This window comes from Manihot esculenta, chromosome 13 (assembly GCF_001659605.2).
Source record: "Manihot esculenta cultivar AM560-2 chromosome 13, M.esculenta_v8, whole genome shotgun sequence".
NCBI lineage: Eukaryota > Viridiplantae > Streptophyta > Magnoliopsida > Malpighiales > Euphorbiaceae > Manihot > Manihot esculenta.
In genome coordinates this window covers 15,083,204-15,155,292 of record NC_035173.2, presented here as the reverse complement: position 1 = coordinate 15,155,292, position 72,089 = coordinate 15,083,204, and the positions used below count along the sequence as shown (strand labels likewise).

Genomic DNA, 72,089 nt, shown 5'->3' with positions numbered 1-72,089 from the left:
TAGTAATATTGAAGAAAACACGACAGAGTAGAAGGGCAATGTTAGAATGCATATTCCTAACCGACCCACCTGCCAAAAGAAGACTGAACACTACCTCAAAACAATCAATCAACCCATCCTAGCTGCCAACTAACGCTATGCCATTACAGGTTCTTCCCACACTGGCAACATTCTGTTTGCACGTGTTATCTGGTGGTGATTGTGACCACAGAAGAAATACAAGATACATTTCAACTGTCATGTGAATGAAAATAGTATTTAACATTGCATAGTTGTTGAGACTTGAGAGTTCCTAAAGTATCATCTGCTCTGATTTTTGTCTTATCTAATAATGACTCTGTTTTTTCATCATTTCTCACATAGCAAGGTAAAGTAGTCAATTATAATTCCAAGTGACATGCAAACTAGCATAAAAATTTGTAGACATGGTGCACATATAAATGCTCATTGCCAATACCTTACATAATAGAACCTAATTCACATTATCAATGGATTCAATTTTCCTGAAACATGTCAAAGTCTGATCCTTTTTTCCTTTTTCTGGAAGAAATTATACCTGATCATTTTGGTCCAAGAATGTAGTGAGCTCATCCAACAAAAGTACCTTGCATGCTTCAGCTAGAGCACCAGCAATGGCAACCCTTTGTTTTTGTCCACCACTCAGGGTTTGAACCGGCCTCTGATGAGTGCAGAAGAAGGTAATTATGCAACACACATCCAATTAGAATATTCAAAAAGCTACATAATATATAATCCTACTTGCTTGTAGGGAGACATGCCCACATCATCCAGAGCTTTTGACACTCTTTGCCTAACTTCACCCTCAGTCAGGTTGAACTTACCAAGGCCAAATGACACATCAGCCTCTACTGTAGGCATCACTACCTGTAACAAGAAGATGTGGTACGTATTATAGAAAAAGAAAGAATAATGCAAGTAAGAGTAAAGGTAATTAGAATTGGAAGGGGAAAGCTTGAGGGTAGTTTGGGTATATTTTCATAGAGTAGTTAAAACAGCTGGAATTTGTTATCAGCTGTATTCTGTTATAGTAACAGCATATATAAGGACTCACATTTGTAGGGAGGCATCGAGAATTTACTAATACAATTTCAGTCTCTATTCCTCTCTAATTTTGTTCTTCTTCTCTTTCTCTTCTCTATTTCTTTTTCTTTCTCTCTCTTGCATCTCTCCCTTATACTGTTTGGCAAGTTGCTACAGCATATTCGGTATCAGAGCAAAATTGTGAAGTGAGTTCTATGTCGATCTTCCAGTAGAATTGCATCATGACAAGATCAGTGATTGTGAGTGCTGAATTTGCGAGGATTTGATGAATTGGAGCAGGTGAGAGTTATGCAAGAGGTGTCCAAGAGGAATTTGGAAGTGTTACAGCAGGAGATGGAACAAAATGCTGCCGAAGCTAAAAATTCAATTACGGAAGAATTGTGATACCTTCTCTCTGGGATTATGAATGATAAAGGAAAAAGGGGGTATAACACCAATCACCACAGTGCAATTGGCATGTCTCCCTTTGAAGCCCTTTATGGGTATTCCCCAACTCCATTGACATTTTTGCCCACTGCTAAGACATCAATAGCTACTGTTTATGGGTTTTTTTATAAGAGACAGTATTGTCAATTACTTAAAGAAAATTTACAAGCTGCTCAATTGAGAATGAAGCAGCAAGCAGATAAACAGAGATCTGAGAGAGCATTTGAGGTTGGAGATTGGGTATTTCTTAAACTGCAGTCTGCAGCCTTACAGACATACCTCCTTAGAATGAGAAAATCTTTGAAACTTTCAGCCAGATACTATGGACCATTTCAAGTTTTTGCAAAAATTGGGCAGGACACTTATAAATTGCAGCTACCTCCTAATTGTATTATTCATCCTGTTTTTCATGTCTCCTTATTGAAGAAGAAAATTGGAGACAATATTACACTGATGCCAAATCTACCTACCATGTCTGCTAATAATTTTGTGGTAGCCCCTGAAAGTATTCTTCAAACAAGGACTATTTTGAGGAATTGACAACAGGTTCTACAAGGCCTTGTTAACTGGGTCAACCTTCCTATTGAAGATGTCACTTGGGAGGATCAGACTTTCATCACAGCTCAATTCCCCGATTTTACACCTCCTTGGGGACAAGAAGGTTCTCATAGAGGGTGTATTGTTACGTATAATAGAAAGAAGAAGAGAAATGTAAAGGAGGGAAACATGTAATTAGAACTAAGGGTAAATTAGGTATAGATTCATAAAGTAGTTAGATACCTAGAAGTTTGTCATCTAGCTTGTATCTGTTAGAAAACAGTATAAGCGTGCAGCTCAATTGTAGAGAGGGTATCCAAACAAAATCATTATAGAAATACTATTCTCTTTTCCTCTCTAATTCAGATTTCTCTTTTCTCATCTATTTCTTCTTCTTTCTTCTCCTAGTTCTTCTTCTTCTCTTCTCGAATCCTTTCTCCAGTACTATTGGCAACTTTGCTACAATACATACAGGAGTAGGCAGCTTATCATTTTGGTTGAGAATGTAAGCACCCATAGTTCTATGGATGCTAGGGTTGCAGCTGAGTTAAAATTACCCCTGGTAGAGGTCCCTGAGACAGCAGTGATAGTGGCTGATGGTAGGAAAATGTCCAGCTCTCTTATGTGTCTAGGATAAACTTGGTGGATAAAACACTTGAAATTCACATTTGATCTCAAGGTATTGGATATGGGGAGCTTTGACACCATATTAGGGGTGAATTGGATGAAGTTATTTGATCCTATTTTGTTTTGTTGGATTTCATCCATTCCACAGTGATATTTAATAAGGGAGATTGGTCACATTACAGGACATAGCCTTATCCTTTACAATCAAATTGTTGTGTTGCTGTGATTCTGAACACCTATTGCAGAAAAGAGGGATAGATTGTCAGTCTCCTCTGTTTTGCATTGTTATGCCATTGGAGGAGGGACACCAACTAAAATATGTCCCTGATTCAGATACTCATCTGAAAGACATGCAACTGTTATTAGCCAAATACCAAGCCATCTTCCAAACCCTTTCAGCCTTACCACCCTTCAGAAATTATAACCACTGTTGTCAAAATCTTACGATTCTTGATACAAATCTTACGATTCGAATGTATCTTTCAATAAATCAATTCGGATCTATGAGGTGAATCTTAAATGTACCTGAATCTTACAATTCTTTATTCAATTCTACATCCTAGCGATTCAAATGTGTAGGGTATATGAAATTGACTAAATCAAAAAAATTGATAGTGAAAAAGGTGAATAAAAGAACTTTTCACTCGATGCAATAAATTCTCTTATATTTTCAAAATTTAAGATCTTATTCATTTTTGCTATAAAAAAAAGTGCATATAACTTCCCTTAGCTATTTTTCTTCCACTAACCATTCTTTAGTTATTTTTCTTCCGCTAACCATTCTTTTCCCTCTCCTTCTTGTCTTTTTCCTTTTTTCTTTTCAGATAATTTACTTAACTAATTATAGTTGTTAAGTTATAATAGTTTATATTTATAATATTCTAATATGCTATCTTTTTTTACTATTTAATTATTTGATCAAACTTACAGGTATATGTATAATGATAAATATTATCTATAATTCAAAGTATGTAATTTATAACAAAAAATTATATGACATAATGCATACATATTATCCTATTATGAAGAATATTTCCAATTAAATAAATAATAATTCTATATTTATCAAAATATGTCATTATGATTTTTTTTTATAACATATATCATTTTTAATTGATTTTTGGAAGTCTTAGCGAATCTTACGATTCAATTCTCAATTCTTGAAATGAAATTTCGATTCACGATTCGAATATCAATTTGGCAACTATAATTATAACCACTCCATTCCCTTACAACCTAATACTCAACCCTTGAGCATTAAACCCTATAAATTCCCACACTACTAGAAAAATGAAATTGAGAAATTGGTCACCAAAATGTTGGAAAGCTCTCTCATATAGCTCAACTCCAGTCCCTTTTCTTCCTCTGTTCTGTTCTGTTAGTCAAGAAAAATGATGGATCTTGGAGATTTTGTGGACTACAGAAAATTAAATAGTCTCATCATTAAAGTCAAAATCTCTACTCCCATTATAGATGATCTACTAGATGAGTTGCATGGGGCTAAAATCTTATCAAAAATAGATCTTAAGGTAGGATACCATCAGATTAGGATGGACCCTCCAGTCATCCCTAAAACTGTTTTTAAAACCCATCACGGTCACTTTGAGTTCAGGGTGATGCCTTTTTGGGCTTACTAACGCCCTTGCCATAGTTCAAGCCCTCATAAACCACATCTTTCAGCCCTACCTCATAAAATTTGGACTAGTATTTTCTATGATATACTAGTCTATAGTTTTGATTGGGAACTTCATCTACAGCACCTGGCTACTGTTTTCAAGTGCTACAACAACAGCAATTGTTTGCTAATCAGAAAAAGTGATTGTTTGGGAAGACAAAAATTTACTACCTGAGTGATATAATCTGTGCTGAAGGAGTAGCTGTTAATCCTGCTAAGACAAAAATAATGTCTACCTGGTTTGTTCCTAAATTAGTGAAAGACTTGGGAATTTTTTGGGCTTGACTGGGTATTATAGAAAATTTGTAAATCACTATGGCATCATCACCAGGTCCTTAACTAATCTGTTAAAAAAAGATGCTTTTTAGTCGAGGAAAGAAGCACAGAGGTCCTTTGAGACCCTGAGAGAAGCTATGACCAAAACACCAGTCCCAGCGCTACCAGATTTCACTCAAACTTTTACAATGGAGACCAATGCAAACATTGCCAATATGGGTGTTGTCCTGCAACAAAAAGGGCATCCTATTGCTTATATTTCTAAAGCTTCTAGTCCTAGAAGTCGAGCAGCTACATGTGTAGGAGAAAGAACTATTCGCAATTACATTTGTTGTTAAAAAATGGAGACACTATCTCAAGCAGAGTCCATTCTACATCAAAACTGACCCTGAGAGCATTAAACACCTCTCAGAACAGAAGTTGCACACAAACTTGCAGCCAAAGGGGTTTCTAAGCTTTCAGGGTTGGACTATAAAATTCTATAAAGAAAAGGAGCAGAAAATAAGGCTGCTGATACTCTATCTACAAGACCTATGATTGAAGGCTGCTTTGTTGTTCAAGCTACAATAGTCCTACAGCCAACATGGACACATTCCCTTACTGCTAGCTATGAAGGGGATGTGTATGCCACCAATTTGCTGTCTCAGATTCCTTAACTCATAAAGGTTATGCTATAAAGAAAGGGATACTTTATTATAAGGACAAGTTATATGTAACCAGTGGAGGGAACCTAAGATCTCACCTACTAGCCTTGTATGGCCATTATGGGATTCAAGCCACATACCTGAGGCTTAAAAGGCATTTTTACTAGCCTAATATGTTTAAGGCAGTAGTAGAAAGGGTTAAGCAGATGCAAATCTGAGCATTGTGCCACTCCTGGTCTTTTAGAGCCCCTATTAGTCTCTTTCCAAGCTTGGCAACACATCAGTATGGACTTCATTGAGCAATTGCCTAGATCATGAGGCAAAGGTACTATTCTGGTGGTGATTTGTAGATTCTCTAAGTATGCTCACTTCATTCCCTTAGCTCATCCATTTTCTGGTAGAGATATTGCTAAGAGTTTCTTGGATTTTGCAGTCAAGTTACATGGAGTTCCATTGTTCATAGTCTCTAACAGAGATAAAATATTTACTAGTTTATTCTCGAAGGATCTGTTTAAATTGCTGGACATCACACTTTGCTATAGTGCAGCCTACCATCCAGAGAGTGATGGTCAATCTGAAAGACTCAATCAATGTTTGGAGGGGTACCTACGAAGCATGACTTTTTACTGCACCCTCAAAATGGCTCAAATGGCTTTCCTTGGCTGAGTGGTAGTATGATACTTCCCACAATAGTACAATTGGCATGTCCCCTTTCGAAGCATTGTATATGGATACCCTCCAGCACCTTTAGCATTAATTCCTTCAGTGGATACTCCAGTAGCTTCTGTTTCTGATTTCCTCCAAAAGAGAGAAACCATGACTCAATTACTAAAAAGCAACATATTTGAAGTCGGGGATTGGATATTTTGAAACTTAAGCCCTACAGACAGACTTCCCTAGTTGTAAGGAAAACACTTAAGCTTTCAGTCCAATATTATGGTCCTTTTCAGGTCTTGCCAAGGTTGGCTTAGTAGCATACAAGTTGCAGCTTCCCCCTACCTCTACCACTACTCCTATGTAAGACCTATCAGTGATGTCCAATGAAAAAATTGCAGTTGGTCCTAAAAAGTTGTTAAATGTGAGAACTATTTTGAGGCAAGGGAAGAGGGTGCTTCAAGCCCTAGTCAAATGGGTCAATTTTCCTCTTGAATATGCTGCTTGGGAAGACCAGACCTTCCTTGCAGCTCAATTCCAGATTTTAAACCTTCTTGGGGACAAGAAGGTTCTCATGGGGAGGGTATTGTTACGAATTATAGAAAAGAAACAATAATGTAAGTAAGGGTAAAGGTAATTAGAATTGGAGGGAAGCTTGAGGGTAGTTTGGGTGTATTTTCATAAAGTAGTTAAAACAGCTGGAAGTTGTTATCCAGTTGTATTATGTTATAGTAACAGCATATATAGAGGACTCACACTTGTAGAGAGGCATCGAGAATTTAACTAATACAATCTCAGTCTCTATTCCTCTCTAATTTTGTTTTTCTTCTCTTTCTCTTCTCTATTTATTCTTCTTTCTCTCTCTCGAATCTCTCCCATGTACTATTTGGCAAGTTGCCACAGTACAATATGCCTTCATTAATATGATGCATTCATGCATGTCTGTGATTCAAGCTCCTTTACAACTTCATTTTCTGGTAATTTAATTGTTAGATACAAGTTTCTAAGCAATCGTATACTATCCCTATAAAATTAATGTGGAGAGAGGAGGGTGAGGGGCGGGGAGCTTGGTAACCGAAGGGAATTCTCATGGTTCTAAAACCCTAACATTCAATGGTACAAGATAGTGTGAAACAAAGATGACTTGATAAGCTTTGAGGGGGAAAAGAACAAGGCAAAAATATAAATGTCATTCTCTAACTTCTCATTTTTATTTCAAAATTGAGGCTCAAGTTCCCATGTATATTGCATCTAATCTCAGATTGACATGAATTCAGTTTCCAAGCCAAATAAATAAATAAGAAGAGAAAGAAGAAAAAGAACTACCTGATGGTCTGGATTTTGGAAAACAAAGCTTTTAGGCCTTTTCACATACAATGCTCCACTGGTTGGCTGTAAAAGTCCAGCCAAAATCTTTCTAATTCACAACACAGATTCCCATCAGCAATTCACATCAAATGCACAATTTATATCACTTGAACATATCATCATGAACACTCAACAAACCCAAAACAGAGGCATTGGTTACTTTAAAAGAGTTGCAATTCTTCTCAATCAATTTATTTTCTTTCTTTCTCTACCAATCATCATTAAAGCGTTATACAGCCCAAACCCAATACTATATAGAATGCAGGCAAGAAATGGTAAAAGGTTTTTTTTACCTTCAGAAGGGTAGACTTTCCACAACCATTGGGACCGAGAAGCATCCAAAGTTGTCCAGAGGGAACCCGTAGGGAGCAGTCCTTAAGAATTGGAACCAATTTCCCTTGCCTTGTAGCGAATGAAAAGCTCAGATTGCTACCTTCAATGGCAATATTCCCAGTAGTTAATCCTGCGAATACAGATACCGAAGGGGGATAAGGGAAAGCAGGATAAGGGAAGGAATTAAACTAAAATTAAAACAAAATCAGGAAAGAATCAGCACGAGTAAGAGAAACCGGAAATCTGTTCGAGGAATTGCCTATCACAGAGGAATGGATTTTGAACCTAGCGCTAGGAGAAAAATGAAGAGAGGGAATACGAGTAGATATGCCAAACACACTAGAGAGATCCATTCCCATATGCTTTAGAGCAATTGGTGTGTCATTCTCATAGAGAGAGCATTTTATTTTTGGGCAAAAAAAATGCATTTTGTTCTCCTTTTTTTAAATGTAATTTTAATATTAAAAAAATCAAAAATAAACTTTTTAAATTTTTAGGGGTTACTTTATTTAAAAAAATAAAATTAATTTTTTGCAAAAATAATTTAATTCTTACAAACTTTAATCAATTTATAAAAAAATATTACATTAGTACAAAAATAATAATATTATTATTATTATTATTATACAACATAAATATATATTTATAAAATTAATATAATAAAGTATATTTGTACAGTAAGTTACTGTTTTTATTAATTTGTCACTATTTTTTATTAATTTGATAAATTGTTAATATGCGATGAATATCCGACTTATGGCCGTAGTATAAAATTGCATGGCCCAGTAAATATCTACTTATGACCATAGTATAAAATTGCATGGCCCAGTAAATATCTACTTTGTGACCACTTAATTAATGAGATTAACCCTTTATAATCTTAGCATAAAATGACTTAGTGAGCTAACATGTGTTTGCAGATATCCGCCTTATAATCTTAGCATAAAATGTCTTAATTAGCGGGATTAACACCTGGTGTGTCTGACACATTCCCGCCTTGTGGTATGGATATAAAATGCACTTAGTGATACTAACACTCCCCAACTCGTGGTCTTGGCATAAAATACCTTAATTAACCGGACTAACAACCGGTCATTGGTCTGGCATGTCCATCTTGTAATCTTGGCATAGAATGTCTTAATTAGCAGAACTAACACCCGGTCATGGGTCTAGCGGATACCCGCCCAGTGGCTTGAGCATATAAACGGCTTTAGTTAGCCAGACTAATAGCTGGTCATCGGCCTGGCAAATATTCATCTTTTGGTTTTGACATAAAATGTTTTAATTAGCGAGACTAAAATCCAGTCATGGGTCTAGCAACCTGCCTTATGTCCGGGCACAAAATTGTAATACCCGGCTAGACTCCGGTATCGGAATTCCTACCGTTCAGTGGAATCTCGAATGTCGGAACCCTCTAGAAGGGTAAAATCATGTTTTTATAAAATATTTTCATGTATTTTATGATTTTTATGAAGAAAGGAATTGAGTTAAAGTTTTAAAGAAAAGAAAGAAAGAGAATGAAGGAAGAGCCTAGGTTCGGCCGCCGAACCTCATGTTCGGCCGCCGAACATGGGGTGCATGCGGAGGCACATTAGGCCCCCGAAAGTGGCCTGGCCAGCCACCTATAAAGGGGTCCCCAGTCCGAAATGGGTGAGTTTTCTCTCCCCATTTCCGGCTAAGGTGAGTCTCCGACCTCCCTTGTCGATCTTGTGTTCTTCCTTCAAGTCTCTCATGTTTTTATGAGTTTTTCACTTGGTTTTGAAGATTTTTGGAGCTAAGATCAAGATTTGAAGCTTGGAGACCCCGGAGCTTTCTTCCTCCATTTCTCCAAGTTTTGGTCGCCTCCCCTCTCGATCTTCAAAAGGTAAGGGTAGATCTTTAGCTTATCCCATGTTTTAAACAAGTTTTTGAGGAGTTATGGGGTAGAATTGCATGTTTAGGTTAGTTGATTGTTGTTAGGGTTAATGTTGAGTTTATGGATAATGTATGTTGTATGAGTTGCTATATGTGTTTGTGTTGGGGTTTAGGTTAGTTTGAGACCCCTATATGCTTGTTGTATGTGTATATGCATGTTGTGGAATAGCTAAATGCATGTTTGAAAGGTTTGGGAGGCGGAATGTGCATGAGGAGGCTGAGTTCTGCCACTTTGGAAGAACTCAGGTTCGGCAGCCGAAAGTACTTTCGGCCACCGAACCTGCCTGTGGAGGCAAACTTTTGGCTGCCGAACCCTGCCCCCGAAAGTTGGACTTTCGGCTCTGGAGGGGAGTTTCGGCCGCCGAACATGCATGAGTTTGTCTCTGGAAGGGACTTTCGGCCGCCAAAGGTGCCGTAGAAAGTGGCTGAGTTTCGACTCTGGAGGGACTTTCGGCCATCGAACCTGCCGCCGAAAGTGCCCTGTTCAGCCTTCCTTTGCATGATTTCTATGACTGTTTTAAGGTGTTTTAGGGAGTTTTTGGGGAGTAGTTTAGAGTCATGTTCATGTATGTTTGGTCCCTCATTTGAGTCCACCTGTGTAGGTTCGGACCCGAGGAACCGAGGACTCCAGCAGTGAGATAGCTGCTTCAGTGTCTTTTCAGAGCTAGCTTGAGGTGAGTAGAATAACTCTTTATGTTTCAAAGCAAATAATAAAAGTTTTAGCATGATTCACGTATCATGAATGCCATGAGATATATTAGGTTGTTTGCATTAGAATTCACGAATATGTTGCATTGCATATTATGTTGTTGATGTGGATAAACATTGGATGATCCATTAGCCCTCGTATGGTATGATATGATATGATGATGATACAGTACGGAAGTCCAGGAAGACCCATTCTACGTCCCTGGCACTATGTAAGAGAAAGTCCAGGAAGACCTATTCTACGTCCCTGGCACATTGGAATGTTATGATATGTTATGTAAGAGAAAGACCAGGACCCATTCTACATTCTGGCACTATTGGATATGTAGAGGGCTATTGATGACAAGTTCATCATTAAGGTGATTTGTTTGTGATGTGATGCATTTCATGAAAGCATGAATTTTAATATAATGTTTTACTATTCTGCTCACTGGGCTCTTGTAGCTCACCCCATTCCCTTAACCCCCAGGTTTGCAGGTGCGGGCTAGACCAGAAGTCTCCAGGAATAGAAGTTTATGTATGTAATAGCTAGTTGTAGACATGAAAAAGACATTGTAATGTAATGTAATGTAATGATGTATATTGAGGTTTAGAGTTGTGTTTGACCCTAGTATATAAAGTTAATCCCTTTTGCACATGATCTATGAAATGTTTTAATGATGTTTTATGCAAACCAAGCTTAATGTATGATATGCTACCCCATTGGAGCATTTGATGAGAGTTCCAGTGTGGGGTTTTATGTTTATGGTTATGTACATGCACAGGTTAAGCTCGGTAAATGAAAGAAAAAGTTTAAAGTTTTATGTATATGTTTGATCATGTATGGGATTTAACAGGTATACAGGATGTATGTTAGGCTTGCTACGGGTCCCGGCGACCTTAAGTCGATCTGGATCCTAGCGCCGGTAGCGATCCGGTTTTCGGGTCGTTACAAAAATGTCTTAGTTAGAAGAACTCATACCAGTCATGAGCCGCGGATACCCGCTTTGTAGCCTTAATATAAAATGGCTTTTTTCAATTTAGGACTAAAAATAAAAAATATATATATTAATTTAGGATCAAAAGATAAAATATTTATAAATTTGGTATTAAAAATAGTTCCTAGCGCCTTTAATAAAGACACTACGAGCCCCATTTCATTATTTATTTATTTATTTAAAATTATGATTTGGCACTACTTAAAAATCGTGTTATGACCATAATTTAAATTTTTTTTAATTATTAATATATTATAATAATATATTTATATTATATTAATTTAACAATATTATTTATATTATATTTTTATAATAATAAATATTTTTTATAATTTTAATATATTAATATTTAAATAAAAAATTACTTATATTATATAATTTTAAAATTATAAATTTAATATTATGTTGTGATTAAATGTATAAAAATAATTCAGTTGCGATTACATGTATAAAAATAATTTAGTGCTATTGTATATATTTATTTAGTAATAAAACTTTTTATTATTTTAATAAATTAATACAATAATATTGTAATTAAATAGTACAAGTAATTTTGTATATGTTTAATAATATAACAATGTTATTTTATAATTTTACAAAATATTAGGACTAGTTATAAATAGTTATTATATTTTATAAAAATATATTTAATATATAAAAGTACTATAAAATTTAATAGTAAATAACTGCATACAAAAATATTTACAATTATAACATTATCCTGCTATTAAACATATACGAGATCATTTCACTAAATTAATTACTTAATTTATTTATTTTTTCTCATTATTATATTATCTTACTATTAGATGTTATACAAAAATAGTGAGTTGTTTATAATTTATAAAAAAAATAAATTAATTAATTTAATCGTAATATAAATTAATTAAATTTATTATCTTTATAAATTATAAACAATGGGATGATCGTGTATAATATTTAATTACAACATAATTTTATTTTATAATTTTAATTATTATTATATTTATTATTAATATTTAAATTAAAAATATTAATCATCCTATATAATTTTAGTGTTATAAAATTAAAATTATTCTGTTACTAAATATAGTACCATGAAATTAATATTATGTATTACTCCAATAAAAATAAATTTAATTTTTATAATTTTAAATATTCATATTAAATTTATCTATTTTTTATTAATTATTTAATTTAGAGTGATAACAGATAAATAAATTTATAATTAGTATTATTTAATTATAATATTATTGTAATAATATATTAAAATTAATAAAATTTATATAAAATATTTATTATAGTAAAAAAATATAATATAAATAAAATTATTAAATTAATATAATATAAAAATAATATATTAATTAATTAATATAATTATTATATTTTAATAATTAAAAGATAAAAAAATTATGGTATGTCGCCATTGCGAGTGATGCTAGGCTATTATTAAATATTAAAAAAAATAATAATAGCCTGATGCCACTTTTATAAAAATGTCATGAACTAGTTTTAACAGCCATTTGGTGGTCAAACCCAAATACACAAATATTTTATTATTAACTCTAAATTGATAATTTTTTTTTATTTCAACTCTAAATTGATAAAAAGTCTGATATAAAATGTCTTAATCAACTAGACTAGCACCCATTTATAGGTCTGGCGAATACTCGCCTTATGGTTTTGGTATATAATACCTTAGTTAGCAGGACTAACACCTGGTCATAGGTCTGGCGGATATTCGCCTTGTGGCTTAGGCATAAAATACCTTAGTTAGTGGGACTATCACTCAGTCATCGGCCTAGCAGATACCCATCTTGTAGTCGTGGCATAGAATGTCTTAGTTAGTAGGACTAACACTCGGTCATAGGCCTGACGGATACTCGCCTTTTGGTCTTGGTATAAAATACCTTAGTTAGCGGGACTAACACTTAATCATGAGCCTAACGAATACCTGTCTTGTGGCCTTACCATAAAATGCCTTAGTTAGTGGGACTAATACCCGATTATGGGCCTAGCAAATACCCGCCTTGTAGCCTGAGCATAAAATGCTTTAGTTGGTGGGACTAACACCCGGTCATGGGCTTGGAGGATACCCGCCTTGTGACCTTGGCATAGAATGTCTTACCTAGCAAGACTAACATCCGGTTATTGGCTTAGTGGATACCCGCCTTGTGACCTAGGTATAAAATACCTTAGTTAGTGGGACTATCACTCGGTCATCGGCCTAGCAAATATCCATCTTTTAGTCATGGCATAGAATGTCTTAGTTAGTAGGACTAACACTCGGTCATAGGCCTGACGGATACTCGCCTTTTGGTCTTGGTATAAAATACTTTAGTTAGCAGGACTAACACTTGATCATGAGCCTGACGAATACCTGTCTTGTGGCCTTACCATAAAATGCCTTAGTTAGTGGGACTAACACCCGATTATGGGCCTAGCAAATACCCGCCTTGTAGCCTGAGCATAAAATGCTTTAGTTGGTGGGACTAACACCCGGTCATGGGCTTGGCGGATACCCACCTTGTGGCCTTGGCATAGAATGTCTTACCTAGCAAGACTAACATCCAGTCATTGGCTTAGTGGATACCCGCCTTGTGACCTAGGTATAAAATACCTTAGTTAGCGGGACTAACACTCAGTCATTGGCTTGGCGGATATCCACTTTGTGGTATTGGCATAAAATGTCTGAGTTAGCTGTACTAACTCCCAGTCATGGGCCAGGTGGATACTCACCTTGTGGCCTGGCACAAAATGCCTTGGGTTGCGGGACTAATAGCTAGTTATGTGCCTAGCAGATATCTGCCTAGTGGCTCGCCTGGTAGTTACCCGCATTGTGGCGAGTTTTCTTATCTCCACACTTTCGCATCTCAGGTCCTGAGCTATTTTCTTCTCTGAATTTTATAGCAAACTTTCGGAGCATGCTGTCTTTTATAGCAAACTTTCAGAGCGTGCCATCTTTTATCAGTCTCTCAATTTCATCTTTTAGCTATCAACATTCTTCTGTAGTATATCCTTGGTCTTCATAAAAATGATAATACTTGGTTCTGTGTTGCCTTTCAACTCTCAAGGTTAAGCTTAGGAGACCATCTGACCTCCTTATCATTTTTTCTGATCCACATTAAAATATGAATTCGCAAGTCATTTAGTAGAGTATAATTTTTATACTTACCATAGCCATTCCTTTTTTGGGAGACTGGATAACTTCTGCGGTCTCCTTCATATCCTCGCCTCTCTACTTTTTAGTTTTACTTTTGAATTGTCATTTTATCCTCTCTCAATACTTGGATTTTATCATCTAGCCTGATGCACTTTTGGACTTTATCCATTAGCTGTTGGTATGTAGCAGTTGGGTTCTTGATTAGGGAATCCATGATGTTGCGTGTTCCTTTTTTCAATGCTTCACATCTCATAATTTAATTCTTCCACCTCTATTACTTCTACATTAAATCATGAGATAAAATTCCTTAAAAACTCACCCTCTCATTGGTAGATATTTCGCAAGTCAAAGAAGAGCATTTTACGAGGTATACAAAAAATAAATTTAGATTTAAATAATATAACAAATTATATAAAGTTTTAAATTGAACCTGGGATCAGATGTTGGACGCATTTCTGAGCCAAACCTGTGAGTGTTGACTGAAACACTCAATACAATATAAAATTATTAATATCTTGAAGATGCATTGTCGTCATAAAGATTGCCAAGTGACTCCTAGGATTTACTGTTTCATCGTATTTGTCCAAATTTGAGAGTTTGAACTTAGCAGGAAAAGTCTCCGCTAATATCTCTTCTAACAGGGGTGAGGCATCATCTAGCCCATAATTTTCCTCTTGCTCCTTTTGGTATATTTGCATGGCCCATATTAGTTTCCAGTCGACGTCCTTCGGGGTCTCATCCGAGGACTCCTCTTCCTCCTCCTTGGCTTTTCCCTTAGATTGTATTTGGATTGCCTCTGTCCGATGTAACGATCCGAAAATCGGACCGCTATCGGCGCTAGGATCCGGGTCGGCATAAGGCCGCCGGGACCCGTAGCAAGCCTAACATTCATTCTGTAAACCTGCTTAATCCCATACATGATCAACAACATACATAAAAATTAACTTTTCTTATTGGTCATTCATTCATTCATTCACCAAACTCAACCTGTACATACACTATACATAGACATAATCATAAACATTAACCCCTCCTTGGAGTCTCATCAATGCTCCAACGGGGTGACATAACATGTATTGAGTTTGGTTCGTATAAGTATCATTACACATCTAGAATCATGTACTAAAAGGGATTTACATCATACTATGGTCAAGCACAACTCTAACATCCATAACATCGTTACATAACATTTCTATACTATACTTTTACATTACATCAAATTCATGTCCACAACTATCTATTACATGCATCAAGACTCTACTCTTGCTGACCTCCTGGTCTACCCTGTACCTACAAACCTGGGGGTTAAGGGAGAGGGGTGAGCTATAAAGCCCAGTGAGCAGAATAGTAAAAACATATATTAACATTCATGCTTTCATGAAATGCATCACATCACAAACAATTCACATCAAGGGTAAACCTGTCACCAAATAGTCCCAGCATCATATTTGTGCCAGGCCGTAGAATGGGGTCCTGGTCTTCCTGTCATATCATAACATTACTTACCATTGCCCCAAGGCCTCATCTGGGCACCTGGTCTTCGCGTTTCATACCGTGCCAGGCCGTAGAATGGGGTCCTGGTCTTTCCTCAGGGACTAATTGGATCATACCGAATTCACCCACATCCACAACAAAGAATGCAGTGCAACATATTCGTGGATTCTAATGCAACAACCTATTATATCACATGGCATTCGTGATGCATGAATCATGTTGAATCATTTATTATTTACTTTAAAACGTAAAGAGTTATTCCACTCACCTCTGGTTAGCTCAGACCAGACACTGGAGCAGCTGACTCACTGCTGGGGTCCTCGGTTCCTCAGGTCCGAACCTACACAGGTGGACTCAAATGAGGGACCAAACATCTAGGAACAAGACTCTAAAAATACTCCCCAAAAACCCCCTAAAACACCATAAAACATCCATAGAAAACATGCAAAGGAGGGCTGAACAGGGCACTTTCGGCGGCAGGTTCGGCGGTCGAAAGGCCCTCCAGAGCCGAAAGTCATGCACCTTCGGCGGCACTTTCGGTGGCCGAAGGTTCCCTTCAGAGACGAAACTCATGCATGTTCGGCGGCACCTTTGGCGGCCGAAAGTCCCTTCTAGAGCCGAAAGTCATCTTTCGGGGGCAGGGTTCGGCAGCCGATCCATGCTACCAGAGGCAGGTTCGGCGGCCGAAAGAACCTTCGGCTGCCGAATTTGGTTTCTCCCAAAAGGGCAGAAACTCAGCTCAACATGCATAAACACCTCCTAACTCATTCAATCATGCATTTTTCCTATTCTACAACATGCATACTCAAGCATACAAGCTACTAGGGGCTTCAACTATCCTAAACCCCATCTACAACACATCAAACATGTATATCCAACATACATTGCTCACAAACACACATTTAACCAAAAACTCAACATAAACCTACACATGCATTTCTACCCCAAGAAACTTCATAAAACTTACTTAAAACATGAAAGGAACTATGGATCTACTCTTACCTCTTGTAGAACGAGAGGAGAGACGATCCGACTCCGAGATGGGAGAGATCCGCTCTTTGGTCTCCAAGTTTCCAAAACTTGCTCTTTTTGCTCAAATCTCTTCAAATCAACATAGAGCTTGTTAAAACACGGAAGATTGGAGGAAAAACATCAAAAACGAACCAAAGGAGAGCATGAACTCACCGTGGCCGAAAATGGGGAGAAAGCTCGCCCGTTTCGGCCATGGAGCTCTTATATAGGGCTGGTAGACCACCTTTCGGCAGCCGAACGTGCCTCCACATCTCATGCAAGTTCGGCGGCCGAACATGAGGTTCGGCGGCCTAACCTTTTGAGACTTTCGGAAGCCTAACATGCCCCCCTAAACCATTCCACGTTCGGCGGCTGAACTTGAGGTTCGGCGGCCGAACCTGAAAATGCCTCCTTGGTCATTTCCATACAAAACTCAATTTCCTTTTTACTTAAAAACATAAAATACATTAAAATATTTTATAAAAACATGGTTTTACCCTTCTAGAGGTTTCCAACATCCGAGATCCCACCGGACGGTAGGGATTCTGATACCGGAGTCTAGCCGGGTATTACATCCGAGATCCCCTTAAGAACATTCATCCCCGAATGTTCACCAAACAAACATGGCATAGCATAAGACATGAACATACAAAGTATAAAACATAACCATACATACAAAACACATAACACTTACCTTAGAAGAGATGAGGATATTGCCGGAGCATGGACTCCCGTGTCTCCCAAGTACACTCTTTGATGTTGTGGTGATTCCAAATGACTTTTACCATCGGGATCTCCTTGTTCCTTAGCTTTCTGATTTGGGTGTCTAGGATCCGTACTGGCTGTTCAACATAGGTGAGATCCTCTTGGATCTCCACATCAGGCTCACTAAGAACCTTGCCCGGATCTGACACGAATTTCCTCAACATAGAAACATGGAAAACCGGATGGATTCTTTCCATTGAAGCAGGCAAGTCCAGCTTTACGATACATTCCCAATCTTTTGCAAGACTTCGAAGGGTCCGATGTACCATGGAGCTAGCTTACCTTTCTTCCCGAACCGAATCACCCCTTTCATTGGAGACACCTTGAGCAATACCAAATCCCCCTCCTGAAACTCTACTTGCCTTCTGCGGATATCTGCATAACTCTTCTGTCTGCTTGCAGCAGTCTTGATCCTTTCTCTGATTATGGGCACCACTCTGCTAGTGATCTCTACTAGCTCAGGCCCTGCCAAGGCCTTTTCTCCTACTTCTTCCCAACAGACAGGTGACCTGCACTTCCTTCCATATAAAGCTTCATATGGGGCCATCCCTATGCTGGCATGATGGCTGTTATTGTAGGCAAACTCCACTAGAGGTAGATGCTGCCTCCAAGAACCGCCAAAATCCAGCACACACATTCTGAGCATATCCTCTATTGTCTGGATGGTCCTCTCTGATTGTCCGTCCATTTGTGGATGGAAAGCAGTGCTAAAATCCAACCTGGTACCCATAGCGTTCTGCAGACTCCGCCAAAACCTGGAGGTGAACTGGGGCCCTCTATCAGACACTATTGAAACAGGAACCCCATGCAGCCTGACGATTTCATCAACATACACCTGCGCCAATTTGTCCACAGAGTAGCCACTCCTGACAGGGATGAAGTGAGCAGATTTGGTGAGTCTGTCCACAATCACCCATATGGAGTCCAATCTGTTGGACATTGCCGGTAACCCCACCACGAAGTCCATAGCTATATTCTCCCATTTCCACTCTGGAATAGGTAGTGGGTTAAGCATTCCAGCCGGCTTCTGATGTTCCAGCTTCACCCTCTGACACACTTCGCAGGCTGACACTTCGCAGGCTGACACAAACTGTGCCACTTCTTTCTTCATAGCTGGCCACCAATACACTTTCTTCAGATCTTGATACATCTTGGTGGCTCTGGGGTGAACGCTGTATCTGGCATTATGAGCCTCTCTCATAATGTCTCCCTTCAGCCCTACGTCATCTGGTACACACAATCTGCTCCCATAGCGGAGGATTCCCTTGCTGTCGAATCTAAACTCACTATCCTTGCCCGACTGAACAGTCCTGGCAATCTTCACTAACTCTGGGTCCTCATGCTGTTTCTAAGCTACCTGCTCTAGAAACATGGGTGCCACTCTCATCTGGGCAACTAAAGCACCTGTACCAGACAACTCCAGCTGTAGACCTTCATTCATGAGCTCCAAAAACTGTCTCACCACTGGCTTCCTCTCTGCTAAAATATGGGATAAACTGCCAAGTGATTTTCGGCTTAAAGCGCCCGCCACAACATTCGCCTTACCCGGATGGTACTGAATCTTGCAATCATAGTCACTGAGCAGTTCTACCCATCTTCTCTGCCTCAAATTCAAATCTCTCTGACTCAGGATGTACTGCAGACTTTTATGATCTGTGAAGATCTCACATTTTACCCCATAAAGGTAATGTCTCCACATCTTGAGTGCAAAGATTACTGCTGCCTTCTCTAGGTCATGTGTAGGGTAATTCAACTCGTGCTTCTTTAGCTGTCTAGAAGCATAAGCAATCACCCTTTCATTCTGTATTAGCACACAACCCAGTCCCACATGGGACGCATCGCAAAAGACCGTGAAGTCCTCGTTACTAGTCGGCAGAGCTAACACTGGTGCTGAAGTCAACCTCTTCTTTAGCTCCTCAAAGCTCTCCTCACACTGGTCGGTCCACACAAACCTCTGGTTCTTCTTAGTCAGTCTGGTCATGGGAGCTGCAATTTTAGAGAAGTCCTGAACGAACCTCCTGTAGTAACCTGCTAAACCCAAGAAACTCTTGATCTCTGTCACAGTAGTGGGTCTAGGCCAGTTTGCTACAGCTTCCACTTTCTTGGGGTCTACCTCGATTCCATTTTCTGACACCACATGCCCCAAGAAGGAGATGCTCCTCAGCCAGAACTCACACTTGGAGAACTTGGCATACAAGCCATGTTCCCTCAAGGTCTGCAAAACCAACCTCAGATGATGGGCATGCTCCTCTGCATTCCTGGAATACTCTAAGATATCATCTATGAAGACAATAACAAAGTGATCTAGGTACTGACTAAACACTCTGTTCATGAGATCCATGAATGCTGCAGGGGCATTGGTTAACCCGAACGGCATCACAAGGAACTCATAATGCCCATATCTGGTCCTGAAGGCTGTCTTCGGCACATCCTCTTCTCTTATCCTCAGCTGATGATACCCCGATCTCAGATCTATTTTGGAAAAACAATCTGCTCCTGCTAGCTGGTCGAATAGATCGTTGATCCTTGGCAACGGGTACTTATTCTTGGTAGTGACCTTGTTCAACTGCCTGTAGTCGATACAAAGTCTGAGAGATCCATCCTTCTTTTTCACAAATAGCACTGGAGCACCCCAAGGTGAGGTACTCGGTCGGATGAATCCTCTGTCTACCAACTCTTGCAACTGCTGCTTAAGCTCCTTCAATTCTGCTGGTGCCATCCTGTAGGGAGGAATAGAGATCGGTCTGGTTCCAGGCATCAGTTCAATTTCAAACTCTATTTCCCTAGCAGGTGGTAAACCTGGCAGCTCGTCTGGGAATACATCTAAGAACTCACTGACCACGGGCACCGAGGCGGGCTCTCTGACATGACTATCCAGCTCTCTCACATGAGCTAGGAAACCCTGACAACCCCTCCTGAGTAGCCTACGAGCCTGAAGGGCTGATATCAAACCTCTAGGTGTACTCCCCCTGTCTCCTCTGAAGACAATCTCTGACCCATCCTGACATCTGAACCTGACTACCTTGTCTCTGCAATCCAAGGTAGCACCATGGGTAGATAGCCAATCCATCCCTAGAATGACGTCAAAATCTGTCAAGTCTAGAACCACAAGGTCGGCAGAAAGGCATCTTCCCTCTATAAAAACTGGACTATACTGGCAGACTGACTCTGCCACTGACGGGTCACACTTGGGTCCACTGACCCATAGGGGACACTCTAACCCAGAGACCATCAATTCCAACCTCTCGACGGCCCTCGGAGCAATAAAAGAATGAGATGCACCAGGGTCCAATAATGCATACACATCTGAACAACCAATGATGAGATTACCTGACACCACGGTATTGGATGTGTTTGCCTCCTGCTGAGTTATGGTGAAGATCCGTGCTGGAGCTGATGGACCCTCACCCCTGAAGCCTGCTGAAGAGGAGGCTGCCCCTCTTCCTTTGCCTCTGCCACTAGCCTGAGTTGTGGCTGGAGCTACTGGTTGAGCTACACTGCCAGAAGCTGTCTGCTGGGACTGTGCCATAGGAACTGCTCTTGGACACTCCCGAGCCATGTGGCCCTCTTGCCTACATCTGAAACATACATTCGTCCCAGCCCGGCAGACTCCCTTGTGTGGCTTACCACACCTTGCACAAACTGCATTATCTGCACTAGAGCTTGAGCCACTCCTTAATCCCAGACCTGACTTGATCTTGCTCCAGAACTTGTTCTTCTTAGACTTGGCTTTACCCCATCTCTTACTGCCTGAACTGAGAGAAGAAGGGTCTAACTTTCCCCCACCTGGGGTCTTAGAACCAGAAGGCTGTGCCACTGACTGCTTGACTTTCCCCTCGATTATTGCACTAGCCTCCATCCTCCGAGCCATATCCACTATGGCATGGAAACTCTCCCTTTCTACTGACTGAATCAAGGAGGAATACCTGGAATGGAGCTTCATGATATCCCTCCTTGACTTTTTCTGATCTGAGTCTAAATTCTGCCCGCAAACGGCAACAGCTCCAAGAATCTGTCTGTATACTCATCCATACTCATCTCATCTGTCTGCCTCAACTGCTCAAATTCAATCATCTTCAATTCTCTTGAACTGTCAGGGAAAGCCCATACTGCAAACTCATTTGCAAACTCCTTCCATGTTAGGCTGTCCAACCTCGGGTTCACATAGTTCTTACACCACTCTCGGGCTTTCTTGCATTTAGTGTGAACCCAGCCATCTGAATGGCTCTACTGTCATCAGCTCCTATCTTATCAGTAATTGTCTTGACCCTCTCAAGTTACACAAACGGGTTATCACCGGTTTCAAACTGGGGAGCACCTAGCTTCATATAGTCGGTCATCTTGACCTTGCTCCCCCCAGATGAGCTAGGTTTAGGCATTTGGGTTTCTGGGACAGTAGGGGCTGCTGGTGGTGGAGGAGGTGCAGCATCCCCCGAGGTAGGGTTTGTTGTGCCTGGATGGTAGAGTAGGGGTGGATACATAGGGTACTGTGGGTACTATGGATAAAAAGGTAGGTATGGCATCTGAGAGTGATAAGGGTTAAAACTGGGATAATCCGATGTATCTCCCATCGAATACCCGGGATTATGTGAAAAGGGTGGGTAGTAAGGTGGCTGAACAAATCCCGAGGTCTGAGTGCCTCCTTGGGACTCTCCCATTCCCTCTTCCGACATACTTACTCCGAGACTGCCATCCCTCCTCTGATCCACATCCATCTAATCCCCCACATCCTCTAACATATCCCCTTGCACTGTTCTCCTCACTGATCTGCTTCTACCCAGATCCAAAGACCTTCTAGGGTCTCTTACTGCTCTTTCTCTGCTGGACCTACTTGACATTGCCCTAGGCAATGCAGGAGGACGAGCATCAGTGCCCTCGTCCTGGGGTGGTACTCCAGTCAATCGTGCAGATCGACGAGTTCCTCTCATCCTGTTTTCTGAAAAACAGCACACATCATATGGAACATTAGCATCAAATGGTTCATGTGCAAACACATGAACCCGTATCGCATACATAACATCAATAGCATATCATTAATGCACATGCATAAACTCATGGCATTTCACATCATCAATCAAGACAGGACTCTACATCCTATCCTAGTGGACATGATTTTCCTATTGTGCTTGACCTTCTATAACATCTATGAGCCCGACACTCTAGGTCCGACCATATGAACCTAGGGCTCTGATACCAATCTGTAACGACCCGAAAATCGGACCGCTACCGGTTCTAGGATCCAGGTCGGCATAAGGCCGCCGGGACCCGTAGCAAGCCTAACATTCATTCTGTAAACCTGCTTAATCCCATACATGATCAACAACATACATAAAAATTAACTTTTCTTATTGGTCATTCATTCATTCATTCACCAAACTCAACCTGTGCATGCACTATACATAGACATAATCATAAACATTAACCCCTCCTTAGAGTCTCATCAATGCTCCAATGGGGTGACATAACATGTATTGAGTTTGGTTCGTATAAGCATCATTACACATCTAGAATCATGTACTAAAAGGGATTTACATCATACTATGGTCAAGCACAACTCTAACATCCATAACATCGTTACATAACATTTCTATACTATACTTTTACATTACATCAAATTCATGTCCACAACTATCTATGACATGCATCAAGACTCTACTCTTGCTGACCTCCTAGTCTACCCTGTACCTGCAAACCTGGGGGTTAAGGGAGATGGGTGAGCTATAAAGCCCAGTGAGCAGAATAGTAAAAACATATATTAACATTCATGCTTTCATGAAATGCGTCACATCACAGACAATTCACATCAAGGGTAAACCTGTCACCAAATAGTCCCAGCATCATATCTGTGCCAGGCCGTAGAATGGGGTCCTGGTCTTCCTGTCATATTATAACATTACTTACCATTGCCCCAAGGCCTCATCTGGGCACCTGGTCTTCGCGTTCCATACCGTGCCAGGCCGTAGAATGGGGTCCTGGTCTTTCCTCAGGGACTAATTGGATCATACTGCATTCACCCACATCCACAACAAAGAATGCAGTGCAACATATTCGTGGATTCTAATGCAACAACCTATTATATCACATGGCATTCGTGATGCATGAATCATGTTGAATCATTTATTATTTACTTTAAAACGTAAAGAGTTATTCCACTCACCTCTGGTTAGCTCAGACCAGACACTGGAGCAGCTGACTCACTGCTGGGGTCCTCGGGTCCAAACCTACACAGGTGGACTCAAATGAGGGACCAAACATCTAGGAACAAGACTCTAAAAATACTCCCCAAAAACCCCCTAAAACACCATAAAACATCCATAGAAAACATGCAAAGGAGGGCTGAACAGGGCACTTTCGGCGGCAGGTTCGGCGGCCGAAAGGCCCTCCAGAGCCGAAAGTCATGTACCTTCGGCGGCACTTTCGGCGGCCGAAGGTTCCCTCCAGAGACGAAACTCATGCATGTTCGGCGGCACCTTCGGCGGCCGAAAGTTCCTTCCAGAGCCGAAAGTCATCTTTCGGGGGCAGGGTTCGGCAGCCGATCCATGCTACCACAGGCAGGTTCGGCTGCCGAAAGAACCTTCGGCTGCCGAATTTGGTTTCTCCCAAAAGGGCAGAAACTCAGCTCAACATGCATAAATGCCTCCTAACTCATTCAATCATGCATTTTTCCTATTCTACAACATGCATACTCAAGCATACAAGCTCCTAGGGGCTTCAACTATCCTAAACCCCATTTACAACACATCAAACATGTATATCCAACATACATTGCTCACAAACACACATTTAACAAAAAACTCAACATAAACCTACACATGCATTTCTACCCCAAGAAACTTCATAAAACTTACTTAAAACATGAAAGGAACTATGGATCTACTCTTAACTCTTGTAGAACGAGAGGAGAGACGATCCGACTCGGAGATGGGAGAGATCCGCTCTTTGGTCTCCAAGTTTCCAAAACTTGCTCTTTTTGCTCAAATCTCTTCAAATCAACATAGAGCTTGTTAAAACACGGAAGATCGGAGGAAAAACATAAAAAACGAACCAAAGGAGAGCATGAACTCACCGTGGCCGAAAATGGAGAGAAAGCTCGCCCGTTTCGGCCATGGAGCTCTTATATAGGGCTGGCAGACCACCTTTCGGCAGCCGAACGTGCCTCCACATCTCATGCAAGTTCGGCGGCCGAACATGAGGTTTGGCAGCCGAACCTTTTGAGACTTTCGGAAGCCTAACATGCCCCCTAAACCATCCCACTTTCGGCGGCCGAACCTGAGGTTCGGCGGCCGAACCTGGAAATGCCTCCTTGGTCATTTTCATACAAAACTCAATTTCCTTTTTACTTAAAAACATAAAATACATTAAAATATTTTATAAAAATATGGTTTTACCCTTCTAGAGGTTTTCGACATCCGAGATCCCACCGGACGGTAGGGATTCCGATACCGGAGTCTAGCCGGGTATTACATCCGAGTTCTTAGGGTGTCGATGAAAACCTCCTCCCTTATCTTGGGAGCCATGAAGGAGTCCTCCTCCGAAGCTTTATACTACTCGAGAGTGGCCTGTAACCTTTTTATGTATTGGAGCATCTGCTCATTATTTAGATTGCTCAGATAAGTCTCATTAACTATTGAGGGTGTGTTTTATCCACTACCAAGAGTGGAGAAAATGATTATACCCTTATTAGCAGCAGTGTTAGTAGAAGCTCGTGAATTGTCAACTATTTTAGAGAATAGAAAAAAAAAGTTTATTTTTAAGAGGAAAGTGAATGAAAGACGGCTTTCTATTCCAATTGAACAGAGAAAATCCATTAGAATTTCCAGCAATAGAATCAAATGATGTGGTTAAAATGAGACTGTGCTGCAATTGATCAACTTGCAAGAAAAAGAAAGCGAGGTGATTAGCGCCTATGGCAGCCACTCCGATACTCAAATCAGTAAATTGAAAAAAATGGCGAATGTAATGAGATACTTTGAACTCAAGTGTAGATGTGTCATAAGAGCATACCTTAATCTCTATATTCATATGCTTTTATACTGTAAAAAGATAGAGTTTGTTATCACATCTCTTGGAACTCCAACTAGTACCAGTTAGTGATATGAGATCACACGATTATAGGTGTAATGAAGATGTGTTGGATTGCGTTCTCTAACGGTAACTTTCTATGGAATTTCACTCTGTAGTTGAAAGAGTGAGTTTTGATGAAAAGCTGAGACCTATGGTGTCTAGGTCTCTTTTTTCGCCAATGAGACTCAATATCATCTGATTAGATCCTTAGCACATGTTTCTGTTTTCAAATGCCAATTCATGACCTACTTTGAATGATTGTTGTGCTATATCAGTTATATAATTTTTTTTTAGTATAAATACTTCAAAATAAATTAAATAAATATTTTATTTTGAAAAAATCAAATTGCCCCTAAGCAATATATAAGATTTTTAATTTCAAAATGAAATAAATAAATCCATCAATTTAAAAATATATTAAAACATACTAAATTATAAACTTAAACAAAGTTTTGTGCATAAAATCCTCATTTACTGTATTTTAGAACATATTAATATTTTTTTATTGTGTGATTCAAAAAATTTTATTATGGATTTATTATATTCATTATAAGTACTGTCTTTTTTATTATAATATAATAAAATGCAATTCTGATTATTATGTTGAGAACATAGATATGAGCAGATAATTTAAACTCTGATTTAATATTTAAAAAAATAATAATTGCAAACAAATGAGGCATAAAAAGATATAAATTAAAAAACATAGTTTACCCGATTTACTTTTAAAATTCAAAAAATTTATTTAATTTATTTTTAAAAATTTTATATATCTTTTAAATATTTATTTTATTTATTTTTTATTTAAAAAATTTGTTTGGGCTCGTATAATTATTGATTTCTATTTTAGTAGCCAAATTAGACTTTTTGGGTTTACTCAATAATTTCTTCGTTACTTTAACAATGGAAGGCGGGTGCACCCGAGTAGGAGGCCACTGATGACGTGGCAACATCATCTGCATGTTCGGTCCCACGTAAGGAAGTTCGTTTGTTCCTTGATGAAGGACTCCTTCGTCTCAGAATTCTATTCTAGTAAAACAGCTTAGAGCTCTCTCTCTAATCTCCAGGAAAGCCAATCACAAGGTTTCTGCTTCAAAACTTTCTGCTCCTCTTCAACGTTGTAATCTCTAACTCATTTACTTTCTGGTATGTCAGCGATTCCCTTCTTCTCTCTTTCTATCACTTATCTCTCTTCGGGTATGTGAATAGTCTCTGAGCTCCTTAGGTTTCATGAGTTCTGATAACAGATAATTCAAATTTTGGGCAGAATTGCAAAATAGATTGGTTCCCAGAAAGAATATTAGACCCAAAAAATAAAACGTCTTTTTATGCTGGTCCTTTTTTATTGTTTATTTTTTCATTTGGAATTTTTGTAGGATATCAGTGCAAGTTCTCTTATTCTCTGTTTCTTAGTTAATTCTCATATGTTATGCATATTTTTTTTTGCCCTTGTTAGCGATTCAATTACTTTTGATTCCTTTATTTTAGTTCTGCTCAGTTTGTTTTCTGTTCAAATTATTAGTTTCAGGGTTTTGTATAATTATTACTATGATCAGTTTGGATCGAGACTTTGAATATGAATCTCCTGTTTGCTTGCAGTCGAAGGCTATCAAGTGGGGTTATAAGGGTCTAATCTAAATATTCTTCAAAGGGTTTGTGCATTTTAATTTCATTTTTGAATATGTCCTCATCTAACAGTAATACTCACACTGAAGCTGCTAAAATGGAACAAATTATCGCTGAATTTTTTGCTAAAAGTCTCCACATAATATTGGAGTCGAGGTCTCCTGCTATGTCATCTCGTAATTACAGTGCTGATCAAGCTGCATCGTCTCCATCTTCCTCTTCGTCCTCCTCTACAAGCGTAAGGCCTAGAGATAAATGGTTTAATTTAGCCCTTAGGGAATGCCCGGCTACGCTTGAGAATCCAGATATCTGGCGTCGTATGAATCTGGAACCAATGGTTGTTGATGTGATTTTGGTGCAGAGACCACCCGATAGGGACCCTGCAAATTCTTCCCTGAAAAAGGATTTGTTTAGGAATCCTTACTTGAAGGAACGTTATCCTTTTAGTTGGAATTCTGATCAAGAAGAATTAGGATATGATGCTAAGACTGAGAAAATTATAGAGAGATGGATAGTGCAGTGTGAGAGTAGGAGGTTAAGGGATAATGGTTCTGGCAGTAGGAGATCAATTGGTACTTTGCATACGTTCTATAAGAAATTAATATTACTTTTGAGGTCTTTGTATGCAACTGTTAGGCTTCTTCCTGCACATAAGATTTTCCGCGACCTCAATTCGTCTGGACAGATTCGCACATTTACCCTTACTCATAGGGTTTCTTCTTTTGTTGAGCCCTTCACTCGCAAGGAAGAGACTGAAATGCAGCGATTTGGGTTCAATCCTGTGGATACTTCCTGTGGTAGGCTTTGCCTTTCAGTAGTCTATCGTTCATCACTCTCAGACATAAGGTCTGAATCATCAACCCAAATGTCCCCCCAATTTATCCCTGACTATGTTGGGAGCCCATTGGCAGACCCACTGAAAAGGATCCCTTCTCTTCCTCTATCACATGGTTCTCCATCATCCTTGCCATTCTCAAGACGACATAGTTGGAGTTATGACCTTTATAAAGCTTCTCCACCTTCAGTTTCTTTCTCACCATCTCCTACTCATTCAGAATCACATGCATCAATTTCTAATCCAAGTTCCCGTCGCTTCCCAACTATGAACTTGCCTCCTCATCCACCTGAAATATCTTCAGTTCATAAGAAAAATATGAGCTATGATGAGTATTGTCCTTCCCCTAACTTTACACCCTCCCCATCACCATCACCACCAATCTACATTCCTGGGCGTCATCTGGCTAAGGCTCTTTTACGGTCTGAAAGTGCACCTGTTAGCATACCTACAGGCAAGCTTTCTAGTTCCCCTGTGTTGTCCAACAAGCAAAATTTGCCTCCATCTCCTCCCCTCAAAGGTACCAGATCTGGCAATCCTAGGACTGATACAAGCACAGGTTTTGTGCAGACTGGTGCATCAGTTGAGAAGGTATTATATATGCTCAATACAGTGAACTTTCTTGCAATTGTTCTTGTTTAATTTAGGAATCTTTTTATATGCTGTAGTTGTTCTCCCTTGGAAAAGATGACACTAGAAAGTATTCGGGGATGAGGATACCATCCAACAGCTCTCCACAGATTTCATTTTCCAGAAGTCCCAGCAGGTCTTTTCCAGATGATTTTGATGATCCTGACTTTCCTTGCCCATTTGATGTAGAGGATGATGATATGACAGATCCAAGTAGCAGGTAATTGGTTAAGTAGTCTTAGCTATCACCTTGCTTCTGTTGTATTAAATTTTGATAGGAACATTATAACTGGCTCTAATCACTTGCTAAGAGCTTCAGAAGTTATTACAAATAATGATATTATATGTATATTGAAATATCAGAGTGGAAATTTTTTTGATTAGGAGTCAAATTGTCCCATTTTTCTTACTGAAACATTGAGAGTACAGCTTACCAATTAGGGCAGAATGTCCCAATTCAGATCTGCTCATGGATTACGAGTGACATCAATTTGTGATCGAAACTTAGATATACCACAGGGCTTCACTAATTTTCCATGATTTAAGTTTGATGTTTTTTTTATTTTTTTTTCTTTTAGTAAATGGTGCATATATGTATATAATTTGTGGTACGTGTAAAAACCACTCAAAGGGTTTCTTTGTAAGAGTTCATATCCCTGCCATGGTTTCTCAAATATCTTGACCTTTGCTAAGAATTGATCTTGACATTTTAAAGCTGGTCTTTTAAACGAAGTGAGTAATTATTCAACAGCTGAGCTGAAATATAATGTGGATTGTGGACATTGCATGTTACTGGCCTATATTTTGACAGCAAAACGGGATAACAGAATTGATCAAGACAACACAAATTGATAGGAGTTTAAAATTTAACTTCAAAATCTCTTACTATGCAAATACTCTGATTGTACCATGCCAACAAATAGAAGGCCAATCAAAATATTGGGGATGTTTGCATAGGCTGTTGAACAAGTTGCATGTGTTGGGAAAAAGGGTAACTTGCAAATGCTTATTTCTTCAGTTGGTTATGCAAAGGGGTATGGACAAAAATATATCATATTTTAGCAGTTGTGAAAATGAAAAATATATTTAGTTTTACACAAAATTGCTACTGCAAATTTGTTCTCTTAGTACTTGTAGAAAATTAGGTATGCTTGTGGATTTTGCTAAAGTTTCTTTGGTTTTATATTCTGTCAAATCTGTTATATATATTGAATTGAGTGGAAGAGCATCAATGTATTATTTGTTGAGAAGAGGAGGACTTTTATAAATCCTTATTCTGATGCCAAATGTTACTCATCCAACTGCTTTCAAGTTTCCAAGCAAACATAAAAGCAAACATCGCTTTGAATTGATTTTTGCTAATTGCTGGAATGTTTTTCAGGAGAGAATTTTATTCAGTGAATTGTGATGCTTTTTGATTAGGGACCTTTGAATTGATGATGGTTGCTTTTATTGTATATAACTAATTGAGTGGCCAAAAGACTTCGAACTGAAATATGCTTAATAGTGGTTGCCATTTCCCCTGCAATAATGCATATACAAATTAGTTTTGTCAGTCTTCATGTTCATTTATCTTGTACTATTAAAGGTTGTGTATAAGTTTGTTGTTAAATCTTGGCAAATGTGCTTTGTTTTCACCCTGTTGTGCACATAAGTCTTTTTTTCTTTTTGCCAAGTGCATGTAAATTAGGTCAGACCATAGTTGTCAATGGTGCACATAAAGTCTGCTATGTGAGCACCAGACCAGCAGATGAAAGAGAAAGAAGACAGACAGGAAGAAGAAAGGCATAGGGAATGTTAGAGTATGAACATAATCATAGGAGATTACATAATCATAGGCTAATTGATTGATAGAGGATTCTTAGGAGTTGCCTTAACAAGGTCTTGTAATCTGTATATATACACACTTATTTCAATGGAGAAATATACTGAAATTGCCCAATTATTCATTATTTTATTACATAGTATCCGAGTCATTCCTGTAGAGATTTAATTTTTTTTCTCTCCCGTCGAGTTTTAAATTTTTTTTTTTGGAGACTTAGGGCTCCTATTCTTTTGGGTTACCCATCTAGGGTAATATTTGTCTTTCACAGCCCATCTAGAGAGGACGCCGGAGTTGCCTTGTAGCCCCTTGTTAAATTTGTGGGGATTGTATGTAATAAAGGGGTATTGCATACACTTGATAGATGGGTCAGTTATTGTATTACTTCCTATTCATTATCTTATCACCTAGGAAGTAAATATTGATAGATGGGTCAGTTGCTTAATCTTAGGGATTGTATAATCATAGGCTTGATTTTCCTTCCTATTTAGTTACCGTCTCTCATATATAAATAGGTTGTAATCTTTATTGTGATATACAATAAATATTATCCTTTTACATGGTATCAGAGCCTGGTTCATAGAGATTTTTTTTCCCTTTTCTCTCTCGTAAAGTTTTAAAATTTTTTTTGGAGACTTAGGACTCCGTTCATTTGGGTTATCCATAAAGGGTAACATTTGGATCTCACAATCGCTGGAGTCATCACACCGACTCCTTGTCAGATTTGAGGTTTGTTTGCCGTTCGGGTGTTGGGGGAGGTGTTTTATTTGGTACTGTTCATCGGCACTGTTCAGGGGTACTGTTCATCGGCACTGTTCACCGGTACTGTTCACGTGGTACTGTTCATCGGTACTGTTCACGCCGGGTACTGTTTTCTGATTCCGTGTTTCTTTTGTTGCTATCGTTTTTGGGTTGGTTGTCCTTATGGCTGAAGTTAAAACCACCACCGTAACTGATGTGATTTCTATGATGACTAAAATCACGGAACACAAATTGAATGGATCTTTCGATCAGGGAATTTTGATATCTGCAGATGAGTATGCACAATTCATCCAATACCAGGCATCTATAAAATCTTCTAATTCCTCCTCTATCACTGCAATTGCCGAGTCAGGTAACTCTACTGCATTTCTTGTGTCTTCATCCTCCAAATGGGTTATTGATTATGGTGCTACCGATCATATGTCAGGTAATTCTACCCTTTTGTCCAATCTTGAGTCTCATACATCGCCTTCTTATGTTACTCTTGCTGATGGCACTAAATCGTCTGTCATGGGTTCTGGTCATGTCAACTTAACCCCTTCTCTTTCTGTATCCTCTGTGTTATGTCTCCCTAAGTTCGCATTTAATTTGCTTTCCATGAGTAAACTCACTCGTGCATTGAATTGTTGTGTCTCATTCTTTCCTGATCACTGTGTTTTTCAGGATCTTTCGACGAAGCAGATTATTGGTAGAGGAAGTGAGTCAGAGGGTCTTTACGTCTTGGATCAGCAACTACCTCGATCTCCTCGATCTCTGGTATGCTCCACGCGTTTAACACCTTTTGATGTTTATTGTCGTTTAGGACATCCTTCTCTCTCGGTTTTGAAGAAGTTATATCCACAGTTTCATTCTTTGTCTATTCTAGATTGTGAGTCTTGTCAATTTGCCAAACATCATCGTTTACCTACTCTGTCTCGAGTCAATAAACGGGCTTCGTCTCCCTTTGAGTTAGTCCATTCAGATGTTTGGAGTCCTTGTCCTGTTGTGTCTAAGTCTGGCTTTAAGTATTTTGTTACCTTTGTTGATGATTTCTCTCGTACTACTTGGTTATTTTTAATGAAGAGTCGTTCAGAATTATTTTCTATTTTTTGTGCATTTTATGCTGAAATCCAAACCCAATTCAATACTTCCATCCGTATATAGCAAAGTGATAATGCTAAAGAGTATCTCTCTGGGGAATTTCAATCTTATTTGTTACAAAAAGGGATTCTTCATCAGTCCTCTTGTGTTGCCACTCCTTCACAAAATGGAGTTGCTGAAAGAAAAAATCGACATCTTCTTGAAGTAGCCAGAGCCCTCTTATTCCAAATGAAGGTACCTAAATATTTTTGGGCTGATGCTGTATCCACTGCTTGTTTTTTGATCAATCGCATGCCTTCCTCCGTCCTTCATGATGATATCCCTTATAACATTTTATTTCCCATTAAATCTTTGTTTCCCATTGAGCCACGTCTCTTTGGTTGTACTTGTTTTGTTCGTGATGTTCGTCCACAGGTTACTAAATTGGATCCCAAATCACTCAAATGTGTCTTCCTTGGCTACTCTCGATGTCAGAAAGGGTATCGTTGTTTTTCTCCTGATCTGAATCGGTATCTTGTGTCTGCGGATGTAACATTCTTTGAGTCCACTCCGTTTTTTCCGCCATCATCTGTTTATAACACCCAGGAGGAGGAAGATGATCTCTTGTTATACACTGTTCGCTCTTCGTCTCCTCAGACTACTCCTACACCTTTCGCTCATGTGCCAGGTCGCCCTCCCATCTTTCATGTGTATTCCAGACGCTTAGAGGACTCTGACTCCGTTCCGCTACCCGCTTCTTCGTCGACCGATCTTGCTCCTACTGATCCTTCATTGTCTGATTTGGATTTGCCCATTGCTCTTCGCAAAGGTAAACGTACTTGCACTTATCCTATTTCATCTTGTGTCTCTTATGATCAATTATTCTCCTCTTCTTGTTGTTTTGTCACTGCTTTAGATTCTATTTCAATTCCCAAAACTGTTATTGAGGCTTTGTCCCATCCTGGTTGGCGTGCTGCAATGGAAGAGGAAATGATGGTAAGTGTGATCACTCAGTGTTTTATAGAAATTCTGATAGTGGAGTAATTCTGCTTGTAGTATGTGTGGATGATATCGTTATCACAGGAAGTGACATTGCTGGCATCACATCCTTAAAAGAATTTCTTAAAACACAGTTTCATACAAAAGATTTGGGTTCCTTGAAATATTTCTTGGGAATCGAAGTTATGCGGTGTAAGAAAGGCATCTTCTTGTCTCAAAGAAAATATGTTCTTGATTTGTTGGCAGAAACAGGAAAATTGGGTGCTAAGCCTTGTAGTGCCCCAATGACCCCTAACCTTCAACTTACCACAGAAGACAGTGAGCCATTTGCAGATCCTGGAAGGTATAGAAGATTAGTTGGCAAGCTGAATTATTTGACGGTGACTCGTCCTGATATTGCATATTCAGTGAGTGTGGTAAGTCAGTTTATGTCTTCTCCTACTGTTGCCCAGTGGGATGCTCTGGGACAGATTCTTTGTTACCTTAAAGGGGCCCCAGGGAGAGGCCTATTCTATGGTAACCATGAACACTCAAATATTGAATGCTTTTGTGATGCTGATTGGGCAGGCTCGAAAGTTGATAGGAGGTCAATTACTGGGTATTGTGTTTTTGTGGGAGGTAACTTGGTCTCATGGAAAAGTAAGAAGCAAAATGTGGTCTCCCGTTCTAGTGCTGAATCTGAATATCGAGCTATGGCACAAGCCGTTTGTGAAATCTTGTGGGTACGTCAACTGTTGGAAGAAGTTGGGTTCACAAATTCGGTGCCTGCTAAGTTGTGGTGTGATAATCAAGCAGCTATCCATATTGCCTCCAATCCAGTATTTCACGAGAGGACTAAACACATCGAGATTGATTGTCATTTTGTTCGTGAAAAGGTCCAACAAAAGATAATATCAACAGAACATATCCGAACTGGAGAACAATTAGGAGATATTTTCACTAAAACTCTAAATGGGACTCGAGTTGATTATATATGTAACAAGTTGGGCATGATTAACATTTATGATCCAACTTGAGGGGGAGTGTTATAAGTTATAGAAAGTAAATATGTTAATATAGGAAGTAAATATTGATAGATGGGTCAGTTGCTTAATCTTAGGGATTGTATAATCATAGGCTTGATTTTCCTTCCTGTTTAGTTACCATCTCTCATATATAAATAGGTTGTAATCTTTATTGTGATATACAATAAATATTATCCTTCTACAATAATCATAGGAGATTACATAATCATAGGCTAATTGATTGATAGAGGATTCTTAGGAGTTGTCTTAACAAGGTCTTGTAATCTGTATATATACACACTTATTTCAATGGAGAAATATACTGAAATTGCCCAATTATTCATTATCTTATTACATAGTATCCGAGTCATTCCTGTAGAGATTTAATTTTTTTTCTCTCCCGTCGAGTTTTAAATTTTTTTTTTGGAAACTTAGAGCTCCTATTCTTTTGGGTTACCCATCTAGGGTAATATTTGTCTTTCACAGCCCACCTAGAGAGGACGCCGGAGTCGCCTTGTAGCCCCCTTGTTAAATCTGTGGTTCGTTTGGGTATTGGGTGGAGGCATTCTTGATACTGTTCAGCTGGGTACTGTTCACGACGGCTATTGTTCACTGGGTTAGGTTTTGTTATCTTCCTTTAATTCGTTTGAAGATATAGGAGTATAGGGTTTTGGTTGAATGGCTTCTGACAGTAAAACTCATATTATTAAAATTATTCCAGTGTCTTCAGTAGTGACTGAGACAGGTAAAATGTGTCTTATTTCCTCTTTATATAAATGGGTCATTGATTCTGGTGCCACAGATCACATGATAGGTAATCCTCATATTTTTATTAGCTTTCGATCTCATAAAGCACCTTCTCCTATTATTATAGTTGATGGGTCAACCTATAATATTGAGGGTTCTGGGATTGTTAAACCTACTCCTTGTATTACCTTACCTAATCTTGCTTTTAATTTAATCTCTATGAGTAAACTTACTAAATACCTAAATTTTTGTGTTTCCTTTTTTCCTGATCATTCTCTCATTTAGGATCTTGTGACGAAGCAGATTATTGGTGAAGAATTTTGGGAAAATTTAGAGAATTCTTGTATTTCACTCTTAATCTTTACAATTGATTTACATGACTATTTATACACAAAGAATTATATCTAAACAGGAAGTAAATAATCAAATAATAATTACAGAGATAATTAAGGATCCTAATCAAATCAAATCATATTCCTAGAATCAGTTGGGATCAGCAAATAAGTCAACACTCCCCCTCAAGTTGGTGCAAAGATGTCGCACATGCCCAACTTGCAAATCAAATTATGGTAGATCTTGTTGTTGAGCCCTTTAGTAAACACATCCGCAAGTTGCCCAGTAGAAGTCACATGAACTAGACTCAAGACACCGTCTATTAATTTTTCTTTAATGAAGTGCTGATCAATTTCAATGTGTTTCGTCCGGTCATGTTGGACTGGATTTTGTGCTATACTTATAGCAGCTTTATTGTTGTCTCTCTCGGGCAACCTCAACTCCCTCAATAATTTCTGCAACCATAAGAGTTCACACACACCTTGGGCCATTGCTCTGTATTTTGCTTCAGCACTTGACCGAGCAACAACACTTTATTTTTTGCTCCTCCAGGTGACAAGGTTCCCTCCCACAACTGTGCAGTAGCCAGAGGTGGATCTCCTGTCATCGAGAGATCCTGCCCAATCTGCATCTGTAAAAGCTTAAACTCGAAGGTGACCATGTTTGGAGTAAAGAAGCCCTTTTCCTGGCGCAGACTTTAAGTGTCTCAAGATGCGCAATACAGCCTGCATATGAGTCTCGCGAGGGTCATGCATGAATTGGCTGACTAAGCTAACAACATAGGCTATATCCGGTTGAGTGTGTGAGAGATAAATCAACCTTCCTACCAATCTCTGGTATCTTCCAATATCCACGGACTCACCAGTTCTTGCTTCCAGCTTGTGATTACTTTCAATGGGAGATTCTGCTGGTTTACACCCCATCATACCGGTTTCTTCCAAAAGATCCAGAATGTACTTTCTTTGCGAGATGAAAATTCCTTTTTCTGATCTAGCCACCTCGATACCTAGAAAATATTGAAGTTTTCCTAGATCTTTGATTTCAAATTCCTGAGCCAACAACCTTTTTAGTTTAGCCATTTCCTCTTTGTCATCATCTGTCACCACTATATCATCAACATATACAATAAGAAGGGTGATCTTACCTTTGTGATGTTTAATAAACAGAGTGTGATCAACATTACTTTGTTGGTAACCAAAGGACATCATAGCTTTGCTAAACCTGTCAAACCAAGCTCTGGGAGATTGTTTTAGCCCATACAAAGCCTTTTTTAACCTGCACACCTTTCCTTGTGTCTTCTCATCAGCGAACTCAGGAGGAATTTCCATGAACACTTCTTCCTCTAAATCTCCATGGAGGAAAGCATTCTTCACATCAAATTGTTGTAAGTCCTGGTCCAAGTTGGCTGCGCAAGATAACAGGACTCTGATTGAGTTCATTTTTGCAACTGGGGCAAATGTCTCTTGGTAATCCACTCTATAGGTTTGGGTGAATCCTTTAGCAACCAATCTGACCTTAAACCGTTCAATTGTGCCATCAGCTTTGTGTTTCACTGTGAACACCCATTTACAGCCAACGAGTTTCTTCCTAGGCGGGAGAGTGACAAGCTCCCAGGTCTCATTTTTAGCCAATGCTTTCATCTTTTCAATCATTGCTTTCTTCCATTTAGGATCTGCAAGAGCTTTCTTCCAATTCTGTGGAATAGACTCAGAGGAAATAGACAAAGCAAAGGCTCTATAGGAAGGAGATAAGGATTCATAAGAAACAAAGTTAGAAATATGGTGTTTAGTACAAGATCTGACCCCTTTTCTTTGTGCAATAGGTTTATCTAAGTCATTGAAGCATTCAAGAATTGTGGGTAACTCACTAGAAGAAAGAGTTGTGGGTAACTTACCAGAAGAAGATTCTTGACTGGGTAACTCACTAGGAGAAGATTCTTGACTCTGAGTAGACTGCATAATAGCTTCTTCTGCGTTGTCTCTCCTCGAATACCTTCTCAAATCTGGCTTGTCCAAACGATCAATTCTCTCTCCCTGATTGAACATCTCCCTCTGTCTACTAGAATTCAAACTTTCTAGTTGAATCATATCATTCAGAATTACAGAATTCGGGATCACCTCTTCTTATTTATTATTCTCCCTCTGAAGAGGTGAGTGGGTGGTACTGAAGTAGGGTTCAATTTCTCGGAAAGTAACATCCATACTGACTAAGTATTTCCTAGAGGGAGGATGATAACACTTGTATCCCTTCTATGTTGGAGAATACCCAACAAACACATATTTAAGGGTCTTGGGATCCAATTTCCCTGCCGTCCTAGTATGGACAAAGCAAACACACCCCAATACTTTTGGTGGAACAACGTATGAATTCTTCCCTTGTAGAACCGCCAAAGGACTCATAAAGTCAAGGGTCTTGAGAGGCATTCTATTGATAAGATAAGCAGATGCAAGGATTGCATCTCCCCAATATGCTTTGGATAGATTCATGGTGAACATAAGAGATCGAGCTACCTCCAATAGATGCCTATTTTTCCTCTTAGCAACGCCATTTTGAGCACTAGTATAAGGACAACTAGTCTGGTGTACTATCCCATTACTCTCCAAATAAGCAGAAAAATTGCTATCCATGTATTCTTTTCCATTGTCAGTTCTCAAAATTTTCACCTTAGTATCAAATTAAGTACAAACCATCTTATGAAAGGATTGAAAATAAGAAAAGACATCACTTTTAGCTTTAATCAAATAAACCTAAGTCATTCGAGTGCAACAATCAATAAAGGTGACAAATCATCGATTACCAGACAAGGAGACAGTTTGAGTAGGCCCCCAAAAATCAGAATGAATAGTCGCAAAAGGAATGACTTTTATTATGACCCAGAGAATAGGATGTTCTAGTGTGTTTAGCATACTCATAAGCATCACAAAATAGAGAATCAAACTGAGTTCTAGCAAACAAATTAGGATAAAGTTTTTCTAAGGCAAAAAATGATGGATGCCCTAACCGTTTGTGCCACTGTTTTATTTCCTGATTGACATCCTTATTTTCTCCAAAACAGGCTTGGGATATCGAAGAACCTGGATCACCCTCCAACATATATAAGCCATCATGCAGCCTACCATTGCCAATCCTCTTTCCTGTGCGAAGATCCTGAATAACACAATGATTAGAAAAGAATTCAATTTTACAATTAAGGGCATTGGTAATAGCATTGACAGATAAAAGGTTGACAGGAAAGTGGGGAACATGAAGGTCATATGATAATTTAATGTTGGATGTGCAAATAACAGAACCTGTTCCGGATATGGGAGTAAAAGAGCTATCAGCAATTCTAACACTATCTTAGATTAGAGAAGGAAAATAATTGAGAAAGCCTTTAGAAGAGCCTGTCAAGTGTCTATTCGCACTAGAATCGATAATCCATGGAACATTATAAGAGAGGAAGCATTACCTGATTTTACAAAGTTAGATGTGGCACCGAAGGACGAGTAATCAGAATTAGGAATAGAGACCCTTTTACCTTCTGCCATGGTAAAGATTTATGAACCGTGAAAGAATAGGAGGTACCCAAGGTTGTACACACAAGAAAGCCCAATCGATTCACCAAAACATCGGGTAGCGGCACGGGAAGGCCGGAAAGATGGTCGGAATCGTCGCCAGAGTGATTGGCACGGCAAAACAGCGTCAGGCGATTAGTCACGCGCTGGGAAGGGGAGGCGCATAAGCCTCATGTGCGAGCTTTTTCAGCGTTGGAGCTGGGCGATCGGCCTGCGACAGTTCTGGTGCCGACGGTGAGAGGAGGAAAGGCTCCTAGATGAGTTAGTACCAAAAAAGGTAGATCTAGGGTTTTGAAACCCTAAAGAGGAAAAAATTGAATTTGAACCCTAAAATCAGGAAAAAGCTCTGATACCATGAAGAATTTTGGGAAAATTTAGAGAATTCTTGTATTTCACTCTTAATCTTTACAATTGATTTACATGACTATTTATACACAAAGAATTATATCTAAACAGGAAGTAAATAATTAAATAATAATTACAGAGATAATTAAGGATCCTAATTAAATCAAATCATATCCCTAGAATCAGTTGGGATCAGCAAATAAGTCAACAATTGGTAAAAGACACATCTGGGGGTCTTTACATTTTAGATGCATGGGTGCCTCGGTCTGTTGCCTGCTTCAGTGTCGTGTCTCCGTTTGAAACATATTGTCGGTTGGGACACCCTTCTTTACCGGTTTTGAAGAAGTTATGCCCTCAATTTCATGAGGTATCTTTATTGGAATGTGAGTCATGTCATTTTGCAAAACATCATCGAAGCTTTTTAAGTCCTAGAGTTAATAAACAAGCTGAGTCTGCTTTTGAATCAGTCCATTCAGATGTTTGGGGCTCATGTCCGGCTGGATCTAAGACTGGATTCAGATATTTTATTACTTTTATGAATGATTACTCTATAATGATTTGGATTTATTTTATGAAGCATCGTTCGTAAGTGTTTTCTCATTTTTCTGCCTTTTGTGCTGAAATCAAGATTCAATTTAATGTTTTTGTGCAAATTTTGCTTAGCGACAATGCTAAAGAATATATGTCAGAATCATTCTAGACTTATATGACTCAACATCACCAATCGTCATGTGTTGATACACCCGTTCAAAATGGAATAGCTGAAAGGAAGAATCGACATTTCCTTGAGACTGCTCGAGTTTTGTTGTTTCAAATGCAAGTTCCTAAGCAATTTTGGGCCGATACTGTCTCTACTGTATGCTTTCTCATTAATCGCATGCCCTCCACAGTACTAAATGGTAATACTCCTTATAATGTCCTCTTTCCTAAGAAGCTATTATTTCCTCTCGAACCACGACTGTTTGGCAACACTTGCTATGATCGGGATGTCAGACCTCATATGACTAAACTTGATCCTAAAGCTTTGAAGTGTGTTTTTTTAGGATATTCTCACATTCAGAAGGGGTATCGGTGTTACTCTCCAGACCTTAACAAATATTTTGTCTCAACAGATGTAGCCTTTTTCGAGCAAATTCTTTTTTATCCTGTTGCACAAACCTCTCCTGATTAAGAGGAGGACGATGAATGGCTCATCTATAGAATCATATATGATGGTGGGACCTCTTCGAGTATGTCTTCTGCTGTACAATCTGATGGTAACATTCCTTCTAGTACTCAGCCTCCTGTTAAACCGTCAGTTGTTCAAGTTTACTCTTGGAGACTAGTACCTGATGATACATGTCCTGCACCAGAATCTTCTTTGCCATCGGATCCACCACTGAGTGACCTTGACCTGCCCATTAGTCTTCATAAAGGTAAACAACAATGTAAATCTACCTATTCTATTGCTAACTTTCTGTTTTATGATCACCTGTCCTTCTTTTACCTCCTTAATTATCTCTTTAGATTCCATTTCTTTGCCTAAGATAGTTAAAGAGGCTCTGGCTCATTCTGGATAGCGTGATGCAATGTTTGAGGATATCAAGGCTCTAAATGAAAATCATACTTGGGAACTAATTGATTTACCCTCTGGTAAAAAGGCTGTGGGCTGTAAATCGGTCTTTGCCATCAAAGTCAATCCAGATGGTTCCATAGCGAGGCGTAAGGCTCGTTTTGTCGCCAAAACTGGGAAGATGGGAGCTAAACCATGTAGCACACTAATGATTCCTAATATATGCCTTACAAAGGATGACGGAGACTCTTATGATGATCCAGAGAGGTATAGGAGGTTGGTTGGAAAGCTGAACTATCTTATGGTGATGACTCGGCTAGATATTGCTTTTGCAGTAAGCGTTGTAAGCCAGTTCATGTCTGCACCTACGGTGAAACATCGAACCGCTCGAGAACAAAATCGATGTTATCTAAAAGGGACTCCTAGACTCGGTATACTCTACAGTGATCATAGGCATACTGCACTTGAGTGTTTTTCTGATACTGACTGGGCGGGATCCAAAAGTGATAGAAGGTCGACTACATGCTACTGTGTATTTGTTGGAGAAAACCTAGTGTTTTGAAAAAGTAAGAAGCAAAATATGGTATATAGATCTAGTGTCGAGTCAAAATACAGAGCCATGGCTCAATCCACTTGTGAGATTTTGTGGATAAATCATTTGCTGAAGGAAGTTTGTATGGATTTTGTGTCACCCGCGAAACTTTGGCGTGATAATCAGGCTGCTTTTCACATTACTTCCAATCCAGTATACCACGAACGGACTAAGCATATTGAAGTTGATTGTCATTTCATATTCAATAAAATTTAATCTCCACCAGCTATGTGAAAATAGGAGAGCAACTGGGTGATCTACTCACCAAAGCTTTAAATGGGCCTTGAATAGAATATCTTTCTAACAAGTTGGGCATGATAAACATCTATGATCCAACTTGAGGGGGAGTGTTAGAGTGTAAACATAATATGTACATAATCATAAGAGATTACATAATTATAGCATAACTGATTGATAGAGGATTCTTAGGAGTTGTCTTAATAAAGTATTGTAATCTGTATATATACACACTTATTTCAATGGAGAAATATATTGAAATTGCCCAATTATACCTTATCTTATTACAGGGAAGAAACAAGAGATGAAGAGATGAAGAATCGAGAAAGAATATGGGATGGGAGGGAGGGAGGGAGGGAGAGAGATAGAGAGAGAGCGCATTGGAGTTAGAAAATTATTTGTATATTCACTGAATTGATGTGTCAATTACATTCCATACTGCTAACTAATATACTCACTACCAACTCTACCCTTAATCTAATATACTCAATATCACTCTATCCTTAATCATAACGTTTCCCTTCCTTGATATCATTCTTTTCTTCTGGTGAATAAACTCGCTGGTGAACCAGTGGCAACTAGAAGTCTAATGGGCGGCAAAAGTTGCGGCATTTTTTTTCCATTTGTCTTCTCATTTCAAAATCATTTCCTTTGAGCTGCAAATGTTGCAGTATCTCAATGAAGTACATTTTCTTCCTCTCCTAATTTCAAACTCATTCTCTTTGAGTATCAGCTGAAATAAACTTCCAGCAAGAGCAGGAGTTTATCTGTAAAGGGAAGTTATAGAAACCCTGCCCGTATCCTGTTGTAACCTTGCCTTCCCTATGCAATATGAGTGACAAAGATATAGAATAGATGAGAATAACATGCATATTCCAGCACCTTTTCTTTTCCAATGCATCTTTACTAATAAAGGTGGAAACAGTTTCATGTTTCTATAAAACTCTCTGGAAGTTGGGTTGCAATTTTTCTGTTTCAGTTTAATTTTCTATAGGACTCAATGGAAGTTGGGTGTTCAGCTCCAAATTTTCTTCCTCTGCAACAACTGAAGCCTGAATATCCTCTTCTGCTATGACTTCATCCTTAATAAACACTTGCTCCTCTATTTTTGGGATGAAATAACATTTATTATAGGAAAAATTACTTTTTAGTCCCTGAGGTATAGCATAATTAACGGATTTGTCATTCTATTTTTAAAACCCAACACTTTCGTCCTTGAGGTTTAATTCTATCAAAATCCAAGGTCCCTCCCATTTGGTCAAAAAAATATCAATAATAAAATAAAAAATTACTATTTAGTCCCTATAGTATAGAAAAATTTGCTATTTAGTCCCTCAATTTTGAAAAATATATTAAAATGCCTCTGACATTTTAAAAAGTGTACTAGTTAGTTTCTCTATTAATTTTATCACTAAATATTTTACTATTTAGTCCCTATAGTTTAGAAAAAATTATTAGTTGGTCCCTCAAATTATTAAAAAGTTTACTAATTAGTCCCTTCATATCAGGGGTATTTTAGATTTTTTTTATAATACTTAACGACTAAAATTAATAGAAAAACTAAGTAGTAGATTTTTTAAAATGTGAGAGACGTTTTAATGAATTTTTCAAATGGTGAGCAGTGATCAACCGCGAGCGGTATCACAAAAGCAATTTCTATTGAGTTTTAACTTTTTTATTTTTAATAATTTAAATATTTTATATTTTGATTTTTATTATCTTTGCTGAATTTGAATCTTAAATTTATTGAAATTTTTATTTGTTTATGGAGATTGAGTTTGAGATTTTCTTCCTTGAATTTTGATCAAATTAGACTTTAGGGACTAAAGTGTTGAATTCGAAAAATAGAGGGACAAATCTGTTAATTATGTAATATCTTAGGAATGAAAATGTATTTTTCCTTCAATTCTTTGAGAGAGAGACCTATAAATTTGTAGAAATTAAATTTTAGGGACTAAAGTGTTGGGTTCTAGAAAGGGTAGTTTAGTCATTTTTCCTGTCACTAACGGTATTTTTGACGGAGGAACATCTAATTTTGACGGAATTAAACCTCAGGGATGAAAGTGTTGAGTTCTAAAAATAGAGAGACGAATCTGTTAATTACGCTATACCTCAGGTACTAAAAAATAATTTTCCCTTTATTATAACATTTTTTTTTCATTTTCCCTTGAACTGGTTCTTCCAATTTCCCTTTTTCTCTTGAAACAATTTCTTAGATATTTGCTCCAGTAACTCGTATCATTTAAATCCTCTCAAGTATCTTACATGTGCTTATTCTAAAAGCAGGAGTTTTTATTCCCAGGTTCACTCTTTCATAACCAGATTGTAATAGTAAAAACAACAGTAGAACCTGAAGTAAAGAAATAGAAGTGAAGACATAGAAAATAGATCTGGACGAGAGACTGTTGAGAAAATAGAAAACTAAGAATCCAAAATGGAGAAATTAGGAATAAGGAGAAGAGAGAGCTAAGAGTCCCGAAACAGAAGACTAGGAACACTTAAGAGTTTAAATCTGAATTTGGAAGGAGCCTAACAGATCCATAGTTATGAAAGGCGTGCTTCACGCGCAAGACGCTCTAGGCTCTTAGAAAGTATTGCCACAAAGCTTAGCAGGCAGGCGATGTTGGAAAGGCACACCAGGCGACCTAGGTGCCACACCTCAGCTACATCAGGCACCTTCCCAGGTTCTTTTAGGGCGAGAAGAAGAAAAAGAAAAAGAAGAATGACCTGTCTCTCTAGCTGTTTTTGCTCGAAAACATCACTTTGCACTTTTTTTTTATTACTACTTTTAAGCGTGGCTTTGGCGCTTGTGTGGTTTATATGGCTGCATTTTGTAGTATATTGAAATAGTATTAAATTGGACCTTGATGCATTGGGTTAAATCCAATTGAGATTTTTGGGTTAAATCCAATTGAGATTTTTTTTTCTCTTTTGCATTTATATGTTTTTTTCATAAAATCTAATTAGCATAAGTTAAATAAATGTAAAAATCCTTATATTAGATGCATTATAATTCTTAATGAATTTATAAAATTTAATTTAAAATATTTTGCTGTATGTTTGGTAAGGTATAATAAAATTAAATGTGTAGCAGAAGTTAAAATTGTAATGCAATAGGAAATTAGAATTATCATTTTGATATTATATTTGATTAAAAATAAAATTCATATATGCATTTTCATGACAATTGTTACTCATGTATGAAATTTAACTGACAATGATAGTGGTGCAATAAAATAAACATAATTAATGAAATAAATGATATATGACATACATTTCTATATGTAATCGATATTCTATGAATTAAATTTATATAATTATATAACTAATCTTCATGAAATTTTTAATTCTTTTGTGCCTCATATCACTCAGGTATGCCTCTACACTTTGTGCCTAAGCTCTAAGACCCCTTGCTTTGGTGCACCTTGAACCTTAATAACAATGAACGTATCTAAAACTTAGGTGACATTTACCAAAATTAGAAAAGGAATAAGTGAGAAAATAGGAAGAGAGATTACAATGGAAAAGGAATAAAGGATAGAATTTTGTCTAGAAGAAAGTAGCAGGCTCGATATAGAGAAGGAACAAAACAAAGGGAAAAGAAAGGAAGAAGGGAGAAGAAATAGAGAAAGGAAGAAGAAGAATTAGGATATCGATACATAGAAGAAAATTATAGAAGAAATATGGGAACCAATAGAAGGAAAGATGTGAGAGAGAGAGTGAAAGTATCTTGAAATTTTGGGGAGACTACCAAATCTTCCTTGATTGTGACTCCCGAAGATAGATTTGAAAGCAAGCCCATTTGAGAGCAAGGCTTTGGAGTCTCTACTCTCTGCTACTGATCTAGTCTGCTATTATTACAATCTTATTATTTTCAATTCAAATCTTACAATTCGATTCCTCAGTGTAGTAATTCAGATCTATGAGGTTCATCTTAAATATACCTAATTTTACAATTCTCGATTTGATTCTCCATCCAAGTGATTTGAGTCAATAGGTGAACCAACAATGTACCTGAATTGTGGCTAAATAAAAAGAATCAATAGTGATGGGTGAGACTAACCCTTCACACTATTCGGTTGATTCTTTTTCTAAAAGATTATTAAGATTTTGTAGAAAATAGCAAGAAGAAAAGATAGGAAGGGGTAAAAACTTCACTTATTTTATTCATTTTGTGCTCATGCATATATACATTTACAAAGAACACTCTAGAAAGAATGAAAAATTACAATTTGGATAATTCTGAATTTGTTACAACGGAAAATTTATAGCTGGAAGAAAAGAAATGAAAAATGCGTGTTGCATTAAAATGTTATCATGGAGCCAGAAAAGTGAAGTACAGCCTTTTGACGAAAACATACCGTTTTAATATATCTAACAGATTTTATAGCTTTAATCTTTAAGATTCCTTTTCATTTTTGCTATAGAAGGGGCATATAAAACCTTCTTTCAACTACTTTTCTTCAACTAGCCGTTCTTTTCCTTCTCTCTCTCGATTTCTTATCAAAATATGACATCTTATATTAATATATTCTGACTTTTTAGTGCAACTTTCTTTTTTTATTTTTTAATTATTTGATCAAAGTTAAATGGGAGTTCTTATAAAATAATAATCATTGTCTATAATTCAAACCTTTATAATTTATAACATAAAAATATACAACATAATAGAAATTTATTATTCTATTATAATTTACAAAGTATACTTCTAGCTTGGTAATAATTCTATATTTGTGAACATATGTTATTATGGTCTTTTACTTATTTTTTAGCACATATAGTTTTAATTAATTTGAAGAATTTTTTTATTGAATCTTACAATTCGATTCAATTCTCGATTCTCAATTCACAAAATGGAGAAGGCGATTCACGATTTGACAACTATGATCTAGTTATTGTTGTGACATAGAACATTCAAGCAAAAGCCTAACCTAACTCAAGCTCTTATGTGAGTGCTAGATCTAAATAAGAAAGAGAGAGAACAGAGAAAAGGAATTGGAAGAAGAAAAACGAAGAAACAAGAAAAGAAAAATTGAGAAGGGAAAGAGGGAGAGAAAGAATGAATGAACTACTTTAAGGCTGTGTTTGGAAGTAAAGGAGAATGAATGAATGTGAGGAAATGTTTATATAACTCTTATGTGAGATAAGATCCATGTCCTCCATTTTTTCTTTATAGCCTTATTATTGACTGGATTACTTTCCTTCCCCCAAACAAACACAGTATAAAAGTAAAAGAGATGACTGAAGCGGCAGAAATATTCATTTCAGGTTGAACTATATTTAGTCACCGTTTTTTTTCTTTCAGTTGTGTTTACATGGCTCATCGCAAACTAACTTGGCTTGAGTGTAACTTGGGTGTTTGTGGTTTCTTTGCACTCTAGTGTACCTATGGCTTACATTGCGCTAGTTTCTCCTTTAATCTAATTATGAATTTTTCTTTTTTATCTTATATTATGTGCATGCGCCTAGGACACAAGTACCTTGAAAACTATTTGTTGAACAACACTTAGCCATTATGAACTTAAATGTCTTTTTTTAGTATTTATTTATTTATTTTTAACTTCACTAGTGGATTGGGTAAGCAAATAGATAGTGCGGAAAATTTGGGGAAGGCTGGAAGGACACCTCACCCATTTAGGGTGTATTCTAGAAGAGAGAAAGGACAAGGAAAAAGGTGAGGAATATATGAAGAATGGGGATTGGCTGATGTTGATTTGGTATAGAGGACATCTGTCCAGAATTAGTTACAAGGGAAGAATATTCAGATTCTTAAAAAGAAGGGTAAAAGGGAGGAGCAAGGAGGAGGGGGGACGAAGAATATTGCTTGTGTGGGCAGAAGGGTTATCTCTACATAGGAGTGTATCCTGGGGCTGTTTTGATCAGTCATTTCCTACTTCTTTGTCTACAGCATTTCTGTCTTCATTTCCTTTTCTTTTTCCTTTCTTGCAAAACTTGGGTTAAGATCTCTGGTTATAGTTTCTTTTTCTTGCTGTGAATATTTCTCTCTGAATCAATGCAATCAGAACTTTGGTGGGCTGTGTATCCCGGTTGCTGTTGATATTTTGTTCCCTTGATTAAATTCCGTGTTCACCATTTTCTCTTTGTTTCCCCTTGCTTTATCACATATCCTAGGTGCCTTGTGCACTAGCTCCTTGTGCTTTTGACATATGTGCTTCTGTATGTGACACTTACAGTTAGTTGCCATTTATTTTATGCTATATATGCAAAAATCTGTTCATCTTTATATATTTACCGTGGGGTTGGTCCTTGGGTTGGGCTGGTTAAATAAACATTAACCAATTTGGTGGATTTTGTCTCCAATTCCAATCCATATACCTATCCAAATTGCATTCTTTCTGGTATTTTTGAAGGTTACAATTTGGCTTGGGGAATGTTGATATTGTCACTCATGTAAATTTGTTTCGTTTTTATGCATGCTCAGATCAACTAAAATACTCATTAGTGCACTTTTCTCTAGAAATAGTCATATTGTTTTGTGTTCAGGTTAAATAGGTTCATGTTCTATCATATTTGAAAATGTTGTGTCCAAACTCCAAAATTGTACGGATAAGTGACATTTATGCTTTCATTTGTGTTGGCTGAAGAATTTTGGAGAAGTTTAGAGTATACTTGTATTTCACTCTTGATCTTTACAATTGGTTTACATGATTATTTATACACAAAGAATTATATCTAAACAGGAAGCAAATAATCAAATAATAATTACAAAGTTAATTAAGGATCCTAATCAAATCAAATCATATCCCTAGAATCAGTTAGAATCAGTAAATAAGTCAACACTCCCTCTCAAGTTAGTGCAAAGATGTCGCACATGCCCAATTTGCAAATCAGATTATGGTAGATCTTATTGTTGAGCCATTTAATAAACACATCCCCAAATTGCCTGGTAGAAGTCACATAAACTAAGCTCAATACACTGTCTGTTAATTTTTCTTTAATAAAGTATCGATCAATCTCAATATACTTCGTCCGGTCATGTTGGACTAGATTTTGTGCTATACTGATAGCAGCTTTGTTGTCACAATACAAAGTTATCTTGTCTCTCTCGGGCAACCTCAACTCTTCCAATAACTTCTGCAACCATAAGAGTTCACACACCTTGGGCCATTGCTCTATATTCTGCTTCAGCACTTGACCGAGCAATAACATTTTATTTTTTACTCCTCCAGATGACAAGGTTCCCTCCCACAACTGTACAGTAGCCAGAGGTAGATCTTTTGTCATCAAGAGATCATGTCCAATCTGCATCTGTAAAAGTTTTAACTCGGAAGTGACTATGTTTGGAGTAAAGATGCCCTTTCCCTAACGCAGACTTTAGGTATCTTAAGATGCGAAGCACAATCTGCATATGAGTCTCGCAGGGGTCATGCATAAATTGGCTGACTACGCTAACAGCATAAGCTATATCCAGTTGAGGGTGTGAGAGATAAATCAACCTTCCTATCAATCTCTGGTATCTTTCAATATCCACGGACTCACCAGTTTCTGCTTCCAGTTTGTGATTATTTTCAATGGGAGATTCTGCTGGTTTACACCCCAACATATTAGTTTCTTCCAAAAGATCCAGAATGTACTTTTTTTGGGAGATGAAGATTTCTTTTTCTGATCTAGCCACCTCAATATCTAGGAAATGTTGTAGTTTTTCTAGATCTTTGATTTCAAATTCTTGAGCCAACAACCTTTTTAGTTGAGCCATTTTCTCTTTGTCATTACCTATCACTACTATATCATCAACATACACAATAAGAAGGGTGATCTTACCCTTGTGATGTTTGATAAACAGAGTGTGATCAACATTGCTCTATTAGTAACCAAAGGATATTATGGCTCTGCTAAACCTGTCAAACCAAGCTCTGGGAGATTGTTTTAGTCCATATAAAACCTTTTTTAACCTGCACACATTTCCTTGTATCTTCTCATCAGCGAACCCAGGAGGGATTTCCATGAACACTTCTTTCTCTAAATCTCCATGAAGGAAAGCATTCTTCATATCAAACTGTTGCAAGTCCTAGTCCAAGTTCGTTGCGCAAGATAATAGGACTCTGATTGAGTTCATTTTTGCAACTGGGGCAAATGTATCTTGATAACCCACTCCATAGGTTTGGGTGAATCCTTTAGCAACCAATTTGGACTTAAACTGTTCAATTGTGCTCTCAGCTTGTGTTTCACTGTGAACACCCACTTACAGCCAACGAGTTTCTTCCTAGGTGGGAGAGTGACAAGCTCTCAGGTCTCTTTTTTAGCCAATGCTTTCATCTCTTCAATCATTGCTCCCTTCCATTTAGGATTTGCAAGAACTTCCTTCCAATCCTATGGAATACACACAGAGGAAATAGACAAGACAAAGGCTCTATAGGAGGGAGACAAGGATTCATAAGAAACAAAATTAGACATAGGATGTTTAGTACAAGATCTGACTCCTTTTTTTTTGTGCAATAGGTTTATCTAAGTCATTAGAGCATTCAAGAGTTGTGGGTAACTCACCAGAAGAAGATTCTTGATTCTGAGTAGACTGTGATGTTATGAGATCCAGAAAAAATAGGGTTTTACAATGGTTGAGTAAGCTTGCTCTCGGAAGAAGGCGTGCCTCCTCCTTTATGCTCTTTCCCCCTTGTCCGCTAGTGACGTGTAACAGCCTCTCTGTTACAGGACCACCTTTCCTGTTGCACTGGTCCGTACGTACGGATACCACAGAGACCCTCTCCATGTCAGGCGGCCATTTAATTCCCCTCGGCGTGCAAGTGGGCGGGGCTGCGAAGTGACTGGGCCTGCTGTCTTTCCTCTTGTCAGAACACATAGCTGAATTTCAGCTTTCTTGGTTTGGGCTTTTTTTTACAACCCGGCCTGTCGCTTGTACTGGAATCCGGGCTGAAGCAGTTGGTCAGGCCTGCCGAGGGGCGCTCCGGGCTTGAGGCCTGTTTCGAGGCCTGTTCTGTCCCTGTGGGCCTCGACCCGGCCCAGAGGGGGTGCGAAGCCTGACGGTTATCAAACTGCATAATGGCTTCTTCTGCTTTGTCTCTCCTCGAATGCCTCCTTAAATCTGGCTTGTCCAAATGTCCAATTCTCTCCCCCTGATTGGACATCTCTCCCTGTCTACTAGATCTCAAACGCTCTAGTTGAACCATATCATTCAGAATCACAGAATTCGGGATCACCTCTTCTTGCTCATTATTCTCCGCTTGAAGAGGTGAGTGGGTGGTACTGAAGTAGGGTTCAGTTTCTCAGAAGGTAACATTCATATTGACAAAGTATTTTCTAGATGGAGGGTGATAATACCTGTATCCCTTCTGTGTCAGAGAATATCCAACAAACACACATTTAAAGGCCTTGGGGTCCAACTTCCCAACCGTCCTAGTATGGACAAAGCAAACACACCCAAATATTTTTGGTGGAATGATGTATGAATTCTTCCCTTGTAGAACCTCCAAAGGACTCATAAAGTCAAGGGCCTTGAAGGGCATTCTATTGATAAGATAAGCAGATTTAGGATTGCATCTCCCCAATATTCTTTAGGTAGATTCATGGTGAACTTAAGAAATCGAGCTACCTCCAATAGATGCCTATTTTTCCTTTGAGCAACGCCATTTTGAGCACTAGTATAAGGACAACTAGTCTGGTGTACTATCCCATTATTCTCCAAATAAGTAGAAAAACTACTATCCATGTATTTTCTTTCATTGTCAATTCTTAAAATTTTCACCTTAGTATCAAATTGAGTACAAATCATCTTATGAAAAGACTGAAAATAAGAAAAAATATCGCTTTTAGCTTTAATCAAATAGACCCAAGTCATTCGAGTGCAATGATCAATAAAGATGAGAAACCATCGATTACCAGATAAGGAGAAGATTTGAGCAGGCCCCCAAACATCAGAATGAATAGTCACAAAAGGAATTTGGCTTTTATTATGACTCAAAGGATAGTAGGTTCTAGTGTGCTTAGCATACTCACACGCATCACAAAATAGAAAACCAAACTGAATTTTAGTAAACAAATTAGGATAAAGTTTTTCTAAGACAAAAAATGATGGATGCCCTAAACGTCTGTGCCACTGTATTATTTCCTGATTGACATCCTTATTTTCTCCAAAACAGGCTTGAGATATCGAAGAACCTGGATCACCTTCTAACATGTATAAGCCCTCATGCAGTCTACATTGTCAATTCTGTTTCCTGTGCGAAGATCCTGAATAACACAATGATCAGGAAAGAGTTCAATTTTACAGTTAAGAGCATTGGTGATAGCACTAACAGATAAAAAGTTGACAGGAAAGTAGGGAACATGAAGGACAGATGATAATTTAATATTGGGTGTGCTAATAACAGAACCTGTTCCGGATATGGGAGTAAAAGAGCCATCAACAATTCTGACACTATTTTTTGTTAGAGAAGGAAAATAATTAAGAAAGCCTTTAGAAGAGTCTGTCATGTGTCTATTCACATCAGAATCAATAATCCATGGAACATTATCAAGAGAGGAGGCATTACCTGACTTTATAAAGTTAGATGTGGCACCGAAGGATGAAGAGGTGTCAATATGAGACAGGAGGCGCTTGAGACTATGAATTTCATTAGGGGAAAGGATCGCTGTTGTCTCCTTAAAGGGCTCCTCCACAGTTTCTGCTAAATTAGCGTGAGTTCTGGATTTACCTCGTTTCTCCCCACGGCCTCTAGTGGGACGACCATGTAACTTCCAACAAGTCTCCTTGGTATGCCTTGGTTTCCCATAACAGTCACAGTATAGGTGATCTTTCTCAGAATTAGGAGACTGCGGTGTGCTCAAACTAGTAATCAACCCAGCCTTTTCAACTGGTGTAGTATAAAGTATAGCATGTCGACGACTTTCCTTTTGTTGAACATGGGCATGGGCCTCTTCTCAACACTCGGAACCGAATTGGATCATAATCGTTATTCAACCCTGCAAGAAAATCATAGACCCGCTCTTTTTCAATCATTCTTCGAAATTTGACTGCATCTCCAGCGCATTCTGCCTGGAAGTCTTGATAGTAATCAAGTTCCTGCCATAAGCCACATAACTCATAATAAAATTGGGAGATAGTCATTTCTCCTTGTTTAGTACCATGGATCTTATTCCATTATGGTACTAATTTGCTAGGAAGGATTATCAAAGTTAGGAATTGAGACCCTTTTACTTTCTGCCATGGTAAAGACCAATGAACCGTGAAAGAATAAGGGTTACCGAAGGTTGTACACATAAGAGAGCCCAATCGAATCACCAAAAGACCGGGTAGCGGTACGGGAAGGTCGGAGAGACGGTTGGAATTGTCGCCGGAGTGATCGGAGTGGCGAAGCAGTGTCAGGCGATGTATCATGTGCCGGGAAGGGAAGGCGTGTGAGCCTCTTGCGCGGGCTTTTCCGGCGTTGGAGCTGGCGGTTGGGCCGGTGACGGTTCGGCGATTCCCTTGGTGCTGGCGGTGAGAGGTGGAAAGGCTTCTAGATTGGTTAGTACCAAAAAGGTAGATGTAGGGTTTTGAAAGGCTAAAGAGGAAAAAAATTGAATTTAAACCCTAAAATCAGAAAAAAAACTCTTATACCATGAAGAATTTTAGAAAAGTTTAGAGTATTATTGTATTTCACTTTTAATCTTTACAATTGGTTTACATGACTATCTATACACATAATTATATCTAAACGTGAAGCAAATAATCAAATAATAATTATAAAGATAATTAAGAATTCTAATCAAATCAAATCATATCTCTAAAATCAGTTAGAATCGGTAAATAAGTCAACATACCTATTAAAAGCCTACGAGTGGTTATTTATAGGTAGTATAGAATTCAAATCTTTTGCATATTTGTATCAATTAAATATAAATATTGGATAGATGCAGACCTGTATTTTTACTTACACTTCTAGCCTAATTGACCTCGGTGTGAGGGAGTGTTAGAAATCCGATATCATGTTCTTTGTAGATTAAAGTTTTAGGTTAACTGATTCCTTAATTTTATGGTGTTTGTCTTGATATTTTGCAAGAAGTAGCTAACTCAAACATGTAACAAATTTGGACGTTCAAAGTGAGCACTTGCTAGATTAACTGGTGATGAATCGAGGGAAGATTTTGTTGTTCTTCTTCTGTTCTAGTAAAAGAGATTATCGAGTCCTTTCAGGCTTTCACTTGATTTGGTTAAAATTGTTGGTAAATTTTATGCAGAAGACTTTGGTCGTATAACAGTATGTTGCAGGATAAGGGAGAGAAGATGACATTGAAAGTAAATGCTTCTCTTTTGTTGCAAACATTAATATGTTTTGTTGTGTTAACTACCTATGGTATGCATGTTTCTTTGCTGATTCGTGATCAAGAAGGATGAAGCTGCAAACGTTTGGATATTTCATAGATAACAATATGCCTCCATATTAATCGTCATAGAGATATATTAACCAAAATTTTAAGTATTAGCTAGTATTTTCGTGATTAATATTGAGCCTCACTCTTGATCATATTCTGTATCACGTATGTTCTTCAATTGTGGTGGCTGTAAAACCATTTTATTATTTTGCTCAAATGCACTGGATATTCAAATTAATTTTGTCCGTGTATCTGACAGGCCTGAATCATTTGATCAGAGAGGCGTTTTGTGTGATCCACTTGAGCCAGGAGGACTATTTCCAGTTAGAAATTCACAAGATGCTGCTGTTGGTGCTCTTGTACGTATGCTGAGGAAAGCACCTCCTCTACGCCAAGACATCTCCACTTCAATCGATTTGTCACAAGTCTCTAGGTCCAAAATATCTAGCAGCAGCTTCCAAGAACATGTTCAGATATCTGAGACCCCTGCAATTCAGCCGGCTTCTTCAAGTATTGCATCTTCAGGGCTTGTTGCATCAAAGACAACTGCTGATGCATTGGAAGAACTTCGGGGTTACAAAGAGTTGATGAGAGACTTGTTGCTTAGTCAAGCTGATAGGTCCGACACGTCAGCTAATCCTACTTCTTTCCAGAAACCTGCAACTGGTTGACCTCATGTTGATACTTGCACATATGTACAGCATAATGGTTTTAAGAGTTTCCTGGTATACAAATGTCTTATTAGCACCCATTTCTTCTGTATATATGAGGTTAGTGATGAGTGAGGCTCATACAAACTTTAAAGGGCTATAACTGCCTTTAGATCCCCTTAACTTTTGTAGTTAAATTACGTACTGTGTTTAGTACTGCTTAAAATATTGGAGCTTGGCTTGTGTGTCATGCATCAATGATATATTTCTTTTTTCTTTTCTAACTTCTTATTTTGCCACTTAATTTTTGTCTATAAAGTTAAATGTAATTTATTATTTATGTAGCTTGAATTTAGATATGTTTTCTATGTGCCTGAATTGTGATCTGACTTGAAAAGAAACGAATATTTTGTAAAGTTTGTAGTGGTAGCCAAAGGCATGAGCCAATAAACACTTGGTATGAATATTGTATTCTCTGCCTATTTTAACAGTATTTTGAGTCTTGGGTCATACGCTAGAATAAGAATGAGAGTTTTTAGAGATTTTATCCTGCTCTTTTCACCATTGCTCTTCAGCATAGTGGATTTTTTTTATCTTTTATCTTTTCTATGAATTTTTTATCTTTATCTTTTCTATAAATGTGGATTTTACAGTAGAACAAAGTAAGCAATATTATGTGTGCTTTAGATCCGTGTGATTGTTGCGGAGCAAAAGTTTTATCCAGTCTCGTTGGGTTCGATTCTACTTTTGTTAGAGGTATGTAGAGTAGAATTTGTAGTTGAAGCCTTGGGAAAGTATGTTGTCCCTGTCCTCTACTGGTCTATATCCTAATTCAATGGGAGTTGGTGCTTCAACTTTATTCAAAGACTAACCAAGTTTCAAAGTCATTGTCTTTCTCGTATATCTGATGGCGGAATGCACAGGGGCTGTTCTTGGTGGCGGGGATGTAATTTGCAGAAAGTCATATTTGGAGGATGTCTATTGAGTCGGTTTTTAGGCAATATAGTCTTTGATATTTAATAAAACTAGTCGTTTGTCCGCATAATAAGTAGATATTAAAATTTTTTTATATTATTATTATATAATATTATTTTATAAAATAATTTTTTTTCGTATAAATTTATTCCGCTTGTTAAGAAACAAAATATTTCTCTAAAATTTTAAATTCAAAATAATAATAAGTACAAAATTCATGCACCATCAAATTTAATTGCAATAAAAAAATTAAAAATTTTAATATTTATTATATATATTATTAATATACAATAATAAATTATGGATGGCAGTAGCCGCAGTGGTAGTTGTGAAGGAAGGAGGAGAATTATCTATTTAAAAATTTCAAAATACCAGCCATTTGAAAATGGAGGAAAAAGAAGTATGGGTTTTATATAGAATGGATAATAAAAATTTGACAAGTGGAGAGACTAAAATAATTATCATCATTAATATAATAAATTATAATAATAAGATTTAATAACTTGATTGTTTAAAATTTGTAACAATTGATTTAGAGTATTAGAATTATAATTTTACCATTTATTATACTTTAATTATTTATATTTATTAATTTTTTATAATTATTTGAATTGAATAAAATTTTAATTTGATAATATTTTAAACAGTTAGTTATATTAATTCTTTAATTATTTTTATATTTTTATCATAGTTAATAATTTTTATAATAATTTTAATCAATTATATATTTATTTTATGTAATTATTCAAATCGTATAGAGTATTTATAATTAAATTCTATTACTTATGATTTTATAAAATTATCTGTTAGAGTGTGAATATAATTTGTACATAATTATAGAAAATTACATTATTATATGCTACTTGATTGACAGAGAATTCTTAAAAGTTGTTTTAATAAGATCTTATAATATATAAATATATACATATTTACTTAATGGAGAAATATACATAAACTATTCAATTATTTCTTATCTTATTATATGGTATCATAGTCATTAATGGAGAAATATACATAAATTATTCAATTATTTCTTATCTTATTATATGGTATCAGAATCATTTTCATAGAGATTTTTTTTTTCTTTCTCTCGTCGAGTTCTAAATTTTTTTGGAGACTTAGAGTTTCTGTTCTTTTGAGTTACTATCTAGAATAATATTTGTCTCTCATCGCCAACCTAGCGAGGATGCCGGAGTGGCCTTACAGCCCTCTTCTTAGATCTGTGGTTCGTTTACCGTTTAAATGTTGGGTTGAAACGTTTTTGATACTGTTCACGCTAGGTATTGTTCACTAGGTCAATATTTACTGGGTTAAATTTTGTTATCTTCCTTTAATTCGTTTGAAGGTATAGGAGTATAAGGTTTTGGTTGAAATGGTTTCTGACAATAAGACCCACATTATTAAAACTAATACAACGTTTTCAGTAGCGGCTGAGACAGGTAAAACATGTCTTATTTCATCTTCATATAAATGGGTCATTGATTCTGGTGCCACGGATCACATGACAGGTAATCCTCATATTTTTACTAGTTTTCGATCTCATAAAGCACATTTTCCTATTATTATATCTGATGGGTCAACTTATAATGTTGAGGACAAAACTACTTTATATTACATTAGGAAAATAATTCATTGAGAGTTTTCTCACTTTTTTACAGATATAAAATTTACTCCATTGGTTCGTTCTATTTTAAGTTGATCAATTCAACTGATCGCACTTCCTTTCAAAATTTATAAGCGTTTACCAAATGAATAGTTAGCGTCGAATCAACAGGTCGAATTCCCTTTTCCAATGGTCATAAATAACTCTCGGAGAAGCGAAAGGGCATCTGATAACATATAAAAAATAAAACCTGTTAAGATCATGACATGTATATACTGGATTCAGAAGGGTCGTGCGAACCTTTCCATCTGGTTAGACCGGGTAGTAGAAAGCCCAATCTATGAAGATCAAACCATCAATACCCCTGAATTTACCAAAACCTGAAATGGACAGGCAGACCTCTTCAAAGCTCATTACCACAAACGGGAATTAAATACTGACACTATAGACGTTAGTGACTTAGGGGACCCTACCTTGATACATACTGGATAAGCTGAGCAAGACTTGATGAGACTAGGGTAGAATGCCGACCTCCTATGCACTGGACGTCTTCTTGGTACATCACTGGGATCATAAATGCATGTGCGGTAGGTACGAACTAGCCGGTTTCACATTTATTATCCTGTCACCCATCATTAATGTGTCGCTTGACACACTTGTAAAAAAGCATCCATTCCCAGTCCGATGGAGACATGGCACAAGGGGCGTCAGAATGATCACAGGTATATATGTTACTGAACTAACCCAAAAGAGGGGTCAGACTCTCTTTCTGAGACACTCACATAAAAACTATTGAACACATCATCTTTCTTCTCTCTGAAGCTTTCTCTTCTCTTTTCCTTTCTGTTTATTTTCTCTTTACAACATTAAAAAGTCCCAAATCTGACTTAAGCGTCAGAGGTCTTCACCGGGACATCCCCAGTAGACCTCTAACTTATTTTTTCTCCATATTTTGCAAGCCCTTTTCTAAGGACTGAGCATGAAAGGACCCATATGAAATTCCAAAGGCATTATCCTCTCATCAAACCAATCACAGTTTATTGATCTGTGCATCAAATCAAATCACAATCCAAGTGTCCATATCTGGTGACTCTATTGGATCTCAGATCATCATCATCATCACCATGACCTTTGAAGTCATTCCATACTACATTGACATTGGATGACCGACTACAACTATGGTGATCTGCTTTATTTGAGCTCGATGACTTGCCCATCTTCTCCTTTTTTTGTTTATTTATTAAAATAACTTTATTCAACTATTTATCACGATAACAGCTAACCAGACCACTCCTCTATTTTATATATTGATAACATATAAATAACATGGTCCGTTAAAATTGTGACACATATACACAGGATTCAGAAGGGTTCCATGAATCATTCCATCCAGCTTGACCAGGCAGAAGAAAGTCCAACCTATTGTAACGACTCGGAAACCAGACCGCTACCGGCGCTAGGATCCAGATCGGCATAAGGCCGCCGGGACCCGTAGCAAGCCTAACATACATCCTGTGTACCTGTTAAATTCCATACATGATCAAACATATACATAAAAATTTAAACTTTTTCTTTCATTCACCAAGTTTACCCTGTGCATGCACAACTCACAAATATAAAACCCCACACTGGAGCCCTCATCAAATGCTCCAATGGGGCAACATATCATATATTAAGCTTGGTTTACATAAACATTAATAAAACATTTCATTAAAAGACCATGTACTAAAAAGGGATTAACAACATACTAGGGTCAAGCACAACTCTAAACCTCAATAATTATCATTACATTACATTACTGTACTATACTTCTCATTACATTATTTTCATGTCCACATTTAGCTATTACATAAAACATGACTTCTTTACTCTTGCGGACTTCCTGGTCTATCCCGAACCTGCAAACCTAGGGGATTAAGGGAATGGGGTGAGCTACTAGAGCCCAGTAAGCAGAATGGTAAAAACATTCGAAAACATATGCTATTATGGAATGCATCACATCATAGACAAATCACATCAAGGATGGATTTGTCACCAATAGCCCTCTACACATTCCAATAGTGTCAGGGGCATAACATGGGCCTCATTGGTCTTTCTCTTACGTAACATAAAATAACATACCAATGTGCTAGGAGCGTAGCATGGGCCTCACTAGTCTTTCTCTTACATAGTACCAGGGGCGTAGAATGGGCCTCACTAGTCATACATACCATGCCATATCATATCATCATACGAGGGCTAATGGATCATTCAACACCCATCCACATCAACATCATATTATGCAATGCAGCATATTCGTGAATTCTAATGCAAACAACCTAGTATATTTCATGGCATTCATGATGCATGAATCATGCTAAAACTTTCATTATTTGCTTTGAAACATAAAGAGTCATTCTACTCACCTCCGGCTAGCTCTGACAAGACACTGAAGTAGCTATCTCACTGCTGGGATCCTCAGTTCCTCGGGTTCGAACCTACACAGGTGGACTCAAATGAGGGACCAAACATTCATGAACATGACTCTAATCTACTCCCCAGAAACCCCCTAAAACACCTTAAAACAATCATAGAAAACATGCAAAGGAAGGCTGAATAGGGCACTTTTGGCAGCAGGTTCGGCGATCGAAAGTCCCTCCAGAGCCGAAACTCAGCCACTTTCGGCGGCACCTTCTGCGGCCGAAAGTGGTTCCAGAGCCGAAACTCATGTATGTTCGGCGGCACCTTCGGCAGTCGAAAGTCCCTTCCAGAGCCGAAAGTCCACTTTCGGGGGCAGGGTTCGGCAGTCGAAAGCTTGCCTCCACTGGCAGGTTCGGCGGCCGAAAGTCCCTTCGGCTGCCGAACCTGAGTTCTTCCAAAGTGGCAGAACTCAGCCTCCACATGCACATTTGCCTCCCAAACCATTCCAACATGCATTTAGCTATTCTACAACATGCATACACACATACATAAGCTTATAGGGGTCTCAAAACTAGCCTAAACCCCAACCAAAACACATAAAACATACATATATAACATACATTAACCATAAAAGCACATAAATCTTAACACTAAACAACTAACCTAATCATGCATTTCTACTCCATGAATCTTCATGAAACTTAATCAAAACATGAAAAGAGGTGAGGATCTACTCTTACCTCTTGAAGATCGAGAGGAGAGGCGATCCAACTCGGAGATGGAAGAGATCTAGCTCCTTGGGTCTCCAAGCTCCAAAAACTTGTTCTAAGCTCACAAATCTTCAAAAACCAAGTACACACTTGTTAAAACTTGAAAGATTTGAGGAAAATCATCAAAATCGACCATGGGAGGGCATGGACTCACCTCTGGCCGAAAATGGGGAGAAAAACTCGCCCATTTTCCGCCATGGGGCTTCTTATAGGGGCTGACTAGGCCACCTTCGGAAGCCTAAAGTGCTTCCAAAACTCATGCAAGTTCGGCGGCCGAACCTGGATTTCCTTCTATGGTCTTTTTCATTCAAAACTCAATTTCTTTCTTACTTAAAACCATAAAATATATTAAAACATTTTATAAAAACATGATTTTAGTCTTCTAGAGGTTTTCGACATCCGAGATTCCACCGGACGGTAGGAATTCCGATACCGGAGTCTAGCCGGGTATTACACAAACTGTGCCACTTCTCTTTTCATAGCTGGCCACCAATAAACCTTCTTCAGATCTTGATACATCTTGGTGGCTCCAGGGTGAACGCTGTATCTGGCATTATGAGCCTCTCTCATAATGTCTCCCTTCAGCCCTACATCATCTGGTACACACAATCTGCTTCCATAGCGGAGGATCCCATTACTGTCAAATCTGAACTCACTATCTTTGCCTGACTGAACAGTCCTGGCAATCTTCACTAACTCTGGGTCCTCATGCTGTTTCTGAGCCACCTGCTCCAGAAACACGGGTGCCACTCTCATCTGGGCAATCAAAGCATCTATACCAGACAACTCCAACTGTAGACCTTCATTCATGAGTTCGAAGAACTCCCTCACTACTGGCCTCCTCTCTGCTGAAATATGGGACAAACTGCCAAATGATTTCCGGCTTAAGGCGTCAGCCACAACATTCGCCTTACTCGGATGGTACTGGATCTTGCAATCGTAGTCACTGAGCAGTTCTACCCATCTTCTCTGCCTCAAATTCAGCTCTCTCTGACTCAGGATGTACTGCAGGCTCTTATGATCTGTGAAAATCTCACATTTTACCCCATAAAGGTAATGCCTCCACATCTTGAGTGCAAAGATTACCGCTGCCATCTCTAGGTCATGTGTAGGGTAATTCAACTCGTGCTTCTTCAGCTGCCTAGAAGCATAAGCAATCACCCTTTCGTTCTGCATCAGTACACAACCTAGTCCCACACGGGACGCATCACAATAGACTGAGAAGTCTTCATTACTAGATGGCAGAGCTAACACTAGTGCTGAAGTCAACCTCTTCTTTAGCTCCTCAAAGCTTTCCTCACACTGGTCGGTCCACGCAAACCTCTGGTTCTTCTTAGTCAGTCTGGTCATGGGAGCTGCAATCTTAGAGAAGTCCTGAACGAACCTCTTGTAGTAACCTGCCAAACCCATGAAGCTCTTGATCTCTGTCACAGTAGTGGGTCTAGGCCAGTTAGCTACAGCTTCCACTTTCTTAGGGTCTACCTCGATTCCATTTTCTGACACCACATGCCCCAAGAATGAAATGCTCCTCAGCCAGAACTCACACTTGGAGAACTTGGCATACAAGCCATGTTCCCTCAAGGTCTGCAGAACTAACCTCAGATGATGGGCATGCTCCTCTGCATTCCTGGAATACACTAAGATATCATCTATGAAGACAATAACGAAGTGATCCAGGTATTGGCTAAACACTTTGTTCATGAGATCCATGAATGCTGCAGGGGCATTGGTTAACCCGAACGGCATCACAAGGAACTCATAATGCCCATATCTGGTCCTGAAGGCTGTCTTCGGCACATCCTCTTCTCTTATCCTTAGCTGATGGTACCTCGATCTCAGATCTATTTTGGAGAAACAACCTGCTCCGGCTAGCTGGTCAAATAGATCGTCGATCCTTGGCAACGGGTACTTATTCTTGGTAGTGACCTTATTCAACTGCCTGTAGTCGATACAAAGTCTAAGGGATCCATCTTTCTTTTTCACAAATAGCACTGGAGCACCCCAAGGTGAGGTACTCGGTCGGATGAAACCCCTATCTACCAGCTCTTGCAACTGTTCTTTTAATGATGAGGTTCGGCGGCCGAACCTGAGCTGTAACGACCCGAAAATCAGACCGCTACCGGCGCTAAGATCCAGATCGGCTTAAGGCCGCCGGGACCCGTAGCAAGCCTAACATCTAACCTGCAAACCTGTATAATCCCATACATGATCAACAACATACATAAAAATTAAAACTTTTCTTTCCATATACATCAACCAAACTCAACCTGCATAAACATTAACATAACATTGATCCCTCTGTGGGATCTCATCAGTGCCCCCAAATGGGTGACATAACATATGTTGAGATGGTTTACATAAACATCATAAAAATCTCTAAGATCATGTATTAAAAGGGATAACAGCAATCTATGGTCAAGCACACTCTAACATCCATACACATCATCTCATTACATATCTATACTGATTAAGACATTACATTACAATTGATCATGTCCATTGCTAGCTATTACATAACCATGAATTCTTTACTCTATCCGGACTCCTGCTCTATACTGTACCTGCAAGCCTGGGGGTAAAGGGAGAGGGGTGAGCTAAAAGCCCAGTGAGTAGAACTATAAAACATATTAACACTATGCTTCAATGAAATGCATCATAGCACAGACAATTCACATAAGGGTTGGGTGAACTTGTCACCAATTAGTCCAAGCTAACTCTGTGCCAGGCCATAGCATGGGGTCCTGGTCTTCCTGTCATAACATACATTACTTACCATTTCCCCAGGGCCTCCTCTGGGCTCCTGGTCTTCGAGTCCCATAACCGTGCCAGGCCGTAGAATGGGGTCCTGGTCTTCCTGTCATGGACTAATTGGGTCATCCAACATTCACCCACATCAACAACAATCGATGCAATGCGGCATATTCGTGAAAACTAATGCAATCATCCTATTGCATAGTCATGATGCATGAAACATGATAAAACATTTAGTTTAAAAGATTAAGTTTAGTTCCACTCACCTCTGGGTGACTCTGACAACACCGAAGCAGCTGAACTCACTGCTGGGGTCCTCGGTTCCTCGGGTCCGAACCTACACAGGTGGACTCAAATGAGGGACCAAACATACCTGAACATAACTATAAACTACTCCCCAAAAACCCCTAAAACATCAAGGAATAACCATAGAAAAACATGCAAAGGAGGCCTGGACAGGGCACTTTCGGCGGCAGGTTCGACGGCCGAAAGTCCCTCCAGAGCCGAAAGTCAGGCAGGTTCGGCGGCACCTTCCGCGGCCGAAACTCCCAGACAGAGACGAAACTCATGCATGTTCGGCGGCACTTTCGGTGGCCGAAACTGCCAGACAGAGACGAAAGTATCCCTTTCGGGGGCAGCTTCGGCAGCCGAAAGGCTGCCTCCCCAGTCATGTTCGGCGGCCGAAAGTCCTTTGGCTGCCGAACCTGGTTTCTGCCAAAGGGCAGAAACTTGGCTCCCTTTGCACATTTCGCCTCCAAACTTTCCAAACATGCATCAAACCTATTCTACAACACACAAACACAAGCATACATGTTCCTAGGGGCCTCAAACCAACATAAACCCCATCTACAACACATCAAGCATCCACATTGTTCATGAACATACATTTATACCCATAAACTCCAAAAACATAACCACAACCTAAACATGCATTCTATCCCATAGATCTACTTAAAACTTACTTAAAACATGCAATGAGCTTAAGATCGGCTCTTACCTCTTGAAGATCGAGAGAGAGACGACCTAAAACTCAAGGGTGGGAGAGAGAGGGTTCTTGAACTTTCAAGCTCCAAAACTTTGCTCAAAAGCTTTAATCTTCGAAACAAAGTTAAAACAAATGAAAATCTTGAAAGATCTAGAGGAAAGACGTCAAAGATGGGTGAGGGACGGCGGAGACTCACCTTGGCCGAAAATGGGGAAAAAGCTCGCCCGTTTTCGGCTAAGGGACCCTTTTATAGTGGCTGGCCAGACCACGTTCGGGGGCCGAATGTGCCTCCGCATGCATGCCATGTTCGGCCGCCGAACTTGAGGTTCGGCGGCCGAACCTGAGTTTTCCTCCAATGCTATTTTCATGCAAAAACTCATTTTCTTTCATGCTTAAAACATAAAACACATTAAAACATTTTATAAAAATATGGTTTTACCCTTCTAGAGGTCTCCGACATCCGAGATTCCACCGGACGGTAGGAATTCCGACACCGGAGTCTAGCCGGGTATTACATGAGTCTTCTTCTCAAGACCATTTTCATTCAAAACTTAATTTCTTTCTTGCTTAAAACCATAAAATACATTAAAACATTTTATGAAACCATGGTTTTACCCTTCTAGGGGTTTCCGACATCCGAGATTCCACCAGACGGTAGGAATTCCAATACCGGAGTCTAGCCGGGTATTACAATAGTAATCTTTGCACTCAAGATGTGGAGGCATTACCTTTATGGGGTTAAATGTGAGATCTTCACAGATCATCAAAGCCTACAGTACATCCTGAGTCAGAGAGAGTTGAACCTGAGGCAGAGAAGATGGGTAGAACTGCTTAGCGATTATGATTGCAAGATTCAGTACCATCCAGGTAAGGCGAATGTTGTGGCAGATGCCTTAAGCCGGAAATCACTTGGCAGTCTATCACATATCACAGCAGAGAGGAGACCGGTGGTGAGGGAGTTCTATAGGCTCATTAATGAAGGTCTTCAGTTAGAGTTGTCTGGTACAGGTGCTTTGATAGCCCAGATGAGAGTGACACCTGTGTTTCTGGAGCAGGTGGCTCAGAAGCAGCACGAGGATCCAGAGTTAGTGAAGATTGCCAGGACTGTTCAGTCAGGCAAGAACGAAGAGTTCAGATTTGACAGCAAAGGGGTCCTCCGCTATGGGAATAGATTGTGTGTACCAGATGACGTGGGTCTGAAGGGAGACATTATGAGGGAAGCTCATAATGCCAGATACAGTGTTCACCCTGGAGCCACCAAGATGTATCAAGATCTGAAGAGAGTTTATTGGTGGCCAGCTATGAAGAGAGAAGTGGCACAGTTCGTGTCAGCCTGCGAAGTATGTCAGAGGGTGAAACTGGAACATCAGAAGCCGGCTGGAATGCTTAACCCACTACCTATTCTAGAGTGGAAATGGGAGAATGTAGTTATGGATTTTGTAGTGGAGTTACCGGCGACGTCCAACAGATTGGACTCCATATGGGTGATTGTGGACAGACTGACCAAACCTGCTCACTTCATCCCTATCAGGAGTGGCTATTCTGTGGACAAATTGGCGCAGGTGTTTGTTGATGAAGTGGTCAGATTGCATGGGGCTCCTGTTTCAATAGTGTCTGATAGAGGACCCCAGTTCACCTCCAGGTTTTGGCGGAGTCTGCAGAGTGCTATGGGTACCAGGCTAGATTTCAGCACTGCTTTCCATCCTCAGACGGACGGACAGTCAGAGAGGACCATCCAAACAATTGAAGATATGCTCAGAATGTGTGTGCTAGATTTTGGCGGTTCTTGGAGGCAGCATCTACCTTTGGTGGAGTTTGCCTACAATAACAGCTATCATGCTAGCATAGGGATGGCTCCATATAAAGCTTTGTATGGAAGGAAGTGCAGGTCACTTGTCTGCTGGGAGGAAGTTGGAGAAAGGGCCTTAGCAGGGCCTGAGCTAGTAGAGATTACCAGCAGAGTGGTACCAATTATCAGAGAAAGGATCAGAACTGCTGTGAGCAGGCAAAAGAGTTATGCAGATATCCGCAGAAGGCAAGTAGAGTTTCAGGAGGGGGATTTGGTATTGCTCAATGTATCTCCTATGAAAGGGGTGGTTCGGTTTGGGAAGAAGGGTAAGCTAGCTCCACGGTACATCGGACCCTTTGAAGTCTTGCAAAAGATTGGGAATGTATCGTACAAGTTGGACTTACCTGCTTCAATGGAAAGAATCCATCCGGTTTTCCATGTTTCCATGTTACGGAAGTTCGTGTCGGATCCGGGCAAGGTTCTTAGTGAGCCTGATGTGGAGATCCTTGGAGACCTCACCTATGTTGAGCAGCCGGTGCGGATCCTAGACACCAAGAACAGAAAGTTGAGAAACAAGGAAATCCCGATGGTGAAAGTCCTTTGGAATCACCACAACATCGAAGAGTGTACCTGGGAGACACGGGAGTCCATGCTCCAGTAATATCCTCATCTCTTCTAAGGTGAGTGTTATATGTTTTGTATGAATGTTTATTTTTTATGCTATGCATGTGCTAGTTTGAGGAACATTCGGAGATGAATGTTCTTAAGGGGGGGAGATTGTAATACCCGGCTAGACTCCGGTATCGGAATTCCTACCGTCCTGTGGAATCTCGGATGTCAAAAACCTCTAGAAGGGTAAAATCATGTTTTCATAAAATATTTTAATGTATTTTAAGGTTTTAAGTAAGAAAGAAATTGAGTTTTGAATGAAAAAGACCATGGAGGCATTTCCAGGTTCGGCAGCCGAACCTCAAGTTCAGCCGCCGAACGTGGGATAATTTTGGGGGGCACGTTAGGCTTCCGAATGTGGCTCATGTTTGGCCGCCGAACATGCATGCATTTTGGAGTCGCCTTCGGCTTCCGAAGGTGGCCTGGCTAGCCACCTATAAAAGGACCCATGGCCGAAAATGGGCGAGCTTTCTCCCCTATTTTCGGCCAACAGTGAGTCCATGCCCTCCCATGGTTGGTTTTTGTGATTTTCCTCAAATCTTTCAAGTTTTAACAAGTGGTTGGTTGGTTTTTGAAGATTTGTGAGCTTAGAACAAGTTTTTGAAGCTTGGAGACCCAAGGAGCTAGATCTCTCCTATCTCCGAGTTGGATCGCCTCTCCTCTCGATCTTCAAGAGGTAAGAGTAGATCCTCACCTCTTTTCATGTTTTGATTAAGTTTCATGAAGGTTCATGGGGTAGAAATGCATGATTAGGTTAGTTGTTTAGTGTTAAGACTTATGTGCTTTTATGGATAATGTATGTTGTATATGTATGTTTGATGTGTTTTGGTTGGGGTTTAGGCTAGTTTTGAGACCCCTATAAGCTTATGTATGTGTGTATGCATGTTGTAGAATAGCTAAATGCATGTTGGAATGGTTTGGGAGGCAAATGTGCATGTGGAGGCTGAGTTCTGCCACTTTGGAAGAACTCAGGTTCGGCAGCCGAAGGGACTTTCGGCCGCCGAACCTGCCTGTGGAGGCAAGCTTTCGGCTGCCGAACCCTGCCCCCGAAAGTGGACTTTCGGCTCTGGAAGGGACTTTCGACTGCCGAAGGTGCCGCCGAACATGCATGAGTTTCGGCTCTGGAACCACTTTCGGCTGCCGAAGGTGCCGCCGAAAGTGGCTGAGTTTCGGCTCTGGAGGGACTTTCGGCCACCGAACCTGCCGCCGAAAGTGCCCTGTTCAGCCTTCCTTTGCATGTTTTCCATGATTGTTTTAAGGTGTTTTAGGGGGTTTTTGGGGAGTTGTTTAGAGTCATGTTCATGTATGTTTGGTCCCTTATTTGAGTCCACCTGTGTAGGTTCAGACCCGAGGAACCGAGGACCCCAGCTGTGAGATAGCTGCTTCAGTGTCTTTTAAGAGCTAGCCTGAGGTGAGTAAAATAACTCTCTATGTTTCAAAGCAAATAGATCAGTTTTTGAGTATGTTCATGCATCACGAATGCCATGAGATATATTATGATGTTTGCATTAGAATTCACGAATATGTTGCATTGCATAATATGATGATGATGTGGATGGGTATTGGATGATCCTTTAGTCCTCGTATGATATGATATGATGATAGTATGGTATGGTATAGAAGTCCAGGTCGAGACCCATTCTACGCCCCTGGCACTATGTTAAGAGAAAGACCAGGTCGAGGCCCATTCTATGCCCCTGGCACTAATGGATATGTAGAGGACTATTGGTGACAAGACCATCCTTGATTGTGATTTGTTTGTGATGTGATGCATTCCATGAGATCATATGTTTTAAATATAATGTTTTATTATTCTGCTCACTGGGCTCTAGTAGCTCACTCCATTCCCATCACCCCCAGGTTTGCAGGTTCAGGATAGACCAGGAAGTCTGCAAGAGTAAAGAAGTCATGTTTTATGTAATAGCTAGATGTGGACATGAAAATAATGTAATGAGAAGTATAGTACAGTAATGTAATGTAATGATGTTTATTGAGGTTTAGAGTGGTGCTTGACCCTAGTATGTTGTTAATCCCTTTTTGGTACATGATCTTCTTAATGAAATGTTTTTAATGATGTTTATGTAAACCAAGCTTAATATATGATATGTTACCCCATTGGAGCATTTGATGAGGGCTCCAGTGTGGGGTTTGTTATTTATGATTATGAGTTGTGCATGCACAGGTTAAGCTTGGTAAATGAAAGGAAAAAGTTTAAATTTTTATGTATATGTTTGATCATGTACGGGATTTAACAGGTACACAGGATGTATGTTAGGCTTGCTACGGGTCTCGGCGGCCTTAAGCCGACCTGGATCCTAGCGCCGGTAGCGGTCCGGTTTTCGGGTCGTTACAGTGGGTATGGCATATGAGAGTGATAAGGGTTAAAATTGGGGTAATCCGATGTACCTCCCATCGAATACTCGGGATTTTGTGAAAAGAATGGGTATTGGGGTGGCTGGACAAACCCCGAGGCCTGAGTGCCTCCTTGAGACTCTCCTATGCCCTCTTCGGACATGCTCACACCAAGACTGCCATCCCTCCTCTGATCCACATCTATATCATCCCCCACATCTTCTGACACTCCACCTTGAACTGTTCCCCTTCTGCTCACATCAAAAGACCTTCTAGGGTCCCTTGACGTTCTCTCTCTGCTAGACCTGCAGGACATTGCCCTAGGCAATGCAGGAGGATGGGCATTCGTGCCCTCGTCCTGAGGTGGTACTCCAGTCAATCGTGCAGATCGACGAGTTCCTCTCATCTTGCTTACTGAAAAACAGCACACATCACATAAAACATTAGCATCATATGGTTCATGTGGAAACACATGAACCCGCATCACATACATCACATATACAGCATATCATCAATGCACATGCATAAAATCATGGCATTTCACATCATTATTCAAGACAGGACTCTACATCCTATCCTAGTGGACATGATTTTCCTATGGTACTTGCCCTTCTATAACCTCTATGAGCCCGACATACTATAGGTCCGACCATATGAACCTAGGGCTCTGATACCAATCTATAACGACCTGGAAACTGGACCGCTACCAGCGCTAGGATCCAGATCGGCATAAGGCCGCCGGGACCCGTAGCAAGCCTAACATACATCCTGTGTATCTGTTAAATCCCATACATGATCAAACATATACATAAAAATTTAAACTTTTTCTTTCATTCACCAAGCTTACTCTGTGTATGCACAACTCACAAACATAAAACCCCACACTGGAGCCCTCATCAAATTCTCCAATAGGGCAACATATCATATATTAAGCTTGGTTTACATAAACATTAATAAAACATTTCATTAAAAGATCATGTACCAAAAAGGGATTAACAACATACTAGGGTCAAGCACAACTCTAAACCTCAATAATTATCATTACATTACATTACTGTACTATACTTCTTATTACATTATTTTCATGTCCACATCTAGCTATTACATAAAACATGACTTCTTTACTCTTGCGGACTTCCTGGTCTATCCAGAACCTGCAAACCTGGGGGATTAAGGGAATGGAGTGAGCTACTAGAGCCCAGTGAGCATAATGGTAAAAACATTCGAAAACATATGCTATTATGGAATGCATCACATCACAGACAAATCACATCAAGGATGGATTTGTCACCAATAGCCCTCTACACATTCCAATAGTGCCAGGGGCGTAGCATGGGCCTCACTGGTCTTTCTCTTACGTAACATAATATAACATACCAATGTGCTAGGGGCGTAGCATGGGCCTCACTACTCTTTCTGTAACGACCCGAAAATTGGACCGCTACCGGCGCTAGGATCTAGATCGGCTTAAGGCAGCCGGGACCCGTAGCAAGCCTGACATAAAACCTGTAAACTTGTATAATCCCATACATGATCAACAACATGCATAAAAATTTAAACTTTTCTTTCATTCATTTCTCATACACCAAACTCAACCTGTGCATGCACTAAACATAATCATAAACTTGACCCCTCTGTGGGATCTCAACAATGTCCCAAAGGGCGATATACATGTGTTGAGTTGGCTAACATCTGTATCAACAAATATCTAAGATCATGCATCAACAAGGGATTACAATACTCATAGGGTCAAGCACATCTATAACCTCAATATACCTCATTACATAACATACTGTAATCTCTTACATTACATCATAGTACAATTGTCATGTCCACAATCTAACTAATACATAGACATACTTCAAAACTCTGGCTAACCTCCTGGTCTACCCTGTACCTGCACATCTGGGGTTAGGGGAGAGGGGTGAGCTACAAAGCCCAGTGAGCAGAATAGTGAAATCATATAATAAAATTTCATGCTTTCATGAAATGCAACATATCACAACAAATCACATCTCGGATGGTATTGTCACCTATAGTCCTCTACATAGTCCAACTGTGCCGGGACGTAGAATGGGTACAACCGGTCTTTCTCTTAACATAACATATCATAACATACCAATGTGCCAGGAACATAGAATGGGTACAACCTGGACTTTCTCTTACATCGTGCCAGGGACGTAGAATGGGTACAACCTGGACTTCCATACCATATCATGCCGTAACATCATCATACATATGAGGACTAAAGGATCATCCAATAACCAATCCACATCAACATCATAAATGCAATGCAACATATTCGTGAATACTAATGCAAACAACCTACTATATCTCATGGCATTCATGATGCATGGATCATTCTCAAAAGTCATATTTCATTTATTTTAAAACTTAAGGTTTATTCCACTCACCTCTGGCTAGCTCTGACGAACTCTGTAGCTGCTGGCTCACTGCTGGGGTCCTCGGTTCCTCGGGTCCGAACCTACACAGGTGGACTCCAATGAGGGACCAAACATACATAAACGTAACTCTAATATACTCCCCAAAAACCCCCTAAAACATCATAAAACAACTACATAAAAACATGCAAGAAATGGCTGGACAGGGCATTTTCGGCGGCAGGTTCGGCGGCCGAAAGTCCCTCCAGAGCCGAAAGTCAGGCAGGTTCGGCGGCACCTTCGGCGGCCGAAACTCCCAGACAGAGGCGAAACTCATGCATGTTCGGCGGCACCTTCGGCGGCCGAAAGTCCCAGACAGAGACGAAAGTCTCTTTTCGGGGGCAAGCTTCGGCAGCCGAATGCTGCCTCCACAAGGGGGTTCGGCGGCCGAAAGTCCCTTCGGCTGCCGAACCTGGTTTCTCCCAAATGGGCAGAAACTTGGCTCAAATGAACCTCTTGCCTCCCAAAACCTCAAATAATGCATAAACTTGTTCTAAAACATGCATACACATCATACATCACACCTATGGGTCTCAAACTATCAAATACCCCAACTACAACGCTTCAAACATGCCACATTGTTCAAAAACATAACATTTG

The 72,089-nt window shown here is 39.0% G+C and overlaps 2 protein-coding genes across 5 annotated transcripts in view; one reads left to right on the top strand and one right to left on the bottom strand.

Annotated features, from left to right (window-relative positions):
- LOC110629075 (ABC transporter I family member 10) overlaps positions 1-8,008 on the bottom strand; it is an 8,600-nt gene extending 592 nt beyond the window's left edge. The window contains exons 1-6 of one of the 3 annotated variants that reach the window (XR_002490159.2): positions 7,826-7,994; positions 7,563-7,732; positions 7,228-7,314; positions 760-885; positions 557-679; positions 70-189 (exon numbers count right to left, since the gene is read on the bottom strand). Coding sequence is in view for 2 of the 3 variants with exons in the window: in XM_021775937.2 (XP_021631629.1) it covers positions 557-679; positions 760-885; positions 7,228-7,314; positions 7,563-7,732; positions 7,826-7,961 (642 nt within the window). In the remaining variant the exon portion in view is untranslated. Of the gene's footprint in view, positions 1-69; positions 190-556; positions 680-759; positions 886-7,227; positions 7,315-7,562; positions 7,733-7,825 lie in introns of all 3 variants that reach the window. The other 2 variants (XM_021775938.2, XM_021775937.2) reach the window with 2 other exon arrangements.
- Positions 8,009-26,566: 18,558 nt separating this feature from the next.
- LOC110630002 (autophagy-related protein 13b) lies at positions 26,567-55,038 on the top strand. Of its 2 annotated transcripts, none has more exons than XM_043949457.1 (4): positions 26,567-26,823; positions 27,376-28,729; positions 28,807-28,988; positions 54,364-55,038. In XM_043949457.1, exons 2-4 carry the CDS (start codon positions 27,401-27,403, stop codon positions 54,773-54,775), a joined length of 1,923 nt encoding a protein of 640 aa, XP_043805392.1. In that variant the 5' UTR covers positions 26,567-26,823; positions 27,376-27,400; the 3' UTR covers positions 54,776-55,038. The 2 variants fall into 2 exon arrangements, with proteins under 2 accessions (XP_043805392.1, XP_021632968.1); XM_021777276.2 differs by having other exon boundaries at positions 27,277-28,729.
- The last annotated feature ends 17,051 nt before the right edge of the window (positions 55,039-72,089 follow it).

Excerpts from the sequence above, each read along its gene's own strand:
- LOC110630002 (XM_021777276.2), top strand. The coding sequence starts at position 27,359 with ATGTCCTCATCTAACAGTAATACTCACACTGAAGCTGCTAAAATGGAA. Across the intron at positions 28,730-28,806 it reads CTGGTGCATCAGTTGAGAAG|TTGTTCTCCCTTGGAAAAGA; the intron begins GTATTATATATG and ends TATATGCTGTAG. Across the intron at positions 28,989-54,363 it reads ATGACAGATCCAAGTAGCAG|GCCTGAATCATTTGATCAGA; the intron begins GTAATTGGTTAA and ends TGTATCTGACAG.